Source organism: Coregonus clupeaformis, chromosome 37, assembly GCF_020615455.1.
Source record: "Coregonus clupeaformis isolate EN_2021a chromosome 37, ASM2061545v1, whole genome shotgun sequence".
Classification (NCBI taxonomy): Eukaryota; Metazoa; Chordata; class Actinopteri; order Salmoniformes; family Salmonidae; genus Coregonus; species Coregonus clupeaformis.
The window spans coordinates 7294883-7345364 of record NC_059228.1 but is presented as its reverse complement, the minus strand read 5'-3'; the positions used below and the strand labels follow the sequence as shown (position 1 = coordinate 7345364).

The window sequence follows — 50482 nt, the reverse complement described above, 5'->3', positions numbered from 1 at the left end:
GGACAGGATTTGGAAAGGCACACACCTGTCCATATAAGGTCCCACAGTTGACAGTGCATGTCAGAGCAGAAACCAAGCCATGAGGTCGAAGGAATTGTCCGTAGAGCTCCGAGACAGGATTGTGTGGCGGCACAGATCGGGGGAAGGGTACCAAAACATTTCTGCAACATTGAAGGTCCCCAAGAACACATTGGCCTCCATCATTCTTAAATGGAAGAAGTTTGAACCACCAAGACTCTTCCTAGAGCTGGCCACCTGGCCAAACTGAGCAATCGGGGGAGTAGAGCCTTGGTCAGGGAGGTGACCAAGAACCCAATGGTCACTCTGACAGAGCTCCAGAGTTCCTCTGTGGAGATGGGAAAACCTTCCAGAAGGACAACCATCTCTGCAGCACCCCACCAATCAGGCCTTTATGGTAGAGTGGCCAGACGGAAGCCACTCCTCAGTAAAAGGCCCATGACAGCCCGCTTGGAGTTTGCCAAAAGGCACCTAAAGACTCTCAGACCATGAGAAACAAGATTCTCTGGTCTGATGAAACCAAGATTGAACTCTTTGGCCTGAATGCCAACTGTCACGTCTGGAGGAAACCTGGCACCATCCCTATGGTGAAGCATGGTGGTGGCAGCATCATGCTGTGGGGATGTTTTTCAGCGGCAGGGACTAGGAGACAAGTCAGGATCGAGGGAAAGATGAACAGAGCAAAGTACAGAGAGATCCTTGATGAAAACCTGCTCCAGAGCGCTCAGGACCTCAGACTGGGGCGAAGGTTCACCTTCCAACAGGACAACGACCCTAAGCAAACAGCCAAGACAACGCAGGAATGGCTTCGGGACAAGTCTCTGAATGTCCTTGAGTGGCCCAGCCAGAGCCCAGACTTAAACCCAATCAAACAACTCTGGAGAGACCTGGAAATAGCTGTGCAGCGATACTCCCCATCCAACCTGACAGAGCTTGAGAGGATCTGCAGAGAAGAATGGGAGAAACTCCCCAAATACAGGTCTGCAAAGCTTGTAGCGTCATACCCAAGAAGACTCGAGGCTGTAATCTCTGCCAAAGGTGCTTCAACAAAGTACAGAGTAAAGGGTCTGAATACTTATGTAAATGTGATATTTCCATTTCTATTTGATATAAATTAGCCCAAATTTCTAAAAACCTATTTTTGCTTTGTCATTATAGTGTATTGTGTGCAGATTGATAAGGGGGAAAAAACGATTTAATCAATTTTAGAATAAGGCGTAACAAAATGTGGAAAAAGTCAAAGGGTCTGAATACTTTCCGAATGCACTGTATGCAGTGGCACAAGGGTTCATTCTTGAGAGGAAGAGGGCAGAGAAACAGTGAGGACTGCAGTATACCTGGCCATTAAAAGCAGCATGCTTGAATAGGCAAGACGAGAGAAAGCTTTCCTGCAGCTCCTGAGAGGACATTTTTATGTGTTGAATATTAATTTGATGTTTTGGGTTAAGCCAAGTTCATAAAAATTTTTTGTTTTATTGAAAAACGGTTGCCCACTGTTTGTAGCTTACAGGTACATATCCTTCGACAGAAAGCAATATTATTTAATGATAAATGTTTGATGATCTCAACACCTTTTGACTTGGGTATTGACAAACAGGGGATTTGTGATGTGATTTGTGACCAATTTAGCATTGAACCACTGATGCAATACATGGTACACAACAGTCCCACAGAGATATACAATACCAGTCAAAAGTTTTAGAACGCCTACTCATTCAAGGGTTTTTCATTATTTTTACTATTTTCTACATTGTAGAATAATAGTGAAGACATCAAAACTATCAATTAACACATATGGAATCATGTAGTAACCGAAAAAGTGTTAAACAAATCAAAATATATTTTATATTTGAGATTCTTCAAATAGCCACCCTTTGCCTTGATGACAGCTTTTGCACACTCTTGGCATTCTCTCAACCAGCTTCACCTGAAATGCTTTTCCAACAGTTTTGAAAGAGTTCCCACATATGCTGAGCACTTGTTGGCTGCTTTTCCTTCACTCTGCGGTCTGACTCATCCCAAACCATCTCAATTGGGTTGAGGTCGGGAGATTCTGGAGGCTAGGTCATCTGATGCAGCACTCCATCACTCTCCTTCTTGGTAAAATAGCCCTTACACAGCCTGGAGGTGTGTTGGGTCATTGTCCTGTTGAAAAACAAATGATAGTCCCACTAATCCCAAACCAGATGGGATGGCGTATCGCTGCAGAATACTGTGGTAGCCATGCTGGTTAAGTGTGCCTTGAATTCTAAATAAGTCACAGACAGTGTCACCAGCAAAGCACCCCCACACCATAACACCTCCTCCTCCATGCTATACGGGGGGAAATACACATGTGGAGATCATCCGTTCACCCACACCGCATCTCACAAAGACACTGCGGTTAGAACCAAAAATCTCAAATTTGGACAAATTTCCACCGGTCTAATGTCCATTGCTCGTGTTTCATGGCCCAAGCAAGTCTCTTCTTCTTATTGGTGTCCTTTAGTAGTGGTTTCTTTGCAGCAATTCGACCATGAAGGCCTGATTCACAAAGTCTCCTCTGAACAGTTGATGTTGAGATGTGTCTGTTACTTGAACCCTGTGAAGCATTTACTTGGGCTGCAATTTCTGAGGCTGTTAACTCTAATGAACTTATCCTCTGCAGCAGAGGTAACTCTGGGTCTTCCATTCCTGTGGCGGTCCTCATGAGAGCCAGTTTAATCATAGCGCTTGATGGTTTTTGCGACTGCACTTGAAGAAACTTTCAAAGTTCTTGAAATGTTCCGTATTGACTGACCTTCATGTCTTAAAGTGATAATGGACTGTCATTTCTCTTTGCTTATTTGAGCAGTTCTTGCCATAATATGGACAAATAGGGCTATCTTCTGTATACACCCCCTACCTTGTCACAACACAACTGATTGGTTCAAACACATTAAGAAGGAAAGAAATTCCACAAATTAACTTTTAAGAAGGCACACCTGTTAATTGAAATGTATTCCAGGTCACCTCATGAAGCTGGTTGAGAGAATGCCAAGAGTGTGCAAAGCTGTCATCAAGGCAAAGGGTGGCTATTTGAAGAATCTCAAACTTAAAATATATTTTGATTTGTTTAACACTTTTGTGGTTATTACATGATTCCATGTGTTATTTCATAGTTTTGATGTCTTCACTATTATTCTACAATTTAGAAAATAGTAAAAATAAAGAAAAACCCTTGAATGTGTAGGTGTTCTAAAACTTTTGACCGGTAGTGTATATCTATCAACAGAGATTTCACCAGTGAGACTACAGAGTACTCTATTTGCAAAAAAATGTTTATATTACCTTTAAAAGGTTTGCATATCCAATCATGCACCAAGCAGAACTACAGGTAACTGCCAAATTAAAGGAAACACCAACATAAAGTGTCTTAATAGGGTCACCACGAGCCAAAACAGCGTAAATGCACCTCAGCATAGATTCTACAAGTGTCTGGAACTCTATTGGGACACCATTATTCCATGAGAAATGGCATCATTTGGTGTTTTGTTGATGGTGGCGGAAAACGCTGTCTCAGCCACCGCTCCAGAATCTCCCACAAGTGTTCAATTGGGTGGAGATCTGGTGACTGAGATGGCCATGGCATATGGTTTACATCATTTTCAAGTTCATCAAACTATTCAGTGACCACTCGTGCCCTCTGGATGGGGGCATTGTCATCCTATTGGGACATAGCCATGGTAGCCAAAATAATGGCCTGCCCAGCAATTTATACATGGGCCTTAGCATGACGGGATGTTAATTGCTTAATTAACTCAGGACCCACACCTGTGTGGAAGCACCTGCTTTCAATATACTTTGTATCCCTGATTTACTAAAATGTTTCCATTATTTTGGCAGTTACATGCATACCTATATTAGACTTTGTATAGTATGTTCAGAAAGTCTTTTGACAAACTCTAGCCAACATATAAAACAGTCTTGTAACTCCATATCCTGAATACTGTCATGCAACTCTGTACAATTTTCCCCATAGGAATGCTAAAGTATATATATAAATATGGCTTAGTTCCTAGAGGAAGGTTATTTTGAAAAAAAGAACCCAGACTTTAGTATACAATGAATTATTGAAAAGAATCTAGCAAATTGGAAAGGTAGTTGTGGACTAAATTACCATACAATATCTCAGGCAGACAGGCAGATTGGGCTCTACCTGTGCAGAGCACATGCCCCTTAGCCCTTCCAGTCTCCAAAGTGCCCTTTTGGGTAGTGGTGTAATTTCCCCAAAAAAATGTTGGGGTCATTGTAGTTCGGAAACCCACTGTCCGCAAGTTGTCTGATGTCATCAAGTTTGCCATGCCTCACTCCGTCATTTGGTTGCGCCTGTTGATAATAATAATAATATGCCATTTAGCAGACGCTTTTATCCAAAGCGACTTACAGTCATGCGTGCATATATTATTATTATTATTTTTTTGTGTATGGGTGGTCCCGGGGATCGAACCCACTACCTTAGCGTTACAAGCGCCATGCTCTACCAGCTGAGCTACAGAGGACCACGCCCTATACAGATGATCTGCCCTGTATGGAGCTCGAGTGTGCCTGGTTGTGCCTGTTTCCCAGTCTGCCCTGTAGGAGATTGCGCGTGCCCAGTATACAAACATGCATGGCTTGAGACATGCGGTCACCGGTCGAGTGTGTGTAGCTAGCTATCTAGTTTAAATATCAACAGAACTGCCACAGCAGCATAACAGTTGATTAACACTTGGGCTTTTTCATTTTGAGCACCTGTCCACTGAAAGGTCTGTGCATAGGCCTGCGATATCTGAATTATGTCTCACTCTTCATGTGAAGGAGAAAGATGTATATGAAATCAATCATTATTAAAATTGGGTAGCCTAACCTCAAGTGTGTGAATTGTTTGATTTTGCTGTGCAATAAAAAATGAGAAATTACTCATTTGTATACATAAAAAGCTCCATTTATTTAAAAGTAATTTCATGTCTGGGACAAATATAACAAATCGTAAGAGCTCATCAACAAAATTAAGGGTAAACCCTAATAAAATACACAAACATAAACATAACATTGTTATAATAGTGTGCTGCATCAACCACAGATACTGAGAGCAGAGTGGAATATTAATTGGACTGTAGAGTTCTGTTAATTTTGACTTCAGTTCTGAGAAAACCAAGCGGCAAAAACAGCACTATAGGAATTAGTTAGGCCAGTCCCACTCTACAGGACTATTGTGTAGAGTCAAAGCCACAGGAATCCAACATGGCTTTAGGGTAATCCCATCAACACTGCATGTGTAACAATACTACAGAGCACCCAAGTCTGTTACCACTGACGAGAGCCTATTGGAGGAGAGGAGGAAATATGACAGAGCGGAAAAAACATTGTTACAGTAAACTTCACAGTAATAACTACTTTTAAAAGAAGTTACCCTACCAATGGTCGGCAGCTGGTACAGTGTCAATTCCTGTTTGAAACTGGCCTTTTCCTAACAACATCATTGGCCAACTATTTACATCGATACAAAACAAGGTACAGTACATTATATCTGAGAAAACTGTTCTGCTGGAAGGATCAGCTGTTTCTGTGCATCACATACTGTAAGCCTGAGAAATGCCTGTGCATTGTTATGTATGTTCAGATACACAAGGAGGTATTTAGCTTTACTTACGGTTGCAAACAATACTGTTACCCTAAAGTAACTGATTGTCAGGTTTGATTATCAGTAGAGATATCCTTAATCATAGTCAGGGGCGTCATGCACCCCAAACATCTGAGGGGACACAAAGTACGAGAGGATGGCTGGGGGTTGGTCCGGAGGCCAGGACCCCCTTCTGTAAATCTGAGAATGTATACACCCCTTGACTTTTTCCAAATGTTGTTACGTTACAGGATTATTCATCAATCTACACACAGTACCCCATAATGAAAAAGCAAAAACAGGATTTTAGCCATTTTTGCACATTTATTACAAATACAAAATGGAAATATTACATTTACATAAGTATTCAGGCCCTTTACTCAGTACTTTGTTGAAGCACCTTTGGCAGCGGTAACAGCATCTTCTTGGGTATGACGCTACAAGCTTGGCACACCTGTATTTGGGGAGTTTCTCCCATTCTTCTCTGCAGATCCTCTCAAGCTCTGTCAGGTTGGATGGGGAGCGTTGCTGCACAGCTATTTTCAGGTCTCTCCAGAGATGTTCGATCGGGTTCAAGTCTGGGCTCTGGCTGGGCCACTCAAGGACATTCAGAGACTTGTCCCGAAGCCACTCCAGCGTTTTCTTGGCTGTGTGCTTAGGGTCGTTGTCCTGTTGGATGGTGAACCTTCGCCCCAGTCTGAGGTCCTGAGCGCTCTGGAGCAGGTTTTCATCAAGGATCTCTTGTACTTTGCTCTGTTCATCTTTCCCTCGATCCTCACTAGTCTCCCAGTCCCTGCCGCTGAAAAACATCCCCACAGCATGATGCTGCCACCACCATGCTTCACCATAGGGATGGTGACAGGTTTCCTCCAGACGTGACGCTTGGCATTCAGGCCAAAGAGTTCAATCTTGGTTTCATCAGACCAGAGAATCTTGTTTCTCATGGTCTGAGAGTCTTTAGGTGCCTTTTGGCAAACTCCAAGCGGGCTGTCATGGGCCTTTTACTGAGGAGTGGCTTCCGTCTGGCCACTCTACCATAAAGGTCTGATTGGTGGAGTGCTGCAGAGATGGTTGTCCTTCTGGAAGTTTCTAGAGCTCTGTCAGAGTGACCATCGGGTTCTTGGTCACCTCCCTGACCAAGGCCCTTCTCCCCTGATTGGCTGGGCGGCCAACTCTAGGGAGAGCCTTGGTGGTTCCAAAATTCTTCCATTTAAGAATGATGGAGGCCACTGTATTCTTGGGGACCTTCAGAGCTGCAGACATTCTTTGGTACCCTTCCCCCGATTTGTGCCTCGACATAATCCTGTCTCGGAGCTCTACGGACAATTCCTTCGACCTTATGGCTTGGTTCTTGCTCTGACATGCACTGTCAACTGTGGGACCTTATATAAACAGGTGTGTGCCTTTCCAAATCATGTCCAATTAATTGAATTTATCACAGGTGGACTCCAATCAAGTTGTAGAAACATCTCAAGAATGATCAATGGAAACAGGATACACCTGAGCTCAATTTCGAATCTCATAGCAAAGGGTCTGAATACTTATGTAAATAAGGTATCTGTTTTTTATCATTAATACATTTGCAAACATTTCTAAATAACAGTTTTCGCTTTGTCATTATGGGGTATTGTGTGTAGATTGCCGAGATTTTTGTAAATATTTAATCCATTTTAGAATAAGGCTGTAACGTAACAAAATGTGGAAAAAGTCAAGGAGTCTGAATACTTTCCAAAGGCACTGTACCATAAAAAGTGTAATTAACATCTACCAATAGGTGACCTTCTTTGCTAGGCATTGGAAAACGTATCTGGTCTTTGTGGTTGAATCTGTGTTTGAAATAAATTCACTGCTCGACTGAGGGACCTTACAGATAATTGTGTGGGGTACAGAGATGAGGTAGTAATTAAAAAATAATGTTAAACACTATTATTGCACACAGAGTGAGCCTATGCAACACATTTTTACTCCTGAACTTATTAAGGCTTGCCATAAAAAAGGGGTTGAATACTTATTGACTGAAGACATTTGACCTTTTCATTTTTAATGAAGTTGTAAAAAAAATTTTTTCACATAAATCCACTTTCACATTATGGGTTATTTTGTGTAGGCCAGTGACAACGTTTTTCAATGTAATCTATTTTAAATTCAGGCTGTAACACAACAAAATGTGAAAAAAAAGTGATAGGGTGTGAATACTTTCTGAAGGCACTGTACATGCACTGGCACAAGGGTCCATTCTTGAGAGGAAGAGGGCAGAGAAACAGTGAGGACTGCAGTATACCTGGCCATTAAAAGCAGCATGCTTGAATAGGCAAGACGAGAGAAAGCTATTCCTGCAGCTCCTGAGAGGACATTTTTATGTGTTGAATATTAATTTGATGTTTTGGGTTAAGCCAAGTTAATAAAAATAATATTGTATTGATAAAACTTTGCCCTCTGTTTGTAGCTTACAGGTACATATCCTTTGACAGAAAGCAATATTATTAATGATAAATGTTTGATGATCTCAACACCTTTTGACTAGGTTATTGACAGACAGGGGACTTGTGATGTGATTCACCACAAAAACAAGATTAAATTGAACCACTGATGCAATACATATTACACAACAGTCAGACAGAGATATATATCGATCAACAGATATTTCACCAGTGAGACTACAGGGTACTATATTTGCACAAAAAAAAGAAATAGTATCTTTCAAAGGTTTGCATATCCAAACATGCACCCCCTGTAAGGACAGACGCTGGGAGACGAGAAGTACAGGGAGTGAACATTTAATATATACAGACATGAAACAAAACACGGACAACGTCTGGACAACGAAAACGAAACAACATTAATGCAGACATGGGGATTAAACTGAGAAACAGACAGATATAGGGGAGGTAACCAAGCAGTGATGAAGTTCAGGTGAGTCCAATGAAGCGCTGATGTGTGTAACGATGGTGACAGGTGTGCGTGGCTTCTTCCTTGCTGAGCGGCCTTCTTTTTCTGAGGTCTTGGCTGATTTATTTTGATTTTCCCATGATGTCAAGCAAAGAGGCAATGCGTTTGAAGGTAAGCCTTGAAATACATCCACAGGTACACCTCCAATTGACTCAAATGATGTCAATTAGCCTATCAGAAGCTTCTAAAGCCATGGCATCATTTTCTGGAATTTTCCAAGCTCTTTAAAGGCATAGTCAACTTAGTGTATGTAAACTTCTGACCAACTGGAATTGTGATACAGTGAATTATAAGTGAAATAATCTGTCTGTGAACAATTGTTGGAAGAATTACTTGTGTCATGCACAAAGTAGATGTCCTAACCGACTTGCCAAAACTATAGTTTGTTAACAAGACATTTGTGGATTGGTTGAAAAACAAGTTTTAATGACTCCAACCTAAGTGTATGTAAACTTCCGACTTCAACTGTATGTCTTAGTTCCTAGAGGAAGGTTATTTTTACAAAAAGAACCCAGACTTTAGTATACAATTAATTATTGAAAAGAATCTAGCAAAGTGGAAAGGTAGTTGTGGACTAAATTACCATACCATATCTCAGGGAGACAGGCACGTGCACAGATAGGCCCCTTAGCCCTTCCAGTCTCCAAAGTGCCATTTTAGGTAGTGGTATAATTACCCCAAAACATTTTTGGGGTCATTGTAGTTCGGAAACCCACTGTCCGCAAGTTGTTGTGATGTCATCAAGTTTGCCATGCCTCACTCCGTCCTTTGGTTGCACCTGTTGATCTGCCCTGTATGGAGCACGAGTGTGCCCGGTTGTGCCTGTTACCCAGTCTGCCCTGTAGGAGATTGCGCGTGCCCGGTATACAAACATGCATGGCTTGAGACATGCAGTCACCGATCGAGTGTGTGTAGCTAGCTATCTAGTTTAAATATCAACAGAACTGCCACAGCAGCATAACAGTTGATTAACACTTGGGATTTTTCATTTTGAGCACCTGTCCACTGAAAGGTCTGTGCACGGCCCTGCGATATCTGAATTATGGCTCACTCTTCACTCTTCATATGAAAACATTCATTATTCAAATTGAGGGGTAGCCTAACCTCAAGTGTGTGAATTGTTTGATTTTGTGATTTTGCCATACAATAAAAAAAGAGAAATTACTCATTTGTATACAAAAAAAACTCAATTTATTTAAGTCATTTCATGTCTGGGACAATTATAACAAATCGTAAGAGCTCATCAACAAAATGAAGGGTAAAACCTAATCAAAAACACAAACATAAACATAACATTGTTACAATAGTGTGCTGCATCAACCACAGATACTGAGAGCAGAGTGGAATATGAATTGGACAGTAGAGTTTTGTTAATTTTGACTTCAGTTCTGAGAAAACCAAGCGGCAAAAACAGCACTATAGGAATTAGTTAGGCCAGTCCCACTCTACAGGACTATTGTGTAGAGTCAAAGCCACAGGAATCCAACATGGCTTTAGGGTAATCCCATCAACACTGCATGTGTAACAATACTACAGAGCACCCAAGTCTGTTACCACTGACGAGAGCCTATTGGAGGAGAGGAGGAAATATGACAGAGCAGAACAACCATTGTTACAGTAAACTTCACAGAAATAACTACTTTCAAAAAAAGTTGGTTTGACTTTACTTGACACCCAGCGTCATAACACGTTATGACACGGTCATAACCATGTCATAATATGTCATAACAGCTGACATAACTTGTCATAACCAGTTATAATATGGGGATAACACTGTCATGACACATATTTAGACCTGTTGTGACATATATTGTGTTATTTTATGGCTAGTTATGACACCTACATAAGAGTGTAAAAACCAACAAAACCTACCACGGTAGTTATTTTATGGCTGGTTATGACACCTACATAAGAGTGTCAAAACCCACAAAACCGCTACCACACAAGGCAAAACATTCCATTACACCATAGCCTACGTGTCAACAGTATGTTTACTTATGTCATATCCCCCAAAAAATTATGGACCATGTTAAATTATCATTTTAATTGCGCACACATTGATGTCATACATGCACCTACCCCAATGCTCTGTTGCTGATGACTGGAATGAATGCAGGATAAGATTTCAGGAGCAGGACAAGACACCCTCTATGTACGTGATAGGCCTATCTGGCTTATATGATTATGAAGGTCATAATGCTTCTTTACAGTGTCATAAAGTGTATTTTCTTAGTCCTAGTAAAGTGTCACAGGATGGTCATAATGCTTCATGACAGTGTCATAAACTGTATTTTCTACTATATATATATATATATATATATATATATATATATATATATATATTTATATTATGAAAAAAACATGACTGTAAAGAATTCATTACAACAACAAAGGATTTAAGAAACAAACGTTCAAACAAAAGGAAACTTCTTGGCAGGGAAAAAACGAATTTGAATAAATGTGGGTTTTGACATTCTTATGTAGGTGTCATAACCAGCCATAAAATAACACAATATATGTCACAACAGGTGTAAATATATGGGTCATGACAGTGTTATGACCATATTATGATAGGTTATGACAAGTTATGTCAGCTGTTATGACATATTATGACATGGTTATGGCTGTGTCATAACATGTTATGACACTGGGTGTCAAGTAAAGTGTTACCAAACAGTTACCCTACCAATGGTCAGCAGCTGGTACAGTGTCAATTCCTGTTTGAAACTGGCCTTTTCCTAACAACATCATTGGCCAACTATTTACAGCAATAAAAAAAACAAAATACAGTACATCATATCTGAGAAAACTGTTCTGCTGGAAGGATCAGCTGTTTCCGTGCATCACATACTGTAAGCCTGAGAAATGCCTGTGCATTGTTATGTATGTTCAGATACACAAGGAGGTATTTAGCTTTACTTACAGCTGCAAACAATACTGTTACCCTAAAGTAGTTGAATGTCATGCTTCATTATCAGTAGAGATATCCTTAATCAAACAGCTGCAAGCTTTTTCCTGCAATCTAGAGCATAATCATTATGCTTAATTCTATGTCAAAAATCTGTTTATTTTTCTGCATATCTGAGCATACCTCTTATATGCTTCTCTGCAGTTCTGCTCAAATCTGGGTAAAAGATTGAAATGAATGTGAGTTTTATTCAGTACATTTATCAACTGCTTGTCTTTTCTAAAGACCTTGCCAGCAGGCATGCCAGCTAAGACAGTTAGACAAGCTAGCTACTCTAACTTGATTTATAGCCTGAAATGGCTTCTTGGTAGCTAGTTATGAGGTTGGGAGATTGGGAACATATCTGGGCTAGCTAAAGCCAACTTCATAAAATTGCTAGGTGGCTAGTAGTATTACAGAGAAACAACAACAAAACATTTTTTAAACAGGACAAATCTGAGGGAGCACATGCCCCTGTGCCCCCTGTGGGCATGAGGCCTCTGCATACAGTCAATACATCTTAATCAAGCTTTGCAACAGGGAATAAGTGTTATGCAGTACTGACCCCAAATTTGTTTTTGGAAGGGGAATTCAATTCTTATCCCATATGTCAATATGGGGCAAACTTCTGGCGCTCAGGTTTTTTCATGCCAGCAGTAGGAATCTTAGTGGTGTAAGGGGAGAGACCTTGTGGAAGGCCTGAGGCAGCTGCTGGGTGCATAGCCAGCATAGGGAGTGTTTTCATGCCAAGCAGACTGGAAACAGGGACAGCATAGTGCTGGGTGGTGATGGACTGTAAGGTGGAGGGGGAGTGCATGTTAATGGCTCCAGGGACTTGGGAGGTGGCAGCCATGACAGCCATAGAGGTGGGTGTGGAGACAGTGGGAGCAGACTGAGAGAAGCTCATATTGTTGAGGTCAACAGATGACGCAGAGGAAGCAGCCTGCATGGTGTATTTAGCCATCTCTAAGCTGTAAACAGATACAGGGAAGGTAGCCATTTTTGGAGAGGATGGGGTTGGGAGAAGATGGGAAGGTAGGGTTCAGCAAAGGAGTTAAGGAGAGGCATATCCAAAGAAAGGCGGGAATAGAATGGGTAAAGCATGGGAGGAGAGTGAGAGAAAGGGGGGAAAAATCAAATGAGGAATGTTATGTGTTAAAAGCAGTAAGACAAAAAAGTTTTCATGTTTTTGTGAGTTTGGATCACTGGATTGTATGTAGACCCCAAGGCACTTACATAAGATGTAATGCTTTTCCCTAAAACAAAACAATTCCATCCTTCCTTCCTGTCAACACTGTTAGTTTGACTATTTTATGTTGTTTGACTATCTTGTTCTCTATTTTATATTGTATCTTGTCAGTTGTCTGTCATGTAGTGCCTCATGGGTCACAACTCACAAGCGAGGCAGTCTTACCTGACATTGATGAGGTAGTGTGCCACACTGATGCTGGTCGGAGAGCCTATGATCGTGACTTGGCGCATGGGCGATCCGTCCGCGGCACTGGCTATCTTAATGTGAGCTCCTGACACCTGGCGAATCTCATTGATCTTGCTGCCTTGTCTGCCAATTATGCTGCCAATAAACTGAGGAGGAAAAGATAGGAAAGTGAACATTTAAGTCAAAAGATGTGTCACATGTTGCTCATGCATTATCAGTCCAATTAAAACATCTGTATCCTCCATAATGTTATGTCCACAATTTGGACATCTGACAAACATTCTCTCCAGTTTGGACATCTGACAATTGGAAATCTGTCTACCTAAAGATTAGAATAGAACATCATGTCAAGATACAGCATTCAGTTGGCTTACATATCACAAAAAACAACAATTTCAGCTGTCATTCTCATTTTAGAGCAGCGAAACCGGTCCCTAAATGACTGTGATCTGTATATTGTATGATGCTGATGAGACTGAGCAAGACTTACATCATTGGGTATTGCCAGCTCCTGAGAACTTGTGGGGACAGAGGCATCCATTCCTGCAGAGTAGGACATAGCATGGTAACTACAGTACTGTTTCCATATGCACTGAAAGTCATGGCATTGCATGTTACTGTATGTATGATGCCTGAGACATTACATTCATCAGTTATTTGGTCACTGTAAAGAATTCAAGTCACATTGCATGTTCATCTAACATGATGCCATAAAAGCACAAAGTGACATAACAGCTTTGATGTAAAACACATATAATTATACATTATGATAGATTATGAATAGACCTTAGCATTTCAATTTGTGAATGTATCCTTTGAAATGCATACATTTTCAGCAATACTCTGTCTTTTTATCAAACAATTGTAATAATTCAATAATTCTCACTGTTTGAATATTGTGTTATTTCAATTTGCTGCTTCTTTGTTGTAGGATAGAATACATGGGGTGGTATAGGGCAGGGATGGTATGGGGGATGTTAGAGACAGAGGATAATCATTGCCAAGGTCACGGAGAGGGGTCTGTGAGATGAGGGTTCTGTAAGATGTAGGCTACCACCTCATAAAAATGTCTCTATCTTTACAGACATACAGTAAAACATAACCGTGTAAGAGAAGATGTGTTCCTTCCAGAAGCAGAAGAGGGTTTTTGATTGGTGTGATGAGCACAGAAGAAGAGAGAGGAGCACAGAGAGAGAGGGATAGATGGACTTCCCCAGGGAGCCTTGGGTACGTACCAGGGAAGGTAGGGTTGCTTTGCCCAAGGGAAGGGAGGGGGATATGCTGCATAGCCAACTGGTGAAGCTTGGTCAACTGCAGGGTAGGAAGGAAGTTAGAACTAACCAATCAAACTGGATTATTTCAGCGGAGCTGACAGCTATAGCTACAATACAGAGCCAATCTTAAGTTCAAACACAGAGTTCAAAATGTGTGTTAGTTTGGTGAAGAATTTGACGTTTGACATCAGAATTATGCTGGCTTGTCATGGAAGTGATGAGATTCGTCAATATTACATGTGGTATTTCTATGAGCAAGAGGGGCCAAGTTACCGTTAGCATTGTTTTATGGTCCCCGTCTTTGCTCACACTCTTTTGAAAAAAGCAAGCTGCTATGTTAGTGTTAATAAACACTACAGTACAAGATAGTGTTAGTGTTTCATCCTTGCTAGTGGGTGCACTGAGGGCATAGTGGTGGCTTGGAAGGTGGTGGTGGTGGGTAGGAGTAGGTCATTAGGGTGGGTGTTATTGGATCAGACAAATACACTTACATCTTGATGTGGAAAAGCATACTGTCCTTGAATTGTGAAGGCCTGCAAAAATGGTATACATGAGTGGGGTATTATAACTGTTTGACCATTTGGCCTCTTGATTATTTTCTAAATGGTTGCAACACATGAGGATTTGATGTAGGTTCCATGCTGCTTTGGTCACATCCCCAAAATCTGTAACTACTACTACGTCTATGTTTCGATCCACCTAATTTAATCTAAAGGTTACCCATTTCATTTTTTTAAAACTTGTGCCCAGGATGTCCAATCGGACACACACATTTGTGAAAGGTCATAATGGATTTTGCTATATGTAAAATGGGAGCCATAATGCATAATGCCACATGACAAAGTGAGATGCTTAAGTGTTATATTTGTCTAGCGTTGATGCACATCGGTACACTGACGTAATTTCTAAAGGGGCGATGTGCTTACTAACTGCTGTGTAGTTATATGACAGCTCTGACCAGAGACTATAGACGTTTAAGTCAACTGGCTGTGGCAGCAATTTCTCATCTGGCCACTCACAATCTACAAATAGTGGAGAGATTTCATTATATGCGGATGCGGATGCTTCCCTCTGGTGGTGAAAAGATGCCCTGGTTGTTTTTTGGCTAAATGAGCATTGTGTGTCACTTCAGAATGTTTTTGTAGCCTTAACTCCAATTACATTTCCTAACTTGGTAACTCTGAATCAAAAAAGGCCAGGAAGATGCAGAATCTGCATTTTAATTGGAATAACAGGAAATGCAATTAATTTCCATGAAATTCCTAGAATGAGCGGAATGAGTGCCTAGTTTGCATTTTAATTACATCTTTAATTACAAGCAGGTATGTTAATGAATATACAATAACAACATTATGTGGCTAGTAGCTGTCCTTCCAGCCTTCCATCGTCATATAACAGGTTCTTGTATATCATTTTCAAGGAATGAATTGGAATGTACACACACATTAACATTTCTAATGGAAGTGATCTAACCTCAAAACAATGCCCTAAACATGCAGGCTTTTTGAACAAGGTTATCGTAAATGTCCTGAACATAATATCATCACCCTTAGAAGGATATTTGATCACCTGCCATCACTTGCCAATCATCAGTACCAAAGGGCTGATGTGTATATTTTTTTTATCTTACTGTATTGTATTCAAGTGTAACTTTTGTACATACAAAAAAAAATGACTCACTTGTGAAGCATGTTGTTGCTGTTGTTGTTGTTGTTGAAATACTGGATGGCCGGCTCCTGGCATGGTCCTGGGGCGATATGGGATAGTTGCTCCTTTGGGTGGTGACTGAAGACACGACCAAACAACAGACAGCAATGACTGATCGGACAAACACATCACTATCAACTACAACTAGTTAGATTCTATTGTTTCTTGGATGACTTGTCCCTGATATGGCTGTAGCCTTCATTATTATGGCGTGGTTTGATACCATAATTATCAAGCCTTGAGCCATTTCAGGTCTGGATATCAATTTGAACAAACTGATAATTGGATGCTATAATAATACTGTATGTTAATTGTATTGGTTGCTTACCTCCAGCATGACAGAGCAGATGTGTCTGACACACTGTGTGATGGCCTGAGGAGTGCCTGAGATAGTGACAGCTCTCTCAGTGGATTCTGGCAGCATGTCCCCTGCCACCTGCACCTGAGCACCTGTGGTCTGAACATTACATACAATGGGAGTCAATTACAAAGATAGGCCATTATTTGTCAAAAGATTCCTTTTGATCATATATTATTCATATATAATTGTACAGTGTCTGATTATTTTTTTTACATGCACAACATTCATGTTGTACAAATTAGTCTCTCGTGACACTGCTAGCCAGTGCACACAAGATTTGGTTTCTGTGTTCCGAGATTATGTCAACATAAATATTTGACATCCAATTATTTGGAGAGTGCAATCCTCCTTCATAGTTCATTTACTATGTTTACTATGAGGATTCAGCACCCCATTCCTTTGATGAATAAGAATGTTTGGTACTCCAGGCTTATCAGTCTCCCTGAATAGTGTTGTGTGGTGCTGGTGCTTCACTGTAATTAATTTACCTGAGGCCGTTTCATTGGGTGATTGAAAGGTTAGGATGGGATCATCAAATGTAGCCTGATCCCAGATCTACAGTGAGGGAAAAAAGTATTTGATCCCCTGCTGATTTTGTACGTTTGCCCACTGACAAAGAAATGATCAGTCTATAATTTGAATGGTAGGTTTATTTGAACAGTGAGAGACAGAATAACAACAAAAAAATCCAGAAAAACGCATGTCAAAAATGTTATAAATTGATTTGCATTTTAATGAGGGAAATAAGTATTTGACCCCCTCTCAATCAGAAAGATTTCTGGCTCCCAGGTGTCTTTTATACAGGTAACGAGTTGAGATTAGGAGCACACTCTTAAAGGGAGTGCTCCTAATCTCAGTTTGTTACCTGTATAAAAGACACCTGTCCACAGAAGCAATCAATCAATCAGATTCCAAACTCTCCACCATGGCCAAGACCAAAGAGCTCTCCAAGGATGTCAGAGACAAGATTGTAGACCTACACAAGGCTGGAATGGGCTACAAGACCATCGCCAAGCAGCTTGGTGAGAAGGTGACAACAGTTGGTGCGATTATTCGCAAATGGAAGAAACACAAAATAACTGTCAATCTCCCTCGGCCTGGGGCTTCATGCAAGATCTCACCTCGTGGAGTTGTAATGATCATGAGAACGGTGAGGAATCAGCCCAGAACTACACGGGAGGATCTTGTCAATGATCTCAAGGCAGCTGGGACCATAGTCACCAAGAAAACAATTGGTAACACACTACACCGTGAAGGACTGAAATCCTGCAACGCCCGCAAGGTCCCCCTGCTCAAGAAAGCACATTACAGGCCTGTCTGAAGTTTGCCAATGAACATCTGAATGATTCAGAGGAGAACTGGGTGAAAGTGTTGTGGTCAGATGAGACCAACATCGAGCTCTTTGGCATCAACTCAACTCACCGTGTTTGGAGGAGGAGGAATGCTGCCTATGACCCCAAGAACACCATCCCCACCGTCAAACATGGAGGTGGAAACATTATGCTTTGGGGGTGTTTTTCTGCTAAGGGGACAGGACAACTTCACCGCATCAAAGGGACGATGGACGAGGCCATGTACCGTCAAATCTTGGGTGAGAACCTCCTTCCCTCAGCCAGGGCATTGAAAATGGGTCATGGATGGGTATTCTAGCATGCCAATGACCCAAAACACACGGCCAAGGCAACAAAGGAGTGGCTCAAGAAGAAGCACATTAATGTCCTGGAGTGGCCTAGCCAGTCTCCAGACCTTAATCCCATAGAAAATCTGTGGAGGGAGCTGAAGATTCGAGTTGCCAAACATCAGCCTCGAAACCTTAATGACTTGAAGAAAATCTGCAAAGAGGAGTGGGACAAAATCCCTCCAGAGATGTGTGCAAACCTGGTGGCCAACTACAAGAAACGTCTGACCTCTGTGATTGCCAACAAGGGTTTTGCCACCAAGTACTACGTCATGTTTTGCAGAGGGGTCAAATACTTATTTCCCTCATTAAAATGCAAATCAATTCATAACATTTTTGACATGCGTTTTTCTGGATTTCTTTGTTGTTATTCTGTCTCTGTTCAAATAAACCTACATTAAAATTATAGACTGATCATGTCTTTGTCAGTGGGCAAATGTACAAAATCAGCAGGGGATCAAATACTTTTTTCCCTTACTGTATGCTGTGTAAACAACTCCTACGGTCATTAATTGGCTATACAGCACAAACAGATCTGGGACCAGGCTAAATCAAATGAGCTCCCGCTGGACGAAATTGTTGTCAAAAGATACAGGAAGTAAATGAGAGATGCTTCAGGCCTAGCTTCTTCTACCTCTCTGATCTCCTTGATCTTGGAGCCTCCTTTGCCTATCAAGGAGCCACACTGACTCCCTGGGAACACAAGGCGGAGTGTCACTGGAGGATGGCTTGTTACAGTGCTGTTTGTCATTGCAGCTGTAATGTCCTGAAATAGTGGTTTAGACAACAGTTTTCATGTTATCAAAATATAGGGGGTCCTGACAAAATCTTTTGTATTGTATCATTCATTGAAGTCAATGGACGTTTTGAGTGAAATGTTGCCCAAAGTGAGGAAATTAGTACATTTTCACTTGTAAGATATTAACATAAAGATACACCAGAGTACATGGTACCAGAGTCTTTTGTTACCTCCTCAAACTTCTCAGCGATCATAGAGAAAGCTCTGAAGATGCCCTCTGTTGGTCCTGTGATGGTAACAATCCTCTCTGGAGAAGATCCCTCCGAAATGTTGATGCGAGCTCCACTCTAGAAACACAGATGTAATTTTAGGTGTCATGTAAAAATACAATTTTTCTATTGAAATTAGCATTTTATTGCATTTGTTATGTCAGAAAATATATGTGTACCTCCTCTCTCATCTTTTTTACGGTTTCCCCTTTCTTTCCAATTATGCTGCCCACTTCCTGTTAACAATGAGACACCAAACAAATATATAAATCAATAAAATTATAACATTTTCAATCTGATCTGACAATGGGAATATTATAAAAGAATAGGGATATGTTGCAATGATGAGACGTGTTTACCTTCCCATGCATCAGAAGCCGTAAAGTGAGGGTAACATTCAGCCCCCCCTCTGAGGCCCCACCTTCCTTGTCAGACATATTCACACTTATCAACGGTCTAGACACTCAGCTTCCTACAACACTCTGTAGACACAAACAGGGACCAATTTACATGAAACTGGCATAGTCAATTGATTTTTGTTCAGTCAGTCATAAAATGAAATTAGAATTCGAAAGCCCTGCACGACCCTTGAAATGTATCCAATGTAACAGGCAATCAATATAACTATATTTGGAGGCTTTCCCAGAATTAATCAGACAATTAATTTGTCATTTTACGATTAGAGAGTTGTCCCTACAGTGAATGCTATTTTCTTTGATTTTGACCTCAGGTTTTTACCACATAATAACTTAAAAGTGAAATCCAAGCCTCCAGAGTTAATTGTGTCCATGTACTGGTAAGCATACATGGTTACATATGTCTTTATCATTAGCCCTATGATGCAAGGGTTATCCCTATGATCCTGTTTTACTGGTTGATAGCTGTGACTGGGTAAAATTAGCGTTTGCCTCTGGTGTGATGCTCACACGGGACTCCCTCATTAGTTCCGGCTAAACAGAACTTGTGAGACTGTTCTTTGATTAGATAAAAATACAAAAGGAGCTGTCTGTGTCCTACAGGGCTGGAGATCAAGTGATGTCTGTGTGACCGTCTCTAATAATACCCTAGTAATATCACACTGTGGGAGCACAATGTCCCACTGTTCCCATGTACCCTTCATCCTGTACCCAGAACCACATAGGAATGTCTCTGAATATAAGTCGGACAGGAGTGGGACACTCAAATATGAAGATACTACTTTAGTCTGTTGGTGAATGTGGATGGACAGAATCCTTCTTTCCACAATCCTAAATTCTATCAAAACTTGCCCAAAGCTACAGATGTAGGATAATTTTTTATCACTCTTTTGTTGCTGAGAATATTAACTTGTAGTGTATTTGAGGTTCATAAAGGCTTCTAAAGTTTGTAATTTCCATTTTAAAATGTCAGACTTGATTTACCCTAATGAAAAACCCCTAAAAAAAAATTCTCCATTAATTATAATTCACACAACAAACTGGCTCAAATTAAGATCCTACATCAGTACACCAATGCTTTAAACATAACTGTATTTGTCCTTTTTGTATCTTACCAAGTGTGTCATGCATGACCTTTGACCAGGGACGGACTGGCCATCTGGCATTTCGGGAAAATGCCAGATGGGCTGTCCATTTCTAGCCCAGTGGACCTGTCTAACTTGGGTTTTTCGCACAAAATGATAATTATATGGCTAATAATGGGGGCCTCAAGGAAAGAAATGGGCCAGTGTGGGGGCCTCGAGGGGTGTGTTAGAAATGCCAGGGACGATTTCTGGTCCAAGTCCGCCCCAACCTTTGACCCAACTCAGATACTTACCTACACCAATAGATGACCGCCATGCCACACCTAAGAAAGACATGGAAGCAACAAGGATTACACACAAGGGTGATGGGTAAAATGTTTGAGTTTGACATTAACATATCATTACATTCAAACAGCATATGATTCTTTAATTATAATTGCTTCAACATTCATTGCTAAGTCAAGCCTGGGTCAATTCCCAGCAAGCAATGCAAATGTCTTCACACATCTTCACGCCATATAAAAAATTATAGAATATTGCTGCAGACAATAATATTAGGAATTCAACGAGTTGTTGAGCAGCAGGGTATATATAGCCTAACAAGAGTGATTCTCTTCTCTGTGTCATTATAATATAATAATATAATATGCCATTTAGCAGACACTTTTATCCAAAGCGACTTACAGTCATGCGTGCATACATTTTTACGTATGGGTGGTCCCGGGGATCGAACCCACTACCCTGGCGTTACAAGCGCCGTGCTCTACCAATTGAGCTACACTAAATGCATGCGACAGACAGCAACATCCCAGGCTAATCCTATAGGCCAGGATTTGTTTGGTTAATGCTTAAGACCCCTTTGACCCATTTCAGTCACCTCTAGTATGTCAGCACCCACTCAAGATTACAGAACAAAACGCTAATACTCAGGAGCAGCCATAAACATGATTTAACAATTAAACATCCAGTGACAAAAGTTGTTGATACAAATCTAATATTTGTAAGCAAACTGGAATTAGACTTCAGGGAACACATGTACTCTTGACTAGCTGATCTTTAGAACAATATCCGGATTTTGATCTTGTTGAAGAAATGGATATTCATTAAATATTAATTTCTGGAAGGTATTCATATTGAAATTGAAAGTTTATCATGAGACAAGTGACTTTTCTCAGAGACTATGTTGTGTGCTTTAACACTCTCCACCCCATAATTGTGTGTTATAGGGACTAAATACTGTTGTATTACATCTGAGCATTTTAAAACCTTCCTCACACGTCATAAAATGAGATTAGGCCAATCAAAATGTGTGGATAAAGGTTATTCCTGGAATACAAGGGCATAGAACATTGGCAAATATATGTATCCTCAAAACCACAATATTTGACCAAAAGCCTTGCTTTAGTTCCATAAATTAAATGCAGTACTGTAGAGAAAATGTAATTGTATTGCATATAACAATAAGGGTATAGAAATTCAATGACATGGGTAGCTAAGTCTGTGTCAACTCAGGGCAACCGGCTATTGAGGGTAATTTACTTGTAAATTATTAAAAGAACGGGATTAAAGTCTACGGTTGAATAAGACTTCTGTAATTTTCTTATTTGCAATATTATTACCAAGGGAAACATGAGTCGCTGTAAAGCCTAATCCCCTGTCAGCCCCATTAGTTGAGGCGCCTGTAATGTAACAAGAACTATTAGTATAAAACACTAACCTGCTATTTTAGTATGAATATTTGTTCCTCTTCCTCTCTTTGTCACTCCAGAATGAATAGTCCTCTAGTTTTACAGTCCTAGTTAAATGTTTGACCCCCTTTGTTGTCAGTTATTGCACAGAGAATGGACAGATGGCTCTCTGTGCCCTTAGACCGGCTGGCTGGAGTGAGGCTGGCTTTGCTATTTGTCCGCCCCCCTAGCTTAGCCCTAGATAAGCCCCTACGCAGGGCAAGTGAACCTGCATCTCTCCATGTCAGTGACACAAGAGAGGCATTGCTCTGTGGAGAGATCCACTAGCTGCTGAGGCCTGAGGCCAGAGCAAAGTGGCTCTTCTGCAGGACACTGTCCAGAGAGAGCTATGATTACAGTGACTGCGTGCGAGACATTGTGGAAGTCTAACCTTTACAGTCAACAAAAGCACAATAGAGAAGCTACAGTAGAAACTCTTTGTAAATTAAGTTGCTGGTCGTCATTAAGTTGCTGGTCGTCATTAAGTTGCTGGTCGTCATTAAGTTGCTGGTCGTTTAGATTATCTGGCAGATTAGCAAGCTGCTCCCTACTTCAAGAAAGTAAAGCACATTACATCAAAAAAATGGGGACAGAACTGACAATGGAGAGTATAGTTATGTTTGGAGAGACAACCAGAATGTCTTCATGGGGTGCTTTACCCTCACTATGTCCCTCCCCCACACCAAGCCCTTACAACCAGTAATGAGGCAATAATGGATACAATATAACCCTTCTGCCCATAAAGCTGCATTCAGCTGAGCCACCAAATTGTGAAGGGAAATTAATCAGTGAAGCATAAGTGGCATATTTAATTACTGCTCACTGCATCACTGCATGAAAGGGAGAAAATAATGGCCTCTGTGAACTTCTCATGTCACATGCTTCCAGACCACGTGCTTCGGTCTCCCTACCTTAAAAAAATGCAATCTGTCTCCAACAATGTCCCATGAGTTGGTGTAAATGTGTGTATATGTTTACCGTTTTTTTCAATCACTTGGGCAGATTTTTCGGATGTAAGTGGTATATTTTCAAAACTCTAAGTACAAAGCTCTAAACTGATAATACTTGTAATGCCCCCTATCTTATGTTCAGAACCTTTGATTGTGCTTTCGTTGGGGTTTCACACATCCTGTATTACAGCCCTGAGTCATTCACACAAAATATTTTGTTTTTGTGAAATACCATGAACAAAAATGGTTTAGTCACCAATACATCATCTAATGATAGGCTCACCATTAGTCCTTTTAACTACCATTTAAACCAAAAAATATAAAAAATACAAGATAGACATTTCAAACTGTTATTTTTAAGTACTAGTTAGACAGAATAGTAGATTGTAAATATAATTTTCCATACAGTATTTGACTAAAGCTAATTTGTAGAAATATGTCAGTCTTACAGTTTCATTATAATTATACAGTACATACGTAGGACAAATCATCAGAAATAAGGGTATTATAAAGCAGTTGGCTACTATAAAAACATAGCACGGTGTTGTATACCATTTCTGCCCCATGCACCATTGTACAAGATCATATTTTCTACGTAACTTGTCAACTGATACAGTTTCACCTGTATCTCTGCTTGAAATTCATCAGCTTACAGTGTAAAAAATGAAATTCATGAAATTCAGAGTGGAATATTGTTATATACAACCCAGGTATTTCAGTAGTGCATTGTACACCCACACTATAATTCCAAATGGTAGCACATACTGTAAAATGACTACACTTTGTCCTGTTGAAGCACACTGGCTGATGGAGAATGATGATGTAGTATTTACAGCCACATCCATACATGATTTGGTTTTACCTTCTAACATAAATTGATGTCAAATTGATACATTTAAATATAGAAATTGTTCAGCAGTTATCAAAGTATACACGTTACAGTTTTTTTCAATCGCTTTAGTGACATTTTCACAAGTATGTGCTGAATATTCTAAACTCTTAGTACAAGCCTCCAAACTGGTAACACATGTAATGCGTAAGTGTCATATTCAAAAACGTTTTATTGTGCATTCATTTAATTTGAAGACATCTTTCAGCACACAACCATTGATCATCCAAAATAGTTTACTGTGAAACACCATGAGAACATTGATTTAATCACCAAAACACAACATAATGAACATCAATTTAGTTATTTTAACAGACAGTTAATTCAATAGCAAAAACTGCAACATACTGTACATCTTTCAAAATTGGCCTTTGAATGTAATATGCTACAATACAGAGCTGGCGTTATGGACGGGCCTTCTTATGGGGCTGGCCTGCCCTACTTCGAGCGGGCCAAATCTGATGTAACAAGCCACAGACAGAAACTTGACCAGGGGTTGCTAAAATGACTGTCCTCGAAACAGTTATGGACATGGGGCTCATGTACGACGCACTTGAACTTTCCCTACTGTCCGAGGGCTTAGCTTACAGAAACGTAACACCTCTATTCATAGGCGCCTGAGCAATGGCGCAAACAGAGCAGCTGCACCCCCACTTTCAAAATAGGGGTGCAAACTTATGCTTTTGCGCCCCCACTTTTTTACCATAAAATTATCATGATTCATTGGATAATTGGTAATTTTGAATAATTAGTAATGTTTTGAGCTAGTCTGTATTAAAATGGTCAAATACAGTGGGGAGAACAAGTATTTGATACACTGCCGATTTTGCAGGTTTTCCTACTTACAAAGCATGTAGAGGTCTGTAAGTTTTTCTTTAAGAAGCCCTCCCGTTCTCCACTCATTACCTGTATTAACTGCACCTGTTTGAATTTGTTACCTGTATAAAAGACACCTGTCCACACACTCAATCAAACAGACTCCAACCTCTCCACAATGGCCAAGACCAGAGAGCTGTGTAAGGACATCAGGGATAAAATTGTAGACCTGCACAAGGCTGGGATGGGCTACAGGACAATAGGCAAGCAGCTTGGTGAGAAGGCAACAACTGTTGGCGCAATTATTAGAAAATGGAAGAAGTTCAAGATGACGGTCAATCACCCTCGGTCTGGGGCTCCATGCAAGAACTCACCTCGTGGGGCATCAATGATCATGAGGAAGGTGAGGGATCAGCCCAGAACTACACGGCAGGACCTGGTCAATGACCTAAAGAGAGCTGGGACCACAGTCTCAAAGAAAACCATTAGTAACACACTACGCCGTCATGGATTAAAATCCTGCAGCGCACGCAAGGTCCCCCTGCTCAAGCCAGCGCATGTCCAGGCCCGTCTGAAGTTTGCCAATGACCATCTGGATGATCCGGAGGAGGAATGGGAGAAGATAATGTGTTCTGATGAGACAAAAATATAGCTTTTTGGTCTAAACTCCACTCGCCGTGTTTGGAGGAAGAAGAAGGATGAGTACAACCCCAAGAACACCATCCCAACCGTGAAGCATGGAGGTGGAAACATCATTCTTTGGGGATGCTTTTCTGCAAAGGGGACAGGACGACTGCACCGTATTGAGGGGAGGATGGATGGGGCCATGTATCGCGAGATCTTGGCCAACAACCTCCTTCCCTCAGTAAGAGCATTGAAGATGGGTCGTGGCTGGGTCTTCCAGCATGACAAAGACCCGAAACACACAGCCAGGGCAACTAAGGAGTGGCTCCGTAAGAAGCATCTCAAGGTCCTGGAGTGGCCTAGCCAGTCTCCAGACCTGAACCCAATATAAAATCTTTGGAGGGAGCTGAAAGTCCATATTGCCCAGCGACAGCCCTGAAACCTGAAGGATCTGGAGAAGGTCTGTATGGAGGAGTGGGCCAAAATCCCTGCTGCAGTGTGTGCAAACCTGGTCAAGACCTACAGGAAACGTATGATCTCTGTAATTGCAAACAAAGGTTTCTGTACCAAATATTAAGTTCTGCTTTTCTGATGTATCAAATACTTATGTCATGCAATAAAATGCAAATTAATTACTTAAAAATCATACAATGTGATTTTCTGGATTTTTGTTTTAGATTCCGTCTCTCACAGTTGAAGTGTACCTATGATAAAAATTACAGACCTCTACATGCTTTGTAAGAAGGAAAACCTGCAAATACTTGTTCTCCCCACTGTATATAGCCTAGAATATGTAGCCTACTCAATGTGGTGTGTTGTTTAAAAGGCCACTATTAAACAGAATGACAATTTAAAAAATAATTGGAAAATAATTTATAGTAGCCTAGTCCTGTAATTGCAGGCTACAGATTTCTTCAAACGTAAAATCATTTTATTTACTGTCATCTTAAAAAGGACAATTCTCAAGGTTGGTTACAGTAAAATTATTCTTGTTCAAAATGTGTGGTTTTAAGAACCAAAACGCAATTACATTATGTATGCAGACAGTGCTGTTCTTTGTTTCTATTATTAAAATAGGCCTACACAATAACAAAATATGCAGTAGGTAGCCTATTGTCAGACTGGGGTGATGTGTATGCGGCGGTGAAGTCAGGCGCAGGACACAGAGGATCAGGATGACTACTTTAATTCCAGTAAACACGCACCAAACAAAAGTCTCCTCAACACTGGAGGAGTAACACGCGTTGTGCGTAATAGGCGAACTAGAAATGCCGAACATCAGACAGGACAAAATGACAATAACACACAAAGGCCAAACGTAAAACAAGGGAACTTATATGTTACATAATCAACACAAAATAAGTAACAGGTGTACAAACTAGACAACACAAGACAAACACCGAAACATCGATCGGCAGTAGCTAGTACTCCGGGGACGACGAACGCCGAAGCCTGCCCGAGCAAGGAGGAGGAGCAGCCTCGGCGGAATCCGTGACACCTACAGTGGGGAAAAAAAGTATTTAGTCAGCCACCAATTGTGCAAGTTCTCCCACTTAAAAATATGAGAGAGGCCTGTAATTTTCATCATAGGTACACATCAACTCTGACAGACAAATAGAGGAAAAGAAATCCAGAAAATCACATTGTAGGATTTTTAATGAATTTATTTGCAAATTATGGTGGAAAATAAGTATTTGGTCACCTACAAACAAGCAAGAATTCTGGCTCTCACAGACCTGTAACTTCTTCTTTAAGAGGCTCCTCTGTCCTCCACTCGTTACCTGTATTAATGGCACCTGTTTGAACTTGTTATCAGTATAAAAGACACCTGTCCACAACCTCAAACAGTCACACTCCAAACTCCACTATGGCCAAGACCAAAGAGCTGTCAAAGGACACCAGAAACCAAATTGTAGACCTGCACCAGGCTGGGAAGACTGAATCTGCAATAGGTAAGCAGCTTGGTTTGAAGAAATCAACTGTGGGAGCAATTATTAGGAAATGGAAGACATACAAGACCACTGATAATCTCCCCTCGATCTGGGGCTCCACGCAAGATCTCACCCCGTGGGGTCAAAATGATCACAAGAACGGTGAGCAAAAATCCCAGAACCACACGGGGGGACCTAGTGAATGACCTGCAGAGAGCTGGGACCAAAGTAACAAAGCCTACCATCAGTAACACACTACGCCGCCAGGGACTCAAATCCTGCAGTGCAGACGTGTCCCCCTGCTTAAGCCAGTACATGTCCAGGCCCGTCTGAAGTTTGCTAGAGTGAATTTGGATGATCCAGAAGAGGATTGGGAGAATGTCATATGGTCAGATGAAACCAAAATAGAACTTTTTGGTAAAAACTCAACTCGTCGTTTTGGAGGACAAAGAATGCTGAGTTGCATCCAAAGAACACCATACCTACTGTGAAGCATGGGGGTGGAAACATCATGCTTTGGGGCTGTTTTTCTGCAAAGGGACCAGGACGACTGATCCGTGTAAAGGAAAGAATGAATGGGGCCATGTATCGTGAGATTTTGAGTGAAAACCTCCTTCCATCAGCAAGGGCATTGAAGATGAAACGTGGCTGGGTCTTTCAGCATGACAATGATCCCAAACACACCGCCCGGGCAACGAAGGAGTGGCTTCGTAAGAAGCATTTCAAGGTCCTGGAGTGGCCTAGCCAGTCTCCAGATCTCAACCCCATAGAAAATCTTTGGAGGGAGTTGAAAGTCCGTGTTGCCCAGCGACAGCCCCAAAACATCACTGCTCTAGAGGAGATCTGCATGGAGGAATGGGCCAAAATACCAGCAACAGTGTGTGAACACCTTGTGAAGACTTACAGAAAACGTTTGACCTGTGTCATTGCCAACAAAGGGTATATAACAAAGTATTGAGAAACTTTTGTTATTGACCAAATACTTATTTTCCACCATCATTTGCAAATAAATTCATTAAAAATCCTACAATGTGATTTTTTGGAATTATTTTTCTCATTTTGTCTGTCATAGTTGACGTGTACCTATGTTGAAAATTACAGGCCTCTCTCATCTTTTTAAGTGGGAGAACTTGCACAATTGGTGGCTGACTAAATACTTTTTTTCCCCACTCTATATGAGTGTAGCTCTTATGAAAGAAAAGGTTGGAGACCCCTGCTCTTGTCTTGCCCAAATGGAGCTACATTTAATTATTTTTATTGCTGATTCGGAGGCGCAATTTCTGGATATATACAGTGGGGAGAACAAGTATTTGATACACTGCCGATTCTGCAGGTTTTCCTACTTACAAAGCATGTAGAGGTCTGTAATTTTTATCATAGGTACACTTCAACTGTGAGAGACGGAATCTAAAACAAAAATCCAGAAAATCACATTGTATGATTTTTAAGTAATTAATTTGCATTTTATTGCATGACATAAGTATTTGATCACCTACCAACCAGTAAGAATTCCGACTCTCACAGACCTGTTAGTTTTTCTTTAAGAAGCCCTCCTGTTCTCCACTCATTACCTGTATTAACTGCACCTGTTTGAATTTGTTACCTGTATAAAAGACACCTGTCCACACACAGACAGTTTAAATATGGCTCCCAATCAGAGACAACCAACGAACAGCTGACACTCGTTGCCTCTGATTGGGAGTCACTAAGGCAAACATAGAAAATAGACAACCTAGAACACCCACCAAAGAAACAGAAAACATAGAATGAACACACCCTGGCTCAACATAATGAGTCCCCGAGCCAGGGTGTGACAGTACCCCCCCCTAAAGGCGCGGACTGCGACCGCGCCTAAATACGAGCAAAACAGGGGAGGGCTGGGTGGGCATTCCTCCTCGGCGGCGGCTCCGGCTCCGGGCTTGATCCCCACTTCCTCTCCAACCCCCAAAGTACTCCTGGTCCTGTCTAGCCCCGCTGGCCGGAGCCGGACTGACGACACGCGCCCCTGGCTTGGTGCGTGGAACAGGAACGGACCGGACCGGGCTGACAATACACACCCCTGGCTTGGTGCGTGGAGCAGGAATGGACCGGAATGGGCTGGCGACGTGCACCACCGACTTGGTGCGGAGAGCAGGAATGAGCCGGACAGGGCTGACGAGACGCACCACAGACTTGGTGCGGGGAGCAGGAACAGGCCGGACCGGGCTGGCGACGCGCACCACAGGTTTGGTGCGGGGAGAAGGAACAGGCCGGGCTGGCGACGCGCACCACAGACTCGATGCGGGAAGCAGGAACAGGCCGGACCGTACTGGGGACACACACCACTGGCCCTACGCAGGGATCAGGAACGGGCCGGACCGGACTGGTAACACACCCCAGTACCTCTCGCCGTGCCTCCACACTTTCCCTCTCCTCTGTGACCAGTGGCCCCCTTAACCTGGCGGCCTCCTCTTCACACCCGCTGGACCGCTCCATCGCGGCCTCCTGCTGCCCCGTCGTCCACGTCGTGAGCCCCCCAAAAAAATTCTGGGGTTCTCTCCTCCCCGTGGACCAGGCCTCCCTAGCTCTCGCCAGACTCTCGATCCATTGCTTCATAGACCAGCCTCTCTCCTCTTCACTTAGCGTGGCCCAGCCGAAACTCCTACTCCCCTGATCCCAGGTCCTTCCTCTCTCCTCTTCACGCTGCTTGGTCCAGTTTTGGTGGGATTTTCTGTCACGATCGTCTACCAATGAGGAGGAGGACCAAGGCGCAGCGTTGAATGTGAACATATTATTTATTAGAATGATCACCCGATCAAAACAACAAAACAACGACGTGACAGTCAATGGTCAATACACAACCAAACACGAACAAAATCCCACAAACCCGAATGAAAAACAGACAGTTTAAATATGGCTCCCAATCAGAGACAACCAACGAACAGCTGACACTCGTTGCCTCTGATTGGGAGTCACTAAGGCAAACATAGAAAATAGACAACCTAGAACACCCACCAAAGAAACAGAAAACATAGAATGAACACACCCTGGCTCAACATAATGAGTCCCCGAGCCAGGGTGTGACAGGCCAAAATATATTCACATTTGATCATGCTAATTATTAATTCATAATAAGTACGCAATATTGTTTTTATGTGAACATAATCTATTACCAAATTTAAATGCAAAACTCCAGTTTGCATTTTCAAGTTGACAGTTCTTGTTCAATGCCCTAACATATAACACTGCCATATTGAGAAAGAAAATTGTTAAAAGATAAATCAAAATTCACATTTGTGATTGTACTACATGATTGTGATTGTATTATTTGTGACAAAAATGAAATGTAACAATTATGTTTCTTAATTAAGCTACCAAGTAAAATATTTGAATTCTTATTGGGTAAAACAATATTATTCCTCCCATTTTATTTCCTCATTGTCATGCGTTATCCTGACCAAATTCTTAACCATTTCACCTGTCAATCCATCACTGTGGGTGGGACTGTCAGGGGAGGAGTAGGATATTTGTGAGAGCCACAGAGTTGGTAGGGTTTCAGACCTGTCAATCAATCACTATGGGTGGGGTTTTCAGGGAAGGGGCGGGATGTATATAAATCACATGGTTGGTAGGGTTTCAGACCTGTCAATTAATTATTGGGGGTGGGATTTTCAGGGAAGGGAGTAGATTAGTAATCTAGTCATTAAAGGGAAATTTCGACTCTACTCTTTCTTGTCAAAAGTTTTGAAAATGACACAAATACGAATTTACACAAGGTCTGGTGCCTCAGTTTTGATAATGGCAATTTGCATATACTCCAGAATGTCATGAAGAGTGATCAGATGAATTGCAATTAATTGCAAAGTCCCTCTTTGCCATGAAAATTAACTTAATCCCCAAAAAACATTTCCACTGCATTTCAGCCCTGCCACAAAAGGACCAGCTGACATCATGTCAGTGATTTTCTTGTTTACACAGGTGAGAGTGTTGACAAGGACAAGATCACTATGTCATGCTGATTGAGTAAGAATAACAGACTGGAAGCTTTAAAAGGAGGGTGGTGCTTGAAATCATTGTTCTTCCTCTGTTAAGCATGGTTACCTGCAAGGAAACACGTGCCGTCATCATTGCTTTGCACAAAAAGGGCTTCACAGGCAAGGATATTGCTGCTAGTAAGATTGCACCTAAATCAACCATTTATCGGATCATCAAGAACTTCAAGGAGAGAGGTTCAATTGTTGGGAAGAAGGTGTCAGGGCGCCCAAGAAAGTCCAGCAAGCGCCAGGACCGTCTCCTAAAGTTGATTCAGCTGCGGGATGAGCGCTACCATCAGTCCTGTGTCATGCCAACAGTAAAGCATCCTGAGACCATTCATGTGTGGGGTTGCTTCTCAGCCAAGGGAGTGGGCACACTCACAATTTTGCCTAAGAACACAGCCATGAATAAAAAATGGTACCAACACATCCTCCGAGAGCAACTTCTCCCAACCATCCAAGAACAGTTTGGTGACGACCAATGCCTTTTCCAGCATAATGGAGCATCTTGCCATAAGGAAAAAGTGATAACTAAGTGGCTCGGGGAACAAAACATCGACATTTTGAGTCCATTACCAGGAAACTCCCCAGACCTGAATCCCATTGAGAACTTGTGGTCGATCCTCAAGAGGCGGGTGGACAAACAAAAACCCACAAATTCTGACAAACTCCAAGCATTGATTATGCAAGAATGGGCTGCCATCAGTCAGGATGTGGCCCAGAAGTTAATTGACAGCATGCCAGGGCGGTTTTGCAGAGGTCTTGAAAAAGAAGGGTCAACACTGCAAATATTGACTCTTTGCATAAACTAAATGTAATTGTCAATAAAAGCCTTTGACACTTATGGAATACTTGTAATTATACTCCCAACCTCTACCGCAAGAACTGGGCCCAAACCCAACCGCAGTCCTGCAATGTTATTTTAGGCGTATGTGACGCAGGTCACTTGCCAGCCATGGTCCCAGCAATTTTGCGCCCTGTAGGCAATATCAAATGCGCAAAAATAACTTAAGAAATTAAGTTAAATTACCAGAGATTGTCATATGACCCTTACATTTTATTACTGGGCTATATCAGCCAAAATGCTAGATGTAGTTTGAAGAGAGCAGAGTTGGAGAGACTTGCACTTTCTCTTCAGGGGTTTTTATAGCCTACCTTTTAGGAGTGGGAAGATTTTAAGACGAAGAAATATGGGTGATCAATATTTAGGCCTATTTCTATGCAATGTAGTAAACTATAGCCTAATAATAGGCCTATTAAGGAAGTGCATTTCCTTGGAAAGATAACTGCCCTGTGCTTCTCCGCCCATGTATACACAAGTTTTTGAGCCGTTTCTGCTCTACTTCCTGAACTCCTCCCGTCGATGCAATCCACTTCCGTTCTGCCGGGCTGGGTTTGTTTTGCTAGCTAGCTCCGTTGTGCCGACAAAGCACTGATATCGCAGTGACAAAGAGGATATAAAAATTACAATTACAACATGAAGAAAAGTGGTTCGGGAACGACGTGTGCGGTAGTTGGTTGCAAAAACTTGAGAAAGCACCTGAACGAGTGGTTAGATAGAGAGTGCTACGACCACAAACCAGCTACGAAGAGGCAATGTCCATGCGCTCCATTGTTTAAATTTTTTCGCAAGCCTGATACCGACTCGGAATCAAGGACCTGGCTGAAGGCATTGAATCTAAAGAAACCACCCCTCAACGTTTTTGTTTGTTCCTATCACTTTGTTGACCAAAAACCTACCAAGGATAATCCTTTCCCAGAGTTGTGGTTGGGATACAATCGCCCTCCCCAGCCAAAGAGGCGTCAACTCACCCAGCGGACCACTGCCTCCCCCCAGATAAAGAAACGCAGACTTGAATCTGAGGGTAAGTTCAGCAACTTTAGCTATGAAGCTGACAATACTGTTAATTATGAAGAAGTTGTCATACATTAACATTGCTACCGGTATTTTGCTAAGGCAGTTGATTGTTTTGGAGATGGGACAAACAATGCCCACGATAGCTACATCATTAATTGTGTGTGTGTGTGTGTGTGTGTGTGTGCCTGCCTGCGTGTGCCTTAGTCTACATCATAAATACAATGCAAGGTGGCAGGCTGTTGTGATGATGATTGTGTGTGTGCGTGTGAGTGCAATGTTGTAGTCAGTGGCGGCTCCTGAAAAAATTCTCAGGGGGGGCAACTTTTCTGATGATTTAGGTGACCTACACACATTTTTAAAAAGATATGTCCAGCAACAACATGAAGACAGGGGCAGCATATAAGTCAATACCAGAAGCATTTATTGACTGATCTCAAAAGTGTTGGCTTACAAAAGCAAAATAAGTTATCACAGTAAAAATAATCAAGGGTGTTCTTTCACATTCCTCAACACTGCATAAACAATATGCATTTCCATAAACAAATGAAATATCAGCTGAAAATACAGCATCTTGGTATTTGTTCAGATTGCAGGATCAACAAGAGCTTTTACCACATTTTTTGATATTGTTTAATCTTACCTTATGGCCTGCACTTGCTTGTGAAGCTGTCGAGGGCACGTTTGATAAAGACAGCATCGATGTCCTTCTTCTGTAGCTTCTGGTACAGAATGTCGACGTGGGGCATGATTTTGTGAAAAAGCCGCAGGAAAAAAATTAAATCTTCATCATGGAGTATCCTCACGTAGCCAGCTGCCTCTCTCAAGGTGTGCTGGTCAAATGAACCCAATGAACCCGTCCGGATGGCTTCAAAACATTCTATGAGGTCGTCTCGATTCTCGTAGACAGTGTTCACGACTCTGCTGTTGCTAACCTCATCGTTGTGGCGGCGGACAGCTAGCCTGTATCCCTCATCCAGTTGAGTGGCAATATTCACTCTCCCAAAAGCAGACAATCTCAAACAGCTATATGTGGGTCTTTGACAGCTCATTTTTCTTAATCTTTTCTGAAAGATGGTGCATGTCGGTTACACCAGTCGCTGTCCAAGCGGTGCTGTCTGCCTTGCCGCCTTCAGGGTGAAAGAGTAGTTTCTTAGTTACGTTCATCGTTACGTTACGTATGACGAAAGCGCGTAAGTGCAAGCCCTCAGAAACCCATAGAGATTGTATTGAAAGCTCAGATATTTGAAAAAAAAATATTTTACATTAGAGGCTATGAGAGACTTCTGGGCGATTTTCAACCTGACTGAAATCGCCCCAAAACGGGCGGGGACATTTGAAGCACGACTTTAGCATGATTGGACATTTATTGGCAGATCAGGCGTCTAGATTAGAACACTGAACTACTGTTGCCGTGATATAATTGATTAGAAAAAAAATCCCTTCCTTTTCCCGTTTGGCAGTGCGTCACCCATATCGCCCTAATGAACACACCGCCCCTGGTGGTAGTACACATTTTTCCATTGTGATGTTTGTAGTGAGAGGACTCTATGCCTGCAATAATTTTGCTCCATCCATGTTTTCTCTTCCCCTTTTTAGATGCTCCAGAAACCTGTCAGCCTGTCTGTGAGGCCGAGCCTGCTACACCAAAATTTCGAGATGCCCAGACCCAATGGGAGGATCCGTCACATATTGATCACATTTACTGTTCAACAACACAGTCTGTTAAAGTAGACAAGGCCACACAGTGCGAGGCAGAAATGGGTCCTACTGTGACCAGCACCACGGTCATTGATGATGCTAGGTCCCGGCTGTATACAGGAGTGCTTATGGTTCAATTCTTCACCCTGGTGACGGTGTTGTTGCCTTTCAGTAAGCCATCAATTACCCTTCCTGTTGTTGACCAAATACTTATGACGTTGATGAAACTAAAACTAAACCTAATATTAGGAGATATTGCTCACCGCTTCAATGTGTCTACATCCATGGCAAGCATTGTGATTAGTCACTGGATTGACGTGATGGGTGAACAGTTCAAAGTCCTGATCCCCTGGCTTCCAAGAGAGACCATTCGTGCCACCATGCCCTTGTCGTTTCAGAGGAACTACCCTCGAACCACCTGCATCATTGACGGTGCCGAAAGTGCCATGCAGAGAGCCACAAACCACGACTCAAGGAGTGACACTTTCAGCCAGTATAAATCACGCAACACTGTGAAATATCTCGTCGCTGTGGCCCCTAATGGGCTAATCATGTTTATATCTGATGCCTATGCTGGCAGAAGCAGCGATACGTTTATCACCATGGACAGTGGGTTCCTAGACTATCTGAGGGCTGGTGATGAGGTCATGGCGGACCGTGGGTTCACCATTCGAGACTTGCTTGATGAGAGAAGGGTCAGTTTGAACATCCCTGCTTTCACCTACAGGCGCAATCAGTTGACCAATGAGGAGACGACACGCACCAGGCGAGTAGCCAATGTCCGCATACATGTGGAAAGAGCAATCCAGAGACTGAAGGTGTTTAAGATTTTATCCCAGAATGTTCCCATCAGCATGGCACCGAAACTGGACAACATCTTAACCATCTGTGCTGGCCTAGTTAACCTGAAGAGTCCACTGATCAGTGAGGTTTAGAATCTTGCCCTGTGTCCCTGTCTACCAACACCCAGCCATGTTGTTCATTAAATACAGATAAACACAACAAATACTGCGTGCATTGTATTTTTTTAATATTATATATGAATATTTTCATAGTGATGTAATTGTGTGGGCTGCTTTTGTATTTTACTTTTTAATACCTGTTAAGATTAAACACGCAATCTTTCTTGTTGAAGCCATTTGTTTAGTTTCCTCAAAACAATTAATTAATCCAGTGTTATTTATGTACAGTATGAGCTTACTATGAATTATGAACTGTGTTAAAATAAATTGTAGCACTCTAAGGATTGAAATTACATCAAACTTTATTTTCACTCAAACAGTAGGCACACTGATATATTGCACAGCATAAAGAGATCATGTAAACAATGGACATCTGTTGGCTCCTGTGGGCATGACCTAAATAAGGCAGTTTATTTTGGTTTTAAAATGCTGAGATATTTACTGCAGAACTGTAACCTTCCCTCAACAAAATCATCAACAATTTTCGGGAGCATGTGGGCAAAGTAGAATGTGCGCAGCCTTATGATATGCCCCTGGACAAAGCCTTGGTCGTAGGGTACTTCGATTTCTAGGTGCTCAGTTTTGTTCCAGATCACCAACTTGGAGTGCTGAAGCCCTGTGCAGTGCATCCCAATTTGTACCTGCATGTAGTAGCCTTTTGGACCATTGCAGGCAATATGGTAATCTACCCTATCTCCGTTTGCCACAGTTGTGATTTCGCAGTTCTTTGTTGCCAAAAATTCTGCAAGTGACTTGTTTCCCATCACAGGTGATTTGATCTCCAACAGAATGTCGTTGTTTATCACTCCATCGGGAGATCCTGCAAGCCACGGTTCCTTTTCGCACACCACTAAGCCTTTGGTTTCAATGCTGTTGCCCAGAGTTTCCAAATAGTCCCTTGCAAGTTCCTCCCCCTCCGCTCCTTGACGGGTTGCGGCATAGTAGTAGAACCGTGTTCCCAAGCTAGCATCGACATCGCTGTGTTTACACCAGCAGACGTTGTGCCAACAACTTCCGGCGGAAATGAAATGCATTTGTGTAGAGTTATGGCGCCACCCGGGATACAGCGCGTAAACTTGTGTATACATAGCCCCGTGCTTCTCCGCCCATGTAGGCTATAGCCTACTCTATTTCATTGACACCACTGACACCACACACGCACCTGATCTTGCAGGTATGGCTACTGAACTGGAAGCAGCAAGAATAATGACAGCGACACTTGCTACGTTTTGCATAGTCCTATAGGTTATAGCCTACCTTTTAGGAGGACGATTTGCAGGCAGAGACAAATAAATGGGTAATCCATACTTATTGTGTCACGAGGGTCTATGTCGTCCAAGTATGACCAAGGCGCAGCGTGTCCAAGAAACATGACTTTATTAAATAAACGTTATCGGACTACAAACAAAAGACGACTCAATGAAGTCCACGGTACACTGACCAAAAGGAACAAAAACCCACAAAACCAAGGAGAAACCACACAGTTTAAATATGGCTCCCAATCAGAGATAACGAGCCGACAGCTGACACTCGTTACCTCCGATTGGGAGTCATATGACTAATCAAGAACAATCACCAAACATAGAAATGAACAACTAGAATACCCAACATAGAAATACACCCAAACAATGAAAATGAACAACCCTGGCTCAATAATCAAAGTCCATGGAGCCAGAGTGTCACAGTACCCCCCCCTAAAGGTGCGAACTCCGGGCGCACCAGCATACAGTCTAGGGGAGGGTCTGGGTGGGCGTCTGTCCATGGTGGCGGCTCTGGCCCAGGTCGTGGTCCCCACCCCACCTTAGTCACTATCCGCTTCCGTAGCCCCCTCCACATGACCACCCCCCAACTAAACCCCACTGGATTAAGGGGCGGCACCGGACTAAGGGGCAGCACCGGACTAAGGGGCAGCACCGGACTAAGGGACAGTACCTGACTAAGGGGCAGCACCGGCCTGAGGGGCAGCACCGGACTGAATGGCGGATCCTGGCTGGCTGGCTCTGGCGGATCCTGGCTGGACGGCTCTGGCGGATCCTGGCTGGACGGCTCTGGCGGATCCTGGCTGGCGGAAGGCTCTGGCTGATCCTGTCTGGCAGAAGGCTCTGGCTGATCCTGTCTGGCGGAAGGCTCTGGCTGATCCTGTCTGGCGGAAGGCTCTGGCTGATCCTGTCTGGCGGAAGGCTCTGGCTGATCCTGTCTGGCGGAAGGCTCTGGCTGATCCTGTCTGGCGGAAGGCTCTGGCTGATCCTGTCTGGCGGAAGGCTCTGGCTGATCCTGTCTGGCGGAAGGCTCTGGCTGCTCCTGTCTGGCGGAGAGCTCTAGCGGCTCCGGTCTGGCGGACGGCTCTGAAGGCTCATGGCAGACGGGCGGCTTTGCAGGCTCAGTACAGACGGGCAGTTCCTGCGGCGCTTGGCAGACGGACAGTTCAGACGGCGTTGGGCAGACGGACAGTTCAGGCCCCGTTGGGCAGACGGCAGACTCTGGCCGTCTGAGGCGCATCGTAGGCCTGGTGCGTGGTGCCGGAACAGGAGGTACCGGGCTGAGGACACGCATCTCAGGGCTAGTGCGGGGAGAAGCAACAGGGCATGCTGGACCCTGGGGACGCACCGTAGGCCTGATGCGTGGTGCCGGAACTGGAGGTACCGGGCTGAGGACACGCATCTCAGGGCTAGTGCGGAGAGCAACAACAGGACGCACAGGACTCTGGGGACACACAGGAGGCTTGGTGCGTGGTGTATGCACTGGTGGTAAAGGGCTGGAGACGCGCACCGTTTCCCTGGTGCGAGTGGCCGGAACAGGCCGGGCCGGGCTGGCGACGCGCACCGTATCCCTGGTGCGAGTGGCCGGAACAGGCCGGGCCGGGCTGGCGACGCGCACCGTATCCCTGGTGCGAGTGGCCGGAACAGGCCGGGCCGGGCTGGCGACGCGCACCGTATCCCTGGTGCGAGTGGCCGGAACAAGCCGCGCTGGGCTGGCGAAGCGCACCGTATCCCTGGTGCGAGTGGCCGGAACAGGCCGGGCCGGGCTGGCGAAGCGCACCGGATCCTTGGTGCGAGGAACCGGAACAGGCCGAGCCGGGCTGGAGACGCGCACCGTACACTTGGTGCGAGGGGTCGTAACAGGCCGGACCCTACTGGAGGCACACACCACTGGCTCTACCCCGGGAACTGGAACGGGCCGGACCGGACTGGTAATACACCCCAGTACCACTCGCCGTGCCTCTACATCTCCTTTCCCTACTTTGCCCAGTGACCCCCGTAACCTGGTTGCCCTTTGAATATGCCCCTTCTCTGCCTCCGTCAGCCCTGTGGTAGCCTCCTGCTGCCCAGCCGCCCAAGCCATGTGCCCCCCAAAAAACTTTTTGGGGTTGCCTCTCGACCTTCCGACGATGGCCCTGCTGACGCCGTTGCTCCTCTCGCCGTCGCCTCTCCACCGTTTCGCTCCATGGACGGCGATCTATCCCATCCAGGATCTCCTCCCAAGTCCAGGACCCCTTTCCGTCCAAAATCTCCTCCCATGTCCAGGAAGCCTTTGGAGCTGGGTCCTGTTGCCGCTTGACACGCTGCTTGGTCCTTTGATGGTGGGTTTTTCTGTCACGAGGGTCTATGTCGTCCAAGTATGACCAAGGCGCAGCGTGTCCAAGAAACATGACTTTATTAAATAAACGTTATCGGACTACAAACAAAAGACGACTCAATGAAGTCCACGGTACACTGACCAAAAGGAACAAAAACCCACAAAACCAAGGAGAAACCACACAGTTTAAATATGGCTCCCAATCAGAGATAACGAGCCGACAGCTGACACTCGTTACCTCCGATTGGGAGTCATATGACTAATCAAGAACAATCACCAAACATAGAAATGAACAACTAGAATACCCAACATAGAAATACACCCAAACAATGAAAATGAACAACCCTGGCTCAATAATCAAAGTCCATGGAGCCAGAGTGTCACATATTGAAAATGAAAAGGCGCAACGCTCGCTCACCATAGTAGCCTAACCTATGTGCGCGTTGTGCCTTTTCCTTTTCAATTGTAATAATTTTTTGGGATTAACTTCGACTGACGTTGGTTGAGCGCCCTCCACCTCTTTTCATTATCAGTATTTATTTACAGACACTGTAGTAAACGACAGTCTAATCATATTTAAGTTCATTTCATATTAACGTTAACTGCCACGTGATTCTCTGCCCATGTAGGCAGCCTACTCTATTTCAATGAGACCACACATACTAGGCGCACTTGAACTCTCACGCCCAACTAGGAGATGTAGGCTACTGAAGTTGAAGCGAATTCTGAGTGTGTGAATAATGCAAAAACAAAAAGTGCTTTTAATACAATATGTAGTCTAGCGCATACAAAGCAGAAAGAGGACCATTTCAAAATAATCTGTGGGAGAACAAATATATTTCATCCCAAAGTAATCTGTCTGACCGACCGCTCCTGCCTGCAGCATGAACAATTCAGATTGAGCCGCAATTATCTCTGTCAGGACCCGCAGGTCCCACAGGCATCCAGCGGGAATGTAGCCCTCTTGTGCAGTCAGTGTACACAACACTATGCTCATCATGTTTTAGCATGATCAGATGGTGACAGGGGTCCCAGCAGGGTCAGACAGCCAGGAAAGACCAGTCTACGGAGCTCAGGTGAATTTTGCAGTATATATTCAGTGAATTATACAAAGTTCCATCTTGAATTGATGGGTAGACCTACAGTAGCTACAGGACAGCAGCTCAAGTTTAAAGCTACAGTCTGGGATCTGGGAATAATCGTAATTTCAATTAATGAACCATTGATTCTATTCTTGGATAATATAATGTATAAATGTACACCAAGGTAATTCTTTGTCATGCTTCATTTTAGGAGGATCAGATGGTGACAGGGGTCTCAGCAGGGTCGACCACATTTTTGTTTTACATGTTTTGTGTCATCAGGAAAAGCCTCTATCAACCCTTGATACGGTTTGGAAATCAACTTTGGAGTTTTGTCAGACTGCCTTTAAAATAGCATCTGGCATGTCCAGTGTTTGCTGGACAGACAGAAAAAAGTGTTGTATCTGCAAAAAATTAATCTCACCTTTGTCACAGACTGGTCTTCCCTGGCTGCCTGACCCTGCTTACAGTTATGCACATCAACAACAACAAGATCAACAACTAATGCTAGCCAGAGCAAGATTAGCTAAAATCTAACAAAGGAATATTAGATAAACCCTCTCAAACTTTTTCAGCTAGTTGGCCGTCAAAATTGCACTGATAAACGATTAGGAATTGTAGCCTCCTCGTCCTTCTGCAGCTTGCCGGCCAATGAATGCTTGTCCCAACCAAGCACCCAAGCTAACTGGCTAAAGTTGGCTAGCTTGCTAGCTAGCTACTTCCAGACACAAATGAGAGAACACGTCACTCTGACCATTTTACTCACCGTAGCAGAGCTGGTTAGGCTGTTTACATGTTATCTAGTTCTTGACTAACTATTACTTTTTTTGCCTACGTTCACTGACACAGGTCAATACCAGCAGGTGTTATGCGTTCATAAATTCATCAGTTGTTCTGTGCTCTGGCACACTCAGACGAGAGTGCTCTGAAAATCGTAGTAGATAGCCAGAGTGAATTTGCTAACGCAAGAGATATGCTAACTGTATAACAGTCATTCAAGTTCTTGCTAGCTAACCAAATGACACCTGCATCTCTAGTTGTGTATAGCCACCAAAAAAACGATATGAGGGGAAAAAGTCAGTCACTCACCCACTCCTCCAATGGCATGATATGGCATCCTCCTAGCAGCTAGCTAGCTATTTAGCTAACGTTAGGCTCAGTGTTTTTAGCTTGCTACATAAATAGATACGCTAGCCTATTAGCCCCGTTATGGCTGACTTGTGATCATTGCCCTTGCTAGTTTGATTGTATTGCCATTCCCAGCCTTAGTTACATTCGTCAGTTTTTGTCCAGAATATTCAGTCATTGAAACTAAAACAAAATAAAATACTAAGGAAGTCTCAAGGTTTTGCTCGCCTGAGGTAGAGTATCTTATGATAAGCTGTAGACCACACTATTTACCAAGAGAGTTTTCATCTATATTTTTCATAGCTGTCTATTTACCACCACAAACCAATGCTGGCATTAAGATTGCACTCAATGAGCTGTATAAGGCCATAAGTGAACAGGAAAACGCTCATCCAGAGGCAGCGCTCCTAGTGGGCGGAGACTTTAATGCAGGGAAACTTAAATCCGTTCTACCTAATTTCTACCAGCATGTTAAATGTGCAACCAGAGGAAAAAAACTCTAGACCACCTTTACTCCACACACAGAGACGCATACAAAGCTCTCCCTCGCCCTCCATTTGGCAAATCTGACCATAACTCTATCCTCCTGATTCCTGCTTATAAGCAAAAACTAAAGCAGGAAGCACCAGTGACTCGGTTAATAAAAAAGTGGTCAGATAACGCAGATGCTAAGCTACAGGACTGTTTTGCTAGCACAGACTGGAACATGTCTTCAGATAGCATTGAGGAGTACACCACATCAGTCACTGGCTTGATCAATAAGTGCATCGATGACGTCGTCCCCACAGTGACCGTACGTACATTCCCCAACCAGAAGCCATGGATTACAGGCAACATCCGCACTGAGCTAAAGGGTAGAGCTGCCGCATTCAAGGAGCAGGACACTAATCCGGACGCTTATAAGAAATCCCGCTATGCCCTCAGATGAACCATCAAAAAGGCAAAGCGTCAATACAGGACGAAGATTGAATCCTACTACACCAGCTCTGACCCTCGTCGGATGTGGCAGGGCTTGAAAACTATTACAGACTACAAAGGGAAACCCAGCCGCGAGCTGCCCAGTGACGCAAGCCTTTCAGACGAGCTAAATGCCTTTTATGCTCGCTTCGAGGCAAACAACACTGAAGCATGCATGAGAGCACCAGCTGTTCTAGATGACTGTGTGCTCACGCTCTCCATAGCCGATGTGAGCAAGACCTTTAAACAGGTCAACATTCACAAAGCCGCGTGGCCAGACGGATTACCAGGATGTGTACTCAAAGCATGCGCGGACCAACTGGCAAGTGTCTTCACTGACATTTTCAAACTCTCCCTGATCAAGTCTGTAATTCCTACATGTTTCAAACAGACCACCATAGTCCCTGTGCCCAAGAAAGCAAAGGTAACCTGCCTAAATGATTACCGCCCCGTAGCCCTCACGTCGGTAGCCATGAAGTGCTTTGAAAGGCTGGTCATGGCTCACATCAACACCATCATGCCGGAAACCCTAGACCCACTCCAATCCGCATACCACTCCAACAGATCCACAGATGATGCAATCTCAATCGCACTCCACACTGCCCTTTCCCACCTGGACAAAAGGAACACCTATGTGAGAATGCTGTTCGTTGACTACAGCTCACCGTTCCACACCGTAGTGCCCACAAAGCTCATCACTAAGCTAAGGACCCTGGGACTAAACACCTCCCTCTGCAACTAGATCCTGGACTTCCTGACGGGCCGCCCCCGGGTGGTAAGGGTAGGCAACAACACATCTGCCACGCTGATCCTCAACACTGGGGCCCCTCAGGGGTGCGTGCTTAGTCCCCTCCTGTACTCCCTGTTCACCCACGACTGCGTGGCCAAGCACAACTCCAACACCATCATTAAGTGTGCTGATGACACAACAGTGGTAGGCCTGATCACCGACAATGATGAGACAGCCTATAGGGAGGTCAGAGACCTGGTAGTGTGGTGCCAGGACAGCAACCTCTCCCTCAATGTGATCAAGACAAAGGAGCTGATCGTGGACTATAGGAAAAGGAGGGCCAAACAGGACCCCATTAACATCGATGGGTCTGAAGTGGAGCGGGTAGAGAGTTTCAAGTTCCTTGGTGTCCACATCACCAACAAACTATCATGGTCAAAACACACCAAGACAGTTGTGAAGAGGGTACGACAACAACTTTTAATCCTCAGGAAACTGAAAAGATTTGGCATGGGTCCCCAGATCCTCAAACTGTTATACAGCTGCACCATCAAGAGCATCCTGACTGGTTACATCACCGCCTGGTATGTCAACTAATCGGCATTTGACCGTAAGGCGCTACAGAGGGTAGTGCGTACGGCCCAGTACATTACTGGGGCCAAGCTTCCTGACATCCAGGACCTATATACTAGGCGGTGTCAGAGGAAGGTCCCAAAAATTGTCAAAGACTCCAGTCACCCAAGTCATAGACTGTTCTCTCTGCTACCGCATAGGCAAGCGGTCCCAGAGTCCGAAGTCTAGGACCAAAAGGCTCCTTAACAGCTTCTACCCCCAAGCCATAAGACTGCTGAACAATTAATTACCCAGACTATTTAAATTGACCCCCCCCCCTTTTTTTTCACACTGCTTTTACTCACTGTTTATTATCTATGCATAGTGACTTTACAAATTACCTCGACTTACCTTTACCCCCGCACATTGACTCGGTATCAGTACCCCCTGTAAATAGCCTCGTTATTGTTATGTAATTTTCTTGTGTTACTTTTTGATTTTATTTAATTTTTTTACTTTAGTTTATTTAGTAAATATTTTCTTAACTCTATTTCTTGAACTGCATTGTTGGTTAAGGGCTTGTAAGTAAGCATTTCACGGTAAGGTACCTGTTGTATTTGGCACATGTGACAAATAACATTTGATTTGATTTGATTTATACATTTATCCAAGTTGCTCCCTGTTTCAATCACGTCTTTGGTCCCGTTCGCATGGGTGTTAAGTGAATTATTTAACAAACTATTTTAGTGTCTCTGTGCGGGGATTTACAGTGAGGGAAAAAAGTATTTTATCCCCTGCTGATTTTGTACGTTTGCCCACTGACAAAGACATGATCAGTCTATAATTTTAATGGTAGGTTTATTTGAACAGTGAGAGACAGAATAACAACAAAAATCCAGAAAAACGCATATCAAAAATGTTATAAATTGATTTTCATTTTAATGAGGGAAATAAGTATTTGACCCCTCTGCAAAACATGACTTAGTACTTGGTGTAGGTCTACAATCTTGTCCCTGACATCCTTGGAGAGCTCTTTGGTCTTGGCCATGGTGGAGAGTTTGGAATCTGATTGATTGATTGCTTCTGTGGACAAGTGTCTTTTATACAGGTAACAAGCTGAGATTAGGAGCACTCCCTTTAAGAGTGTGCTCCTAATCTCAGCTCGTTACCTGTATAAAAGACACCTGGGAGCCAGAAATCTTTCTGATTGAGAGGGGGTCAAATACTTATTTCCCTCATTAAAATGCAAATCAATTTATAACATTTTTGACATGCGTTTTTCTGGATTTTGTTGTTGTTATTCTGTCTCTCACTGTTCAAATAAACCTACCATTAAAATTATAGACTGATAATGTCTTTGTCAGTGGGCAAACGTACGAAATCAGCAGGGGATCAAATAATTTTTTCCCTCACTGTAAGTAACGGCCAGAGTCCCGGTCTGCATAGTCAGAGATATTTATTCATTGAGAATTCTGAAACAAAATGGTGGTACAATCCTTTTATACACATAAGTCATACTAAAAATCCTGCCATCCTGCCAATCGCACTGCCATTTCTGGTAATTCCCTACTTTCACAATACTCCACCTGTCCTGAAACTGTGTATGGAGATTGACATATCCCCCTCGCTCGGTATGAGCAACTACATGGTCCCAGGATGTACATGGTGACATACATATATATCTCCCATCCTTTATGATACTACCAGCCAGTAGTCCCCAACTTCCCAACTGGTCCGCAAAGACCTCAAAGGTGATGTCCTTCCCTACAGTCCCTAGTACTTCCCCTTTCCCTACGTCTAGCTGTCTCCTATGCCTTCGTAGACTGTGCTCAGGTATTATTTTATCAACTTGTGTTAGGTTAACTACTACTTCTGGCGGATCAGGAGGGTTTGAGTGTGTTAGGAATATGGCCCCCACAATCAGACAGCTACCTACCGTCAGGAGACCTGTGAATCCCCACCCTCGCCCTGAGAACATGTCAGATGCCAGAGGCCAACCCATTGCTTTACCTTCTATCGAACTCACACAGGGATGATCAGACAGGGTAAGGGAATCTTCGTTAAGGAGCCAACCCCCGAGCCCTGGTGGTGATCGGTTCTTTCTCCTAACTCTGTGTTTGTTCGTCAGGTGTAGCTGGGTTTACCTTTTTACAGTGTGTGACATGCACCCAGGTGGATCTTTCCGCAATTCTTACAGCGAAGGCCGTCACCAACAGGACCTGATATGGACCTTCCCAACGGGCTGCTTCCAGTCTTTCTTCTTCAAGGATTGGATCCACACCCAGTCACCTGGTTGGATGGAGTGGGTTACCTTCTCCTTTAGTTCTCCTGTGGGGCACAAAATCTTTGACATACGTGTTTGGTTAATGAACAGTCTTCTCATGTGTTGTGCCAACGTGTCTTCTACTTCTATGTCTGCCTGTTCTGGCCCTGCCAACTGTGGCATCCTGTAAGGTCTTCCAAACACTTTCTCAAAGGGGGACAATCCATTGTTATCTGGCGTTATTCTGATAGTCATTAGTACGATTGGCAGACATTGTACCCAATTCCTTCCTGTGCTCATGTGAGTTTTTCGTAATCTAGCCTTAATTGTCTGATTCATGCGTTCGATAAGTCCAGCCGATTTCGGGCTATACGAACAATGCTTCTTCATGTTTATTTGTAACTTCTGTCCAATATTATATATTACTTGATTAGAAAAATGGGATCCATTATCAGAAAAAATAGTTTCTGGAAGGCCGAACCTTGGTATTATATCCTGGCATATTGCTTTTGCTACTGTTATAGCATCTGCCGAGGAGGTAGGGAAAGCTTCTACCCATTTAGTGTATTTGTCTATTATAGTCAAACACCACTTCTTTCCCTCACTCCTGGTCAGCTCTATAAAGTCCATTTCTAATTGTTGAAAGGGGTACTTAGCCGGAGGGTACTCACCCAGAGGTGCCCTTTGTCTACCCTGGTGATTACTTTGAGCACAGATAACACATCTTGAACAAAAGTTTTTTAGATAATTTGTAATCCCATATGCAACAAAGTGTTGTCTAATCTGCTCTACCATCCCTCCGGTTGACACATGGCTCTGCCCGTGTGTCAATATTGCAGCATATCTAAACAGTGATTTCGGGAGAATTGGTAAACTGTCTTTGACCCATATTCCTTCCTTATTTACTGCGCCTTGCTTTACCCATCTGTGAACTTCCTTAATTGGGGCCCTACTGTAGCTCTCTATAAGTAGATCTCTGTCTATCGAAACTTCCTCTTTTGACAGCTGACTGGAACCAGAGAAGTGTTTTGACCCAGCCTTCTTAGCTTCCTCATCTGCCTTTGCATTCCCCAAAGTAATAGATAGTTATAATATAGTTATAACCTTCCCTTTACCCAGTTGGCATGCTTTTGTTAATGCCACTATCTCTGCCTGTTGGGCAGAGTAGTTTCTTGGTAAGGGTTCAGCAGCTAGAACCTCGTTCTCTGTCACTACAGCATAACCAGTTGCATTCGTGCCATCAGGATTCTTCCTAGAAGATCCATCAACAAACATTGTTACTTCACAACATGGTATAGCTAAGTCTGTTAAGTCAGGCCTGGGTAGTACTATTTTTTCAGTTTCTTCAATACAGTTATGGGGACTACCATCATTCACAACTGGAACCAATGTTGCAGGATTCAGCGTTGTACATCGTTCAATAGTTAGATTTGGCATGTTCAGCAATCTTATCATACAAGATAGGTGTCGTGCTGGTGACATGTACGCCATCTTGTGTTCCAATAGCAGAATTGACACTGCATGTGGAACTTTTAAGGTTAGATCATGGTATAGTACTATTGAAGCTGAGTCCTGCACTGCATTATCAGCTGCCACAACTGATTGCAAACAGACAGGCATTGCCTGAGCCACCTCATCAAGTCTTGAAGAAAAATATGCTACCGGTTTATTTTTGTCCCCATGTTTTTGTGTCAGTACTGATGTCATATATCCCTCTCTACAATCCACAGTTTGAGTGAATGGTCTGTCATATCTAGGGAACGCCAGCACCGTTGAAGTGGTCAATAATTGCTTAATTTCCTCAAATTGCAAATCAGCCTCGTTATTCCAGATTATTTTATCATGTGCTGCCATAGCTTTTCCATAGATAAGATCACTCAATTTTCCAGTGTGTAATGTATAATGGGGAATCCATGCTCAACAGTAATTTATCATTCCCAAAAAGCTCATCATTTGTTTCTTATTCAGAGGTTTAGGAGCTTCTAATATTGCTGTTTTTCTTGAGGAGTTTAGGGTTCTCCCATCCTGCGTTATCGTGTGACCTAGATATATTACCTCTTTCTGCCAGAGTTGTAGTTTCTTTTTACTGACCTTGTGCCCTTGTCCTGCCATAAAAGTTAACAACTGGAGAGTATCCTTTTTACACCCCTCCTTCGAGGGGTTTGCTACCAGTATATCATCGACATATATCAAAATTTGGCTCCCCTCTTGGGGTTCAAACATTCTCAGGTTACGTGTGATAGCGTGGGGAAAAAATGGTAGGACTTTCCGAATAACCTTGTGGAAGTCTCGAGTATGTGTATTTCTGACCTTTGAAGGTAAAGCCAAACCATCCTTGACTATCAGGATGTACAGGTATACTAAAGAAAGCATTAGCTATGTCTATCACAGTAAAGTAAGAATGTTCTGGTTTCAATTGGTTCAATAGAGTGTGTGGGTCTGGAACACAGGGTGCTCTTGGAATGATGTTCTTATTTACCCCCTGTAGGTCCATTACCATTCGCCAATCATTGCTTGGAGCTGCCTTCTTTACTGGAAATACAGGTGAATTACACTGTGCCTCATCCCCCGGGATTATCACTCCACCTTTGAGTAAGTGGTCAAATGTGGGAGTAATCCCTATAATGGCTTCTGGTTTCTTTGGATATTGTTTTTGGTATGGCCTATGGTTTGACCACGGAACCACCTGGACTGGAGTTACTCCCTTAATTAACCCCACATCGGCTGGTCCCTTAGACCACAACTCTAGAGGTACAATCTCAAGGTCTCTTTCTTGTTCCTCTGTGAGGAAAATATCTGGTCATCAATTATCACATCCTATGTCTAGGTGCACAGCGGGTGTGCAACCTGCTCTCCAATTCAACTTCCTACGATATCGGCCGGTTGATTGGCTATGTTGGTCCCCGTTAGGAGCAGTCTGCCAGTCTTTAACATACTTTGCCTGTGTCACCCATTTCCCCAGATCTAACCACTCCTCTTGAGCTTCCTTTGCCAAGGAGACATGTGGGCTCCATCTCTCTCTATAGAATTGCTGACTCTGTGGCCCCAATTCGACTTCTGCTGCTGCATGGGTGTCATCATAATGAAACCATTTCAAGCCTATTGTCCTTTCTGTGGTTTTAAACAGAGCTTCCTCATATTCTTTACTAGGGACAGAGTGTGTATTATACCACAGAGTACAATGTAAGTCATCCTCAGTCATTTTAGGTGAGTCAGGTACTAGGGTTTTAGTCAAGTCTACTAAGGTCTTTGGTATGTCTGAGTTACCTCCCCTCAACAGGTCCTGGCTATACCAATAACATGGTTCCCCTTCACCACTTACAACCATATTATCCTTTATCACATGAGCCTGCATTCCCCTCACTGTCGGTCTTACTTCTATGTTTAACTGCGTCATCGCATCTCTTCCCAATAGATTAACAGGACACTGTACTGAAATCAGTACAGGCAGAGTAGCTTCACTCCCTGTCTTTACATGTTTCAGTGTTACTGGTGCAGACAGCTGTTCAATACCTTTATGACCAGAGGCTGATCGCACTATAATTTTTTCTCCATTAATGTCAATTCCCTCTGGTGCATTATCTTTACAAATACAGGTTCGGTCTGCCCCAGTATCACAGAGAAATGTTATCTTTTTACCCATTACTGTCAATGTTAGGTATGGTTTCTGTTCCTGTTGTAATACCAAATCTACAAGAGACAGATCAAACACCTCCAGTTCTCTCTCCTGCTTCTCCTGATTTCTCTCTTCCTCCCACTCTAGTCATGCCTCCTCTTCAGTGGCGGTTCTAGACACATTTTACTAGGGGGGCCAAGGAGGGGCCAGTGTTTAATCAGGGGGTCACACATAAAAAAACTGGCAACACATGATATTCAAAGATTATAAACTTTATTTTACTTTAAAATCATATGACATTTATTATAACACGTATTTTGTACAAGAGTGCAGATGCAAGAGAGATAGTGCCATAAAAATGAAAAAATAAATAAATAAATAAAAATTAAAAAGTACAGGGTACAAATACAGGGTTCATATTCAATGTGAACAAAACTCCAGGATACAACAAAGGGTACAACAATGTGCCATTTCCTATTTATGGAAGCCCCACTACTGTGGACAGTTGATTCCACATTTTGTTTTAAGAAAGAAAACTTTCTGAGTGATTTATAAACAAAACACACTACCCTGTATCCATTTAGGTAAAATAAACCAAATCAGAAA

At 43.0% G+C, this 50482-nt stretch overlaps 2 protein-coding genes across 2 annotated transcripts; one reads left to right on the top strand and one right to left on the bottom strand.

Moving 5' to 3' along the window:
• Nucleotides 1–11924: 11924 nt before the first annotated feature.
• Nucleotides 11925–22407, bottom strand: LOC121553362 (poly(rC)-binding protein 3-like). The gene is made up of 13 exons (XM_041866408.2): nt 22222–22407; nt 20798–20827; nt 19363–19485; nt 19183–19239; nt 18965–19081; nt 18630–18761; nt 16285–16413; nt 15930–16034; nt 14741–14782; nt 14211–14286; nt 13466–13518; nt 12952–13121; nt 11925–12508 (listed from the first exon to the last, which is right to left on the bottom strand). Exons 3-13 carry the CDS (start codon nt 19438–19440, stop codon nt 12148–12150), a joined length of 1320 nt encoding a protein of 439 aa, XP_041722342.1. The 5' UTR covers nt 19441–19485; nt 20798–20827; nt 22222–22407; the 3' UTR covers nt 11925–12147.
• A 12772-nt stretch (nt 22408–35179) lies between these two features.
• Nucleotides 35180–36018, top strand: LOC123482730. Its single transcript, XM_045211429.1, has one exon. The coding sequence runs from the start codon at nt 35223–35225 to the stop codon at nt 35943–35945; it is 723 nt and encodes a 240-aa protein (XP_045067364.1). The 5' UTR covers nt 35180–35222; the 3' UTR covers nt 35946–36018.
• Nucleotides 36019–50482: the final 14464 nt, after the last annotated feature.

Bases quoted from the DNA above. Each gene is read 5' to 3' on its own strand.
- LOC121553362 (XM_041866408.2), bottom strand. From the start codon at position 19,440: ATGTCTGACAAGGAAGGTGGGGCCTCAGAGGGGGGGCTGAATGTTACC. The intron at 19,082-19,182 runs GTACACATATAT...CTGTGTTTCTAG, and splicing joins TAAAAAAGATGAGAGAGGAG to AGTGGAGCTCGCATCAACAT. The intron at 16,414-18,629 runs GTAGAAGAAGCT...TGTAATGTTCAG, and splicing joins AGATCAAGGAGATCAGAGAG to ACCACAGGTGCTCAGGTGCA.
- LOC123482730 (XM_045211429.1), top strand. From the start codon at position 35,223: ATGACGTTGATGAAACTAAAACTAAACCTAATATTAGGAGATATTGCT.